This window comes from Simochromis diagramma, unplaced genomic scaffold, assembly GCF_900408965.1.
Source record: "Simochromis diagramma unplaced genomic scaffold, fSimDia1.1 OVJJ01000113.1, whole genome shotgun sequence".
NCBI classification, from domain to species: Eukaryota; Metazoa; Chordata; class Actinopteri; order Cichliformes; family Cichlidae; genus Simochromis; species Simochromis diagramma.
In genome coordinates, this window is record NW_024387142.1 from 639,365 (window position 1) to 711,453 (window position 72,089).

The 72,089-nt window shown below is 42.4% G+C and overlaps 1 protein-coding gene across 1 annotated transcript; it reads left to right on the forward strand.

Annotated features, from left to right (window-relative positions):
• The first annotated feature begins 18,491 nt into the window (after positions 1-18,491).
• Positions 18,492-53,495, forward strand: LOC120743541 (protein NLRC3-like). The gene is made up of 4 exons (XM_040047201.1): positions 18,492-18,993; positions 27,005-28,373; positions 30,549-30,722; positions 53,005-53,495. The coding sequence occupies exons 1-4, from the start codon at positions 18,492-18,494 to the stop codon at positions 53,189-53,191; spliced, it is 2,232 nt and encodes a 743-aa protein (XP_039903135.1). The 3' UTR covers positions 53,192-53,495.
• Positions 53,496-72,089: the final 18,594 nt, after the last annotated feature.

Below are 72,089 nucleotides of genomic sequence, written 5' to 3' on the forward strand. Positions count from 1 at the left end.
GTCAGATAATTATTTATTAAAAGCTCGACATTTTAAATGAGAATAAGAAAGAAAAGTATGTCTTTGTGCCCCCTTTCCCCTGTTAATGCCCTATCGGCCCCCTTGGCTAAACTTTGCTAGATCCGCCCCTGCACAGTTACCAGCCGTCAGCTGTAGAAAAAGATCCTGGTGTAGAAAGTAATATTAAATAAATTCTAACAACAGCTTATCAAGCTTAAACGTGCTGCTGTTGTTCCACTGCTGGTGTCCTCTTTCTGGTGCAAAGTGGGCCAAAAACAAACAAGAGAGACGGACTCGCGACAGAAAAGCCGATCAGCTGATCATTGATCAGTTTCATGATTGAAGTAGCAGCAAGAAGAGGCAGTCGCTTGTTAAGCTTAATGCAGGAATGCTTTACAAACATTCAGACATGGACTTACACACTTGCTTTACTTCTCTCGGGGATAACTTTGTCGGAGATGAAATGCCGGGTTGCTAGCGAAGCTCCAAATGCTATCCAGACCACCGACAGGTCCCGCATGCCACAGCTGCTCTATCACGTGATGCATACTGCTCCGACGTGCTAACGTTCTGAGGTGAGTTACGGCGTGTTGCAAGTTTTGTGAGGTGCTTTCGTGATATTTAATGGATCGGATTACATTTTTTCTCCGATATCCGATCCAGTAATTTAGGTCAGTATCGGACCGATACCGATACGTAATATCGGATCGGTCCATCTCTAGTAGCTTCACACACTCCTGACAAACTGATGTTGCAGAAACATTACACACAGCAGCTTAAGAATAAAACAAAACACGACAGACAGCAGCTGTTAATTTGATCATAATTGATTGCTTTTGTATCATTATCGTTCTTATTTACACATTTAAATACAACAGCAACGCTGACCAAAGTCCTGTACAGAAATACAAAATAGTATCAAATAACTCGTACTGTATGAAAAGCCAGTGAATACAAATGTGTTTTTAGATGAGATTTGAAAAGACTGACAGTAGGAGCCTGTCTGATGTGTAGGGGTACATTTAGGGGCTACGAACCCTCGATGGCCTCTGTGAACCAGCCTCGACCTTGGTGCGGCTAAAAGCAACAAATCATTTGATCTAAGAGATCTAGAGGGCGCATAAGGCTGCAAGAGGTCAGACAAATACCCAGGAGCGTGTCCATTCAGTGCTTTGTAAGTCGACAATAGTATTTTAAAATCAATTCTGAAGTGAACGGCGAGCATCGGGGAAATATGTTCACGTCTTTTAGTTCGTGTCAGAAGACAAGCTGCAGCATTTTCGACCAATTGGAGTCTTGCGAGGCAGGTCCGACTAACGCCAACATATAAGGAGTTGTAATAGTTCAGCTGGGATGTAATAAAAGCTTGGATTGCCCGTTCAAAGACTTTAAAAGACAAAAATGAACTCACCTTAGATATAAGCCTCAGTTTGAAAAAAAACCCGCTGTACAACTGAACTAATCTGTTTTTCAATTTTTGTCAACTATAACCCCCAAATATTTAACGTTCGACTTCATAAAAGGTTCAAGACTGTGCAGGTTAAAATGATAAGTGCTGCCACTTGGTCCAAACATTTCAGTTTTGTTCTCATTAAAGTTGAGGAAGTTAGAGGAAATCCAGATGTTAGTCTCCAAAAGTTGATTCTGTTCATCTGGACGTTTTCAGAAACGTTTCCTCATCATCCAGGTGACTTCTTCAGTCTCAGCTGTCTGCAGGTTTCCCCAAATCTTATAAACAGGACATTTGCATAATGACTGAAACCAGCCCACTGAAGGAACAATGGGCTGGGAGGTCACCTTCATCATAATTATGCAAATTCTCATGACCATTGATCAACAACCACTGATCAAAGACCCGTGATCAATGGCCATGAGTACCATTGACAGAGAGTTGGGGAAACGTTTCTCCCACTGAAAATGTCCCGATGAACAGAATCAACTTTTGGAGATTTACTTACCTGGATGATTGAGAACGCATCAAGACATCCAGGCGTTAACTTCACGGAGACATTGAAGTGAGGGTTCTAGTGGAGCAGGACAGCCTCGCTTCACTTGACAGTAGATCTGAGTGTAATCGGTGTATGAATGGAAACAAATGTTATATTTCCTAAAAATTAGACCTAGAGGCAGCATATAAATAGAGAATAAAATTGGCCCCAGCATAGATCCCTGAGGAGCACCACAAGTAAGGGGAGCTAAAGGGAAACATAAAATCTCAGAAGCTCACAGAGAAAGTCCTGTCAAGCAGGTATGACCTGAACCAATCTAATGCTCCAATCGCGAGATCAAGATGCTTTGGCCAACAGTATCAAGCCGGTCGAAGCCGGTTTATCTTATTGATAAAAAACTGCAAGAACCTTTCACAAGTTCTGAGGAACTATTAATACGAAAAGCTGGAGAAATATTCAGAGCAGAGTCAGTAACTGCTCTGTTTCTCTCTTTTTTGGTACTAAAGAAAATCCTTTTATATATTTAATCTTAAACCTGTGCAAGTACAACTTAATTCCAGCTGGGTCATCACCATGACAGCGTTAAGATGTTTTAGATTAATTTGTGTTTGTAATTGAAAAAACAAACAAACCACATTTGATTTTTTTCCATCACTACAGTCCCGATAAAAGTTTAAACCACTTGAAAAATGGCAAAAAATGGTTGGATCTCAATAAGGTTCCACGTAGAGCTTTAACATGCAACAAGAAGAAATGAGAGTGAGACAAAACATTTTGTTGAGCGTGCAATTTATTGAAAACAACGCTTAAACTGAAAACGGCTGTTTTACAGCTGATCAAAGGTTTAACACCATGTCAATGGAAAATTGTACTTAGTAGTCAGTATAGTCTTTTAATGATATAAGTTTGCATATGGTGGAATACTGCATGTAATCATTAGTGTTTAGAAGTATATAGCTGGTGGCATATTAAAAGAATGTCTCATCCTAGGAGGTCTGTAACATTCCAGGGTGTTCTGGCGTTCACCCCCACATCCTAGGAGCATGGGAAAGGTTGTACCTTGTGTTATTGTTTTACAGTAAGATTAAGGTAGCTATGTCAGTTTTAGTCTAAGTGCCTTCTTTACATATAGATGTACCCACTGAAGTATAAATAAAGACCGGGGCAGTCTCTCATTTGTGAATCTTGGAGCTTCACTCTTGGTGTGTGAGCTCTGGAGGCTGCCCTTGCTAGCAAGAAAATCTGTGTGTTTCTCCTCTCCGTTTCTCTGCTGAAGAAGTGTTTTAGAATATATCTCTTAACAGTGCTATTTCCAAGCACATTGTGCGCTGTCGGTCCTGCTTGCTACACAACAACATTCAATATTCAGTATTTACTGCTGTTTACACTTAGCTAGATTAACGTGACGGTCAGTGGCGGTCCTAGCCTGTTTGGTGCCCCAGGCGAACACTCTCTCTGCCCCCCCCCACACACACACACACATAAAACATATTAAGGATTGTGCGTTAACATAAAACTGTTGTCGAAATTCACCAGGTGCAAATTATAAGTCTTATTATAATGTCTGGTGTTTTCGTGTTTGTTAGTTTGTTTTATTTTTTATTTTATATTTTATTTTATAGAAAACCGATCGGTGCCTGTACCATTCCCAATATGAGCTGGCTGATGTCGGGGCAGCATGAGTACAAGCAATTTTTTTTTTTTTTTTTTTTGCCGATGCCCATGATGTATCAAAAACCGCTACTGGTGATGGTGTTGTGTTTAGTATGTTGCTCTCTTCTTTTTCTCTCAACGGGTGATCCAGGAGATTTTTCTCTTCTTTCTCTTTGTAAGTGCCCTTTCTCACTGTTTCTCTTCCCTTCTGTTTTTCTTTTCCTTCATCTTTCTTTCTCCCTTTCCTATCCCTCAGTCATGTCTGTCCCGTCTGTAACAACTGAAAATAAAATAAAATAAATAATAACAACAAAGGTCGATCAAATGGACCAATACGGCAAGGCCGTGATGATCCATTTGGGAAAGTAAGTCTCCTTGTTGGTCTTCAGACAACAATTCTGAGGGCTAAAGAACCAAATGGGACAGGCAAAAAAAAAGTGAAGTTGACTAAAAGATCTCAGAAAGCAACATCGTGGACATCTAAAGAAACAGCTAAGAAACACTGAACTCTATCAGTTTGGAAAGGGTGACAAAGGCATTTCAAGCGCTTTGGGAATCGAACCACGATGAGGGCCTTAATCCAGAAAATGTGGAAAACCTGAAGGCCTCACTTGTCTCATTTAATGTGCCCTGAAGCTCAAGTGCACCAGGACAATAATGCAAAACACAGCAGCAAGATCATCTCTGAATGGCTCAAAAAACAACATGGAGGTTTTGACCTGGTCAAAGTGCAGACTGCAATCAGATTGAGATGGTTTAGCATGACCTTAAAAACTCAGCCTATGCTGGAAAACCCTCCAAAGTGGCCGAATGAAAACAATTCTGCAAAGAAGAGAGGACCGAATTTCCTCCACAGCGCTGTAACACACTCATCACCAGTTATTGCAAATGGTTGATTGCAGTTCTTTCTACATGACAAAACCACTTATTAGGTTTAGAAGGAAATGACTTTTTCTACATGAGATAAAGTTGGAGAGCTGTTTCCCCAAACTAAATGAAATCGTCATTTAAAAAGCTACAATCTGTATTTACGCTGAACATCTGTGTTAACATTTGAAATTGGAAACATGTAAGTGTAACAAACATGTTAAAACATAAGAAATCAGGAAGGGACATGTATAGGAATTTCTTTTACTTATGTATTAATCACATTATTTTATTGTATGATACCTTGGTGCTACTGGATTTTAACATGTCTCACACTCATACAGTAAGACAAATGGTGGGGGTCTAGTAAGGAAATTGGGGGAAGCAGACAACTCCACAGGAAGAGTCTTTTGTCTCTTTGAGGACTCTGGGAGGCAGCAAGGGAGTGTGAACCTTAAGGTGTGAAACAGCTGTGTACTGCCTTTTGTTCCTGGAGAAGGTATTTATCTGAGAGCCATGCTAGGCTCAGGGAGACTCTGCTGACCGTCTGTCCCGTGGTCATGCAGGGACTTCATCAAGCTTGCTTGTCTGTTCTTTGTGTGTTTGATTAAAGAATGTTAGCTACCGCTCACCGCTCGTCTGCAGGCTTTATTTAAATGGAAAACTTCCACAACAGGCAAAAAAAAAAGCTTTTTGCTAAAAAAAAAAAGATTTAGAGCAGAAGTTTTTAGCACTGCATTTTAAAATGAAAACATATTGCATTTATTTACAGTTAAAGACACAGAGCAGAAAGTGTGTTACTGTTTTACATCCACAGACACACAAGAAAAGAAGCAGGCAACATGAGGTCAAGTTATGGCAATTTTATTTGTGTATTTCAGTACATGTATTTAGATTCGAGTTTTTAAAAACAAACAAACGTCCCAAGAAGAAGGATGGGGTGAAAGAAAGGTGGAGAGAGGAGGAAGAAACTATTGATCTCCTCAAACTCGATGCTGCTGGGTCAGTTCTTTCTCAGCAGTCTGCTCCAGAATCCCCTCCTGTCCTCGGCTTGCTTTTCTTTTGCCTTCAGTTCTTTTAAGGTTTTGTTGAGCTGCTCCTCGGCATCTTTAAATGTTTCTTTCAGCTGCTGTTTGGCCAGTTTCCCTTTGTGTTTGAGGAGCTCTTTAGCTTCCTTTTTGTGCTTTCGTATTTCTTTAAGTTCATCTTTGCAGTCTTTCTTGGTCACCGTCATTTCTTTCTTGAATGCCTTCACCTTAATTTTCTCTTCTGCAAGTTCTTCTTGCACTTTCATCAGTTCCTTCTTCATGTTTTGAGTGTAACTCTTTGTATCTTCCATTTCTTTCTTTGCTTCCTCTGTTTTAATTCTCTCTTCCTCCAACACTTTTTGAGCTGCCAACAATTCTTTCTTCATATTTTCAATCTCATTTTCTGCCTCGTCTTTACGTTTTTTCTCCTCTTCAAGTTGTTGCTTCACATGCAGTAATTCCTTCCTTAGTGTTTCAGCTTCAGCCATTACATTTGCAGCTTCTTGTGTTGCCAACTGCATTTTCCTTCTTTCCTCTTCAAAAGCTTCCTGCACCTCCTGTAATTCCTGCATCACATTTCCTGCCTCCTTCTTTGCAGTTTGATATTTATTTTTGGCTTCTTGTGCTGTGCTTTTCTCTTCCTCCAATGCTTTTTGAGCTTCCAACAGTTTTTTCTTCATGTTTTCATTCTTGTTTTCTGCCTGTTGTTTTCTCATCTTCTCTCCTTTAAGTTTGAGACCCACATCCAGTAATTCCTGCAATACTACTTCAGTTTCAAACTTTGAATTTTTAGCTTCTCCTCTTGATTTTTCTGCCTCTTCTTTTAATTTGACACTTTCAGCCTGTATCATTTGAAATTTAAAATGAATCAGCTGTACTGTATTGTGAGGTGAAGCACTCGCCGATCCTCTTCTCGATCTCCCTTGATTCATTTTGGCCTTTTAAACAAAGGAACCAACGTTTTGTAGAGGAGTGAAGTGAAGTTTTCGATGTTTTTTTTGTCAGCTGTCGTTTGTCCTGCACAGAGATGCTGCTGTAGATGTGTCTCTAGCTGTGTCTGGATACAATGAAACATGCTGTAACTAAGTGCTTGTGTTGCACAGTTCTACTGAACATTCCATTCCATGCATGCTCCGCCCACATGGTCAGGAATGTCAGGTGCTGCATCACCAAATGCTACTCCCGTTGCCTAGCAATGACAGCTGTTTACTTTTTGGGGTCTGGTTCATTATTTAATAAAGAAAACATGTCCAAGTATTGGGTGCTGAGGCTCAGCGCATATTCTAGCCTGCTGTGTGGGTGGGCAGCTAGAAATCACTGGTGGGCAACATGAGTGAGGAGAAAACTGGAGCAGCCAAGCAGGGAGCTGCAGGTTGCTGGTTTGAGTCTCTGTTCAGATGCTGGTGTCTCCTCTCTCTGAGATGTCTGCAAACAGTCCCAGATAAAACAATAAGGATAATAAACAAACACGTGACTAAAATAACAATTATGACTCTGATGTGTTTCATGTGTAGCAGGATGGCCTCTATACAGCAGTCGCTGCAAGCATCCACATCGCCACACTTACTATTCTTTAAGCAGGCGTGCTGGGCTCCTCCTAAGGAAAGTTTGAAACTTCATTTCCTTCATGCTGGTGAACTTTTTACCAAATATTTTCATCAAAGCTTCTCCATCACTGACAGGGAATGTTTGGATCTTCACACTCATCTCCACAACCCTAAAAAATGAGTCTCACTTTGCTCATATAATGCCAGGAGTGTCTCCATATTCCACAAAAGTCTATGCAAACATGTAACAGTATCCCATATTCATAGAAATATTATTGATATTATAACAAAAGCTGTCACCAACACAATTGTCCCAAGTGCTTTTTTTAAACAAGATTTTAAACTAGAGGATTTCCCTATAGCTTAATTTTTTAATATTTTGTACACAATAACAGAATAATTTCAGAAAAACACAAAATGACTGGTGTCAATATTATTTGCCCCACAAAAAAGGTCGAATATAAAACAATACTGCAAATATTGCACAGTTGGAAAAAAAAAAAGCACTACAGCTCAGTTGTTCCTGCCCTCCTTTGTCCTCCTGTCTCCCCTCCAACGAGGAGTTTGATGGCGTGTGAGACAAAGGAGTTTTTAAGCCTGTTGGTTCTTGTCTTTGGGAGAAGCAACCTGTCGCTGAACAGGCTCCTCTGATTATTTACGAGCACGTGCAGAGGATGCCCAGCATTGTCCATAATGTCCAGCAGTTTCTTTAATGTCCTTTTCTCTGCCACTGTCACCAAAGTGTCCAGCTTCATGCCGACCACAGAGCCAGCCTTCCTGATTCGTTTTTCCAGCCTGGATGAGTCCTTCTGTGCTGTGCTGCTCCTGAGGAAGTACAGTCTGCTTTGGCCTTTTTTATACAGGTGCTGCATGTTGCATGACCAAACAGACAGAGACAGTGGGATTACACAGGACAAAGCTGAAGACAACTGACTGCAATGGACTGCTGCAAGGGGGGGAGACGAGACTACAGTGGAAGGAGGGGGAGGAGACATGGAAGAACGCTGTTGTTTAGTGTGGGAGATCAAATTGGGCTAAGGAACCTGGGGAGGAAAACCGACTGCCTTTGAGTGGAGAATTGAAAAGTGTCTGAAACACTGCAAGGAGGAGAGGCACACAAAAATCACACACACAAACAGAAAATGCATTAATCCTACTAACACATATACACATTGTTGTGGAAATTTTAACAATAACCTGCAACACACCCAGTGAGCTTGATTTGAAGTGGGTTTAATAAACACATTGCAATGTGGAGAGAGCATCCCAGTGAAACACCAGGACCATCTCTGAATTGTGGCCACCGCCCTTACATCTTATGTACAGAGTTTGTCTGTGTCTATATGTCAGGTCGGGTCTTACACTCCACCTCTCTGGGAACTCCCAGGCCCTCCAAAGGCCTATCTCCCCTCACCACACTCCCTGCCGGTAACTGATGCCCTCAGGGGTCGGTGGGTTGGTGGTTCTTGGTGTCCGGGGCTGGGCGCTCAGGTATGTACCAGCTCACTCCCGGTGACTACTTGGCAGGGCCTGGTGCCTGTTGCCCGGTCAGGCCTCTTCCGGGGCAAAGGGGGCCCTCGGGCCTCCGGCCTCTGGGCCTGCGGCTCGGTTCACTCTGGCACAACTGGCTGCCGGCAGAGCCGGCGGGCACGCCACTGCAGCCCCCTCTGGCTTCTGCTCCGTGGCTACTGGGTGACCCCTCATCTGGGGCTCTCCTCAGCTCTTCCCAGGAGGGTGGCACGGATGCCCCTCCGGTGGTCCTCCTTGGGCTCTCGCACTCTGGGGCCTCTGGATGTCTGGAGCCTGGATCTCCTCCATGCCTGCTTCATGCCCTGGGAGACGGGGCTATGGCTCTCTACATCCTCTAGCAGATCATTACATGGGGAAACCTTTTGAATACAAGCGCGCTGATCCACACAGGTGTGCACACGGGTGTTCACTGTTCATAGACATAAACTACACCTTTATTGATGCTTGTCAATGGAAAATTGTACTTAGTAGTCAGTATAGTCTTTTAATGATATAAGTTTGCATATGCTAGAATACTGCATGTAATCATTTGTGTTTAGAAGTATAGAGTTGGTGGCATATTGAAAGAATGTCTCATCCTAGGAGGTCTGTAACATTCCAGGGTGTTCTGGCGTTCACCCCCACATCCTAGGAGCATAGGAGAGGTTGTACCTTGTCTTATTGTTGTACGGTAGGATTAACGTAGCTATGTCTGTCTTAGTCTACAGGGAGTGCAGAATTATTAGGCAAATTAGTATTTTGTCCACATCATCCTCTTCATGCATGTTGTCTTACTCCAAGCTGTATAGGCTCGAAAGCCTACTACCAACTAAGCATATTAGGTGATGTGCATCTCTGTAATGAGAAGGGGTGTGGTCTAATGACATCAACACCCTATATCAGGTGTGCATAATTATTAGGCAACTTCCTTTCCTTTGGCAAAATGGGTCAAAAGAAGGACTTGACAGGCTCAGAAAAGTCAAAAATAGTGAGATATCTTTCAGAGGGATGCAGCAGTCTCAAAATTGCAAAGCTTCTGAAGCGTGATCATCGAACAATCAAGCGTTTCATTCAAAATAGTCAACAGGGTCGCAAGAAGCGTGTGGAAAAACCAAGGCGCAAAATAACTGCCCATGAACTGAGAAAAGTCAAGCGTGCAGCTGCCAAGATGCCACTTGCCACCAGTTTGGCCATATTTCAGAGCTGCAACATCACTGGAGTGCCCAAAAGCACAAGGTGTGCAATACTCAGAGACATGGCCAAGGTAAGAAAGGCTGAAAGACGACCACCACTGAACAAGACACACAAGCTGAAACGTCAAGACTGGGCCAAGAAATATCTCAAGACTGGTTTTTCTAAGGTTTTATGGACTGATGAAATGAGAGTGAGTCTTGATGGGCCAGATGGATGGGCCCGTGGCTGGATTGGTAAAGGGCAGAGAGCTCCAGTCCGACTCAGACGCCAGCAAGGTGGAGGTGGAGTACTGGTTTGGGCTGGTATCATCAAAGATGAGCTTGTGGGGCCTTTTCGGGTTGAGGATGGAGTCAAGCTCAACTCCCAGTCCTACTGCCAGTTTCTGGAAGACACCTTCTTCAAGCAGTGGTACAGGAAGAAGTCTGCATCCTTCAAGAAAAACATGATTTTCATGCAGGACAATGCTCCATCACACGCGTCCAAGTACTCCACAGCGTGGCTGGCAAGAAAGGGTATAAAAGAAAAAAAACTAATGACATGGCCTCCTTGTTCACCTGATCTGAACCCCATTGAGAACCTGTGGTCCATCATCAAATGTGAGATTTACAAGGAGGGAAAACAGTACACCTCTCTGAACAGTGTCTGGGAGGCTGTGGTTGCTGCTGCACGCAATGTTGATGGTGAACAGATCAAAACACTGACAGAATCCAGGGATGGCAGGCTTTTGAGTGTCCTTACAAAGAAAGGTGGCTATATTGGTCGCTGATTTGTTTTTGTTTTGTTTTTGAATGTCAGAAATGTATATTTGTGAATGTGGAGATGTTATATTGGTTTCACTGGTAAAAATAAATAATTGAAATGGGTATATATTTGTTTTTTGTTAAGTTGCCTAATAATTATGCACAGTAATAGTCACCTGCACACACAGATATCCCCCTAAAATTCACACGGTGACCAAGTAAAGTAACCGTAGTAAAGGAGACAACATCCCGTTGATGGTGGGATTATTTGAAAGATTTGCTTTAGTCACGTCACCAAATGCAGTTGAACCACCCGTGGATCCATGTTTGACCATTCTACCACTCTGAGCTCTGCTTTTTAATCATTTTATTATTATCATCATTCATTTATTCATTCTTTGGAGGGGGGCTATTTCCTAATGCTGCCCTAATAAGCTGATGTTCAAGGGGAAATATAACAGAAACTCTTTCAGTGTTATTCATTAATAAATTAACAGATAAACTGTGAAGAAGAAAAAACTGAGATTTAAAGGAGAGAGTGAGAAACTTGATCATCCATCCTCATAATACATGTTTATCAGTATCTGCTGTGACCATACTGCAGTAATAACTACAAGTCTACATTTCTGTGACTGTTGATCAATCACAACAGGAATCTGAGCTCATCTCTGCACACAGAGCAGCTTCAGCTCTGGGATAAACTGCTCGCTTCACGTCCTTCTCAGCTCACAGACACTCATCCTGATATTTTCCTTTAACATTTGATGGTATAATTCATCTGAGTTTACACTTTATCTGCATGAATACAGAAAAACAGACCCAAACACCAGAAACCATCAGTTTCACCATGTAGAATATATTGTTGTTTCCTTGCTTTTAATTCAGAGAAAAACTCTGATTTTGATTTTCTCTGTTCTCTTTGCCACAGCCCATCCCAGCAGCAGCTGAAGCAGCTGACTGTCACAACACTGAATAACACTTTAGGAGGAATTTCAGAGGTCAGTAAAGCTCCAGTTTCAACATCAGTTAATTAATCATAGTTCATCATAAATGTTAACCTGGCTGGCACACATGTTAATGTTAGCCATTTAAATATTAGCAGTTAGCTGAGGCCACAAGAAGAAGAGGCCCTAGAAGAACAATGGATGATAAGATTCGATTTTCAAGACTAGGCAGAGACGTGTTTCCCTTTACTGTCTCTTACAGAGGAGGGAGCAGATACCAGACGAGGTCACGGAGGTACGGGGAGGATTCGCAGCAGACAGCAAGACTGCCACGTCCATGCGAGAGAGCGATGGCTACGATAATCTCTGTTTTTGTCTCCCTATATAATGTTGTACAGCCCATGTGAGGGTCATCCTCTCTGTGAACCAGATGCTTGATTTCACACAGAGGTCCACCAACTGAATTTGATCAGTTATGGAACGATTTACCTCGACAGGCTCCTTCACTCGCTGCTTTTAAACCTCCTTTAAAACACACTTTTACTCCCTGACCTTTGACCCAGTGTGACATGTTGACTCACTACCTCAGACAGCTTAAAATAGTCTTTTTGTTTTTTGGTGCTGCCTAAAAGAACCGTAAAATATCTGTCCTATATACAGTTATGTTCATATATTTTTGTGCTACATCAGGAAACTCAAAAATATAGTTTTTAATATTTTAATCCTAATTTTTAAAACTGTTTTTGTCATTTTTCTTCTCCCATTGCATCAAAAATCATTATTTACACTGAATAAATGAGTCAGCAGCTCTCTTACATTGTTGCTGCAGGTTCATTACTGAAGAATGGAGGGTTTCCTTTGGACCAGTCACTCCTCACAGACACACAGCTGGATGCTGCAGATCCTGCTCCATCCTCTTCCTCCATCTTCTTGATGTCAGGGGGGAGTTAGTCTGAGAGGTAAACACACACACTCAGAGGTGCTGTTGTACTGGAAGCATCACACTGACAGGTTTCTAAAGTTCTCATTGATCATTTCATGGAGTTTCTGTGGTAAACACTGTCCTGTGACGTATGTGTTATGGTGAGGGTCATGAGGGCTAACCAGCCCCACTCCTTACTCCTCATATTTCAGCCTGAAGCACAATAACAGCCTAAACCTAACCAGGAGGCTGTAACCTCAAAGGGACTTCATGGTTAGAAATAAAGGTTCAATGAAATGAAGCAGATCATAAAAACATGAGTTCCAACTTTAAAAGAAGCATCCACACGATGACGGCACAGCAGAGGAGCACTTTCTCTAACACACTGATTCAGTTCCACTGACACAAGGACACACACAGGAAGGCACACACACACAAGCCTTTATAAGAAACAACACAATCATCTGCGCTTGACTTGTCAATCCAAGTCCTTAGCCCATGAGCCCGCGGTATCAGACCACAGATATTCCCTTACTTTGAAAAAATAAAGACAGTTTTCAGAACAGACCTGATGTTTATGCTACAGCCTGTTTACCAATATAATCAATATCTGCCCACTGAATACTTTGCAATGTATTCAGTGGGCAGCACATAGTATGTAGATCATTGAAGGAAGAAAGTAATGAATTTGTGCACAAAGCAGATGGAACAGTAAGTGTGACTGTGTCTGACGTCACTGTGTGTGTGAGCCACAGAGAGGTGTGAAAGACAAAGTCAAACATCCAAACTCAGCCTGCAGTTCTGTTCTGTGATTCTACATTTGACTATCCTTTGAGTTTGGTGTGTACGTCTGCTTTGTTCAGATGCATTTAGATACATCACCTCCACTCTCCTGTATTTCCTTCTCTACCATTGCCTCCTAACTAGGGATGGGTACCCGTATCCGGTGACATAATGGCAGCGGTTCTGACATAAACGTAAGTAACCAGACTGAAAAGCAACGCACATTTCGGTGCTTTTTTCTGCGTTTTTTTCCCCCTGAGATGTCATACACTTTGGATTCTAGCCAATCATTTTGCCTTTCCAAGGATAGTAGGCGGGCCCAGGTACGTACGTACGATCGTGGCTCAAGAGTTGGGAGTTTGCCTTGTAATCGGAAGATTGCCGGTTCGAGCCCTGGCTTGGACAGTCTCCGTCGTTGTGTCCTTGGGCAAGACGCTTCACCTGTTGCCTACTGGTGGTGGTCAGAGGGCCCGGTGGCGCCAGTGTCCGGCAGCTTCGCCTCTGTCAATGTGCCCCAGGGTGGCTGTGGCTACAACGTAACTTGCCATCACCAGTGTGTGAATGTGAATGGGTGTATGACTTGATGTAGAAAGTGCTTTGGGGTCCTTAGGGACTAGTAAAGCGGTATACAAATACAGGCCATTTAAAATTTTGGAGCAGAGCTACAGATTAAAAATGCCCAAGGCGAAGCGGTCAAAAGTCTGGCTTTACTTCACAGCAAAAGATGCAAACTCAGCAGCCTGCAACAAGTGCTTTAAGCTGATACTGTGATACTGTCAAAGGAGGTAACACCTTGAATCTGATGAAACAGGGTGGCTGTAGCTCAGGAGGTAGAGCTGGTCACCTACTGATTGAAAGGTTTATGGTTCAATCCCAGGCTCCTTCAGTCTGCGTGTTAAGTGTCTTGGGCAAGATACTAACCCCAACTTGCTCTCCGATGCATCCATCGGAGTATGAATGTACTTAGAAAGCACTGAGTATAGATAAAGTGCTTGTGAGAAATGGGTGATGTTGTATAGAGCACTTTGAGTACTCCGGGAGAGTAGAAAAGCGCTATATAAGAATCAGTCCATTTACCATGAAACACCTGGCAACACATAGTGGTTTTTTAAAAGCCAAGAAATGCACCGTATTTGATAGCTTGCTGCGAGACCTCACATCGAGCACATCTACTGCGGGTGTGGTGCCTGTTATCAGATGTGAAGTTAGCAACATCCCCCAAGAACCCGAAGAGGAGAGTCCTGGCCCCTAGCGCTGCCAGTGTAGCAGAAATGATGACGGATGATGATGGCAGCAGCAGCTGTTCTTCTCTGCTTGAGTAGCTTAATGTTGTTCATGTGTAATTTATGTTGAGTAGGCTAACCACATTATTACATTAATCAGAATCAGAATCAGAAAGGGTTTTATTGCCAAATATTGAGCAGGTTTACAACACTAGGAAATTGCTGCGGTACTTAGTGCAAACATACTGTCAGAAAACGCTTAAATAAACATAAAAATTAAAATTAAAAGTGCTACGTAGATAGATATATACATGAGTGCAGGTGGTGATCAGTGCAAACATGGAATGATGCAGTGAACACAGTCTAAGGTAATGTATTAGTGGTGGGAACAGTCATATGGTTATTGTTCAGCAGAGGGGAAGAATCTGTTCTTATGGCGAGAGGGCGGAGCCTCCTGCCTGAGGGGAGCAGGTCAAAAAGACTGTGTCCAGGGTGAGAAGGGTCAGCTGTGATCCGAGCTGCACGCCCCAGTGTCCTGGAGGTGTACAGGTCCTGCAGAGATGGGAGTCTGCAGCCAATCACCTTCTCAGCAGAGCGCACAACACGCTGCAGTCTCTGTTTGTCCCTGATAGTGGCTCCAGCGTACCACACGGTGATGGAGGAGGTGAGGATGGACTGGATGATTGCAGTGTAGAATTGCATCATCGTCCGTGTTGGCAGGTTGAATTTCTTCAGCTGCCTCAGGAAGTACATCCTCTGCTGGGCTTTCTTTATGACGGAGGTGATGGTGGGCTCCCACTTCAGGTCTTGTTTGAGGTTGACTTTGTCAGGTCCAAAAATACTTAAAATACACTTAAATATACGGAGATATGTACATGTGGTGACTAAATTGTTCGTGGTCCCTTTCACATTAATATCCCTCAACACTAATAGATGTGGACTGCAGAGGCTTCAGATGTTGCCTTTGAATTCTCTGGTTTAAAGATTTCTTCAGCATTAAATGAATCCAGTGACAGTTGTCAGTATTTCCACTGCTGCACAACAAACAGTAACTGCTGATAGTTCATTCAGCAAACTTGATAATTTAAAAATTGCAAACAAACACGGTTTAAAACAGCATTTACGCTGCTGCCACAGAGTAACTCGATTTAACGCAGTTACCTGAAGTGTCCATCAAACTGACCAATCACATTAGGATCCATCTTCCTTTGGGTTCCGCCCTCCTACCAGTCAAGAATCAGGTGATTCGAGGATTCAGCTCGAGCCATTCAAAAACCCGCGCGCGAAAAGTAGAAATATTCCCGCGGTTATCTGCTTTTATAATAAATCCCATTGTCCCGCCTCCTTCCAGGAAGCACCTGTGTGTTCGTGTTTACTGTCCAGGTGTGGAGTGGAGCTTGTTGGTGTGTGTGAAGAAACTGTAAGTTTGCTTTGTTTCCTCCTTTAACAGTTCGTCTTTAGGAACTTTACTGTTTGTTCAGCTCATGTTTGATTTCTTCACACAACAAACTGTGTGTGTTTGTATTTCCGGTCTCTCCATTAAAGTCAGTGTGTAATGTTTTCCTGGCTAACATCAGCTGTCTGCAGCTTAGTTCCAGCACAAACGGCACAAATCTGCCGCTCCATAGTTCACGGTCACGGACTCACAGCTGGAATATGTAAACGGGAGTTTAGAGAACTTGCAGAAAAAAATATTTGTTGTTGTAGGCTAAGAGTTTAAAACGGGGAGCGGCTCAATATAACAATACATTGTTCCATTATTATGTATTATGTGAGCAAAAGTGCCGTATCTTTATTCAGCTCAGACAGCCGCTGTCACAGATTAACTTGTGACGGTCAAACACAAGTTAATCTGATGTATGGTCTACTTGTTTTTCAGGAGCCGCTACACACGAACCAGGAAATAAACACTGAATATTTCATCTGTGATATTTGTGAGGTTACCTTAAATACAGCCCTTCAGTTTTATTGCTGTTGAACAATAAAATATTAAAACTGTCGCGAGTTTGCCTGGTGATATTTTCATACATGAGGCGATCGCGAAAACGGCAAACGCCGATGCTGTTCACAGGACAGCAAGAGTAAACGATCCGGAGAATCTTGTCTTCGTTATCGTTCCCCTCGTACGTTTCATTACTCCGATTTCAGCGTTTTCGCCTCACAAAGCGTGCAGTTTACTTTGTCCACTCAAATGGAGTCGAGTCAACTAGCGCACCTCTGTGGCTAAGTGCCATAGCCTACAGTCAGACTAACTTGTGGCACACATCTGCACCTGGCTCTATGAACATATTTTAATTCCAGTTTCATGCACAATACATTTGTACTTAATTTCAGCCTAGATTGGTTTTAAAAAAAAAAAAAAAAAAAAGCCAAATCATATACACAAAGTTCTAAAAGTCCACTGCTATTGTTTATGATTATTTTAATATTTTTTCCATAACAAAGAAATGGCTTCAACAAAGATTACAAATTAATATTTGACTAGTGTTGTAGCGTCACATCCTGTTAGCACAGTCTGTCTTTTCTCAGGAAATGAATTAAATTTGAAAATCATCTGAAATGATTGCGTACGGAGTTTGTATATAACATTTGTGTAACTGTAGCCACCTGAGACAATCATGTACTGTTTGTCAGAAACACTTGAGGCCAAAATAGATAATTGATCAGTACAGCTAGTGAGAGTTGGTAGTTATATACAGTCTGTATAAGTTTGGTTAATTTAACAAACATTTGTGGGTGACGTGACAGGAGTCTGTGACAAACATCCCAAACAGCAGGATGTTACATCCTGCAGTGTGACTCGATTTTGAGTTCAATTCTGGATTTAACAAGGAGCCAATGAAGGGAAGCTGATATAAACTGAACTGAAGAAGCTTCTCGGATGAAACGTCTTCACAAAACTTAAAGAAGCCTCTTTTCTTTCCAAGCTCCTTAGATCACATGACCTGGATGATTGAGAACCTACAGACATATTGACCTGGTTTCTAGGTTACAGGACAGGTCAGAGGTCAGCGACTGTAACTCAGTGACTTCTGTTAATGTGAACTCACTGAGTGTTTGTGGTTTACCTCTCAGACTGACTGAAGTCCACATGAAGATGATGATGAAGGAAGAGGAGGACAGAGCAGAGTCTGCAGGATCCAGCTGTCCGTCTGTGAGGAGTGACCGGTCCAAAAATCGACCTCCACTCTTCAGTGGTGAACCTGGACCAACAAGGTCAGAGAGCGGAACTCACTGAGTTAACAGAAATAATTCTGCACTGACATTATTATTAGTGTTGATTCTAGTTGATTTTCTGACTGTGTTTGTGAGCTGAGAGGAAATGAAAATGAATACAGTTCCTCTGACTCATTCCAGATCACCAGCTCACCTGTTTCTCAGTGCAACAACTTTGAACTTGTTGCCATGAACTTGAATTTCAGTCAAGAGTACAAACTTCTGAGGCTTGTAATGTTACCACCGAAAGGACTAGCTGGCAGTCAGACTGTACATGTCGTGTCCTTCTAATCCAAAGTCAGCTTTGTAGCTGAAAACAAACACTCACACACATTTATTTCAACAGTCTTAAACTCACAGGAATTGGGTTGAATGTCACTGTACACTGTAAGACAGTATGAGAACTGCTGGACTGCACAACTACTTAGACCACAAATGGGCAGTGCAGAAGTTCGACTGCCCACCAATGTTCTCATGCTGTTAAAGAACATTTTACAATTATCTATTCTATTATGCATGATTTACTGCTTATTGAAGAAAGAAACAGAAACTTTCTCAGTGTCAGTGAAGAGCTGAGCAAAGACCTCAGAGGTTCAAAAAAACATTTTATTCTATCCTAAATAGAACAAAAGAAAAACAGTCCAAAAACAAAGAGACGGTTCTGGGGACTTTGCAGCAGAGACCAAGCAACTCAAGGAGCTTTGGCAAGGAGCCACAATTAGATGAGCAAAACTATTTATGATTCTGTTCTTTCAAATGTCATATCTAACTGACAGCTTAAAATGAAGCTCTGAAAGATGTCGTATTTTGGCACACTGTCAATTTTTCAGAAAATTAAAGGATTTTAAGTGCGAAAAATATGGTAATCAAACGCTTTGTGGGTCAGTAGTCACAGTCGTGCTGAAACACAGCTGGCATGTCTCATCCCCAGCCTGCACCACCTTCACAGCTGCTCCAGCAGCAGGCCCATATGCTGGCAGAAATGGTAGCCATGCACCGGGAGCAGGCGGTGGTTCACCAGGAGCAGCTCGACAAGCTTGCTGAGCGGAAGACCCGCAATGCTAGAGAGGCAGGTCGGGACCACCTCTCCCTCCTCCTCCGCCGGCAGTGTGGCTGGCCACTACACCTTCTTGGAAACTTTCCAGGCCGTGGCAGAGGCATACCAGTTGGCAGCCGTAGAATGGGCACTGGAGTTGCTGCCGCTGATATCAGCAGAGTCCCAGACCGCAGCTCTGAGCCTGCCTCAAGAGGCAGCTTCAAGGACATTTGCCATGTGGTGCAGGATCACCTGAGCCTCTGCCCGGAGTTTCACCGCCAGCGGTTCAGTGCCAGTCGGCTGACTGAGGAGGATCGGCCATTTGCGTTTGCCCAGCAGCTACAGCGACACCTGGGCAAAGTGTGTGATTGGATGGAGGGAGGTACAGTACCTGGGCTACCACCCACATAACAAAATTGGTATGGTCTGGAACTGGCCCACACAATGTGTTTACACATGGCCCACATACCGCAAAGAATGACAGCCCTTTGGTGACCCAGATCTGGTTTGCCAGAGGTGGCCCACACATGGGCCAGCACAAGGCCAGTTGCAGACACACTGGTGGTCCTTTGCTGGCCCATGTGTGGATTACCTCTGGCAAACCTGGTCTGTGCCACCAAAGGGCCATCATTCTTTGCGGTATATGGGCCATGTGTAAGTTGCGTGCATCCACGGGCCAGTTGCAGACACACTGCTAGCCCTGTGCTGGCCCAGAACAGTTTCAGCTCTGGCCCCAGATGTCAGCCTAATGTGTACCTTAATTAAGCCATGTAATAACAACATGTGCATAATAGTGCAAAAGTAACATGACAAAACTCTGTTTGGACAGTGAATGGACTGATTCTTATATAGCACTTTTCAACTCTCCCAGATTACTCAAAGTGCTCTATACAACATGCCACATTCACCCAATCACACACTCTCTAAACTGAGTGTTTCCTAACTACACTCATACACATTCACGCTCACGACATGCAGACTGGAGGAGCCAGCGATCAAACCACTAGCCTTCCGATCAATAGGTGACCTTCTCTACCACCTGAGCTACAGCCACCCACTGCCAAAGATGAGTAAACCATTACTTGGTTTTGGATAAAGTGTACACTCACAAACCTGTCAAACCTGCATTTGAAACGTTGGCTAACATAGCAGTATAGTATTGCAACATGGCATTTGGATCTTCTAACTAAAATAGGAAAACAGGAACATAAATAGTCTGGTTGACATACACCAGTCTTTGGCCCAGATGTTGCCCTGGCCTCAGTCGGGTGGTGGGAGTGTGTGGCAGAGGTGTGGTGTCTGGCTCTGCTGCAGTGCTCGAGGGGCAGTGCCAGGGATGCTGAGGGCCAAGTGAAAGGGGTTTCATTAATGAATGCTTCACTTTTTATGGTGACGCTGAGGACAAGAGGAGGTGTGTGTCTGCAGGGGCAGCTTGAAAACTGTCCAAAGTCCTTAAGGTGCAGTCCAACTCTCTGGCTGAGCTGCTTGGAGGAAAGCATCTACTGTTTGACACACTGTGTAAATAAAACTGCTGCAATTAATCGAACGCTGTGTGAGTCAATGGTGTGTCACAGCTGCTGAAGTTCCCTTTGTGCTTGAGGCAGAGCAGAAACACAAAAAAGAGAGAAAGACGGCTCTCAGGAGGCCAAAAGGTCCCTGAAGGCAACTGTACAATGAATTCATCAAAGTGTTTGAAACCTGATGACTTTATTGAATAAAACATGTTTGTGTCTGCAGAGGTCAGAGGTCACTGTCTCTAGTGTCAAGCTATCTGTCTATGAGGAGTGACCGGTCCAAACATCTCCCTCCATACTTCAGTAATGAAACTGGACCAAAGAGGTAAGAGAACTGTGATGAGCTCCGTTATGTTTGTGTTTTCCTGGTTAAATATGATGTGAAAAATCCTAAATAGAAAACATAAAAAAAAATGTTAGAGTTGGTCATTTGCTGTTTGAGGAGAGTGATGCTCATATCTGTGGGGAAAGTGTGAACTGAGTGGGTTCATATTTGTCTTTAAAGAACAGAGCTGCTCTGATTCTCATGTCTTTGTGTCTGATCTGTTAAACAGTCTGAGAGGTCACAAAGAGACCCAGGGTAACGTCTAAGCAGTTCAAGCCTGGATCATACTGGGTGGTGTTAAGGAGACCTCCGTCAGGATAACACTCTACAACAGGGGTGTTCATGGCAGTGTACACTCCAAAAACACTCCCTAGAGCTCAATTTGTGAAACATGGTGGTAGAGCTTCAGCCTGTTTTGCTGTTTCTGGGTCAGAAAGGCTCACCATCATTAATGGAGCAATGAATTCTCAGTTATACCAGCAATTTAGAAAAGTTGTACAGTATACTGACAAATTTCATTTAAAAAAATTACTCAAAGATGTGGAAGGAAAAAAAGCTTTGACAAGAATCGAAATAATTTCTGAAACAATATTTAGAAGTCTTTAGTTCTAATCTAAGAGTTGTCGTTTCATCAGCAGAGACCACAGCTCTGATGTGATTTTAATGAAGCATCTCCCTGAGTATGAACTTATGAAATATTATGAAATATTTAAGCTCTATGTAGACGTCATTGAGCCTTCATCTCACAGCCAGCTGCACACAGAAAAGTGTTATTTGTTTAAGTCAGAGGAAAGGTTGTTGTTCAGTGTCCCCTTTACTGGGATTAGTATTGAAATGATGTTTTACTCATGAGTTTTAGATTATGGAATTAAATTGGGTGGTGTCCCAGAAACGATGTGGGCTTCATAGATAATTGGCAAATCTTCTGGAGGAAACCTGGTCTTGTTAGGAGAGACGGCATCCATCCCACTTTGGATGGAGCAGCTCTCATTTCTAGAAATATGGACAAATTAATTTAAACCCCCCAAAATATGACTATCCAGAGTTGGGACCAGGAAGCAGAGTTGCAGTCTTACACGCCTCTCTGCAGCTTCTCTCCTCCTGCTACCCCCCAAAAACCCATCTCCATAGAGACTGTGTCAGCTCCCAAACAAACTAAAAACAAACTAAAAACCAGCAACAAACAACTTAAACATAAACAATTACAAAGAAAGAACAATACAGTATCCACATCTGAACCAAAGAGTAAAACAGTGAAATGTGGATTATTAAATATTAGGTCTCTCTCCTGTTATCATCTATCGTCCACCTGGGCCTTACACTGAGTTTCTCTCTGATTTCTCAGACTTTATATCTAATTTAGTTCTGAGCTCAGATAAAATAATCATTGTGGGTGATTTTAACATACATGTACATGCTAAAAATGACAGCCTCAACATGGCATTTAATCTGTTATTAGACTTAATTGGTTTCTCTCAAAATGTAAAAGAACCCACCCACCACTTTAATCACACTCGAGATCTTGTTTTAACATATGGCATAGAAACTGAACATTTAACAGTGTTTCCTGAAAACCCTCTCCAGTCTGATCATTTCCTGATAACATTTACATTTACAATAATTGATTACACAGCAGTGGAGAGTAGACTTTATCACAGTAGATGTCTTTCTGAAAGTGCTGTAACTAAGTTTAAGAATATAATCCACCCACTGTTTTCATCTTCAATGCCCTGTACCAACAGAGAGCAGAGCAGCTATCTGAACGCTACCCCAACAGAGGTCGATTATCTTGTTAATAATTTCACCTCCCCACTATGTACGACTCTGTATACTGTAGCTCCTGTGAAAACTAAGGTCTCTAATCAGAAGTACCTGACTCCGTGGTATAATTCTCAAACACGTACCCTAAAGCAGATGACTCGTAATCTGGAGAGGAAATGGCGTGTTACAAATTTAGAGGATCATCATTTAGCCTGGAGAAATAGTTTGCTGCTTTATAAGAAAGCCCTCCGCAAAGCCAGAACATCTTACTATTCATCACTGATTGAAGAAAATAAGAACAACCCCAGGTTTCTCTTCAGCACTGTAGCCAGGCTGACAAACAGTCAGAGCTCTGTTACGATCCAATGTTGTCAGTGTTTTGTGTTAGGCGTGACTGTTATGTGTTTCCTGTTTTACTTTGAAGTTCTGTCTTATCTCAGTGTGTTCAGTTTACGCTTCCTTGTCTCGTCAGTTCTGATTTGCCCCAGCTGTGTTTCCCTCCTGTTGTCCATTCCCTGATTGCTCCCTCTATGTATTTAAGCCCTGTGTTTCAGTTTGTCATGGGTTGTGATCATTGTGGTGTTGGTATCGTAGTTTTGTAAATAGCTGTAAATAGATTTGTAATTTGTTCACCTTGTATATATTGTTCACTGCAGCAGCCTAGTAGGCGTGAGAAGCCATTTTTGTTGATTGCGTTTTCTCCTGTTTTTGTTTAGGAAGTTAGGTAAGTGAATTGTCTTTTGTTTGGTTTTTTCATTTTGGGTAGGAAAGCGTAGGGACCATTAGGGAGTTTTATTTGTTATTTTTGGCACTGCTCACTGCTGAAGCAAATAAATGGCTGCTTAGCATTTTAAAAGATACTATTGTTTGGGTTCTTGTTTTGGGTGGAGTGTGGTGGGCCAATGTTTTGTTGCGTTCAGGACACGCCTAGACCTAGAACGTAACAGCTCTGTTGAGCCAACCATCCCTTTAACATTATCTAGTAATGACTTCATGAACTTCTTCACAAATAAAATTTTTATCATTATAGAAAAAATTACCAATAATCATCCCACAGATGTAATATTATCTACAGCTACTCTTAGTACCATTGATGTTAAGTTAGACTCTTTTTCTCCAATTGATCTTTCTGAGTTAACTTCAATAATTACTTCCTCCAAACCATCAACGTGTCTTTTAGACCCCATTCCTACAAAACTGCTCAAAGAAGTCCTGCCATTAATTAATTCTTCGATCTTAAATATGATCAACCTATCTCTAATGATCGGCTATGTACCACAGGCCTTCAAGCTGGCTGTAGTTAAACCTTTACTCATAAAGCCAGATTAATTTCCAGATTATTTTATTCTATTTAACTTAATGTATATAAGTCGCTCATTTATTGCACATTATGTCTTTTTATATATCTACTTACGTACATACTGTACTTATTTTTCTCTATTTTGCACAGACGAGGAGCGTATCAGGTCACATTTGTGACGTACATAGTTATACAAGTATAACACGCAGTGAAGCGTGTTATACTTGTATAACTATGTACGTCACAAATAAAAGAATCTTGAATCTCTTCACACACTGAGGTCAATTATGGAGTTCCACAGGGTTCAGTGCTAGGACCAATTCTGTTTACATTATACGTGCTTCCCTTAGGCAGCATCATTAGAAGACACAGCATACATTTACACTGCTATGCAGATGACACCCAGCTCTATCTGTCCATGAAGCCAGATAACACACACCAATGAGTTAAACTGCAGGAATGTCTTAACGACATAAAGACCTGGATGGCTGCTAACTTTCTGCTTCTTAATTCAGATCAAACTGAGGTTATTGTACTCTGCCCTGAAAATCTTAGAAATATGGTGTCTAACCAGACTCTTACTCTGGATGGCATTACCTTGGCCTCCAGTAATGCTGTGAGGAACCTTGGAGTCATTTTTGACCAGGATATATCCTTCAACGCACATATTAAACAAATATGTAAGACTGGTTTCTTCCATTTGCACAACATCTCTAAAATTAGAAATATCCTGTCTCTTAGTGACGCTGAAAAACTAGTTCATGCATTTATTACTTCCAGGCTGGACTACTGTAATTCATTATTATCAGGATGTCCAAAAAACTCGCTGAAAAGCCTTCAACTAATCCAAAATGCTGCAGCAAGAGTCCTGACAGGGACTAGAAAGAGAGAGCAGATTTCTCCTGTTTTGGCTTCCCTTCATTTGCTTCCTCTTACATCCAGAATTGAATTCAAAATCCTGCTCCTCACATACAAGGTCTTAAATAATCAGGCCCCATCTTATCTTAATGACCTTGTAGTACCATATCACCCTATTAGAGCACTTCGCTCTCGCTCTGCAGGCCTACTTGTTGTTCCTAGAGTATTTAAAAGTAGAATGGGAGGCAGAGCCTTCAGTTTTCAGGCCCCTCTTCTGTGGAACCAGCTTCCAGTTTGGATTCAGGAGACAGACACTATCTCTACTTTCAAGATTAGGCTTCAAACTTTCCTTTTTGCTAAAGCATATAGTTAGGGCTGGACCAGGTGACCCTGAGTCCTGCCTTAGTTATGCTGCAATAGACGTAGGCTGCCGGGGATTCCCATGATGCACTGTGTTTTTCCTTTCCAGTCACCTTTCTCACTAACTATGTGTTAATAGACCTCTCTGCATTGAATCATATCTGTTATTAATCTCTGTCTCTCTTCCACAGCATGTCTTTATCTGGTTTTCCTTTTCTCACCCCAACCAATCACAGCAGATGGCTCCGCCCCTCCCTGAGCCTGGTTCTGCCGGAGGTTTCTTCCTGTTAAAAGGGAGTTTTTCCTTCCCACTGTCGCCAAAGTGCTTGCTCATAGGGGGTCATATGATTGTTGGGTTTTTGAGGCGACTGTTGTGATATATTGACTCTTGTGGGGCGACCGTGGCACAGGGGTTGGGAAGCGTATCTGTAACCGGAAGGTCGCCGGTTCGATCCCCGGGCTCTCTGTCCTAGTTGTTGTGTCCTTGGGCAAGGCACTTTACCCTACCGCCTACTGGTGTTGCCCAGAGGGGCCGATGGCGCGATATGGCAGCCTCGCTTCTGTCAGTCTGCCCCAGGGCAGCTGTGGCTACAACCGTAGCTTGCCTCCACCAGTGTGTGAATGTGAGGGTGAATGAATAGTAGCATTGTAAAGCGCTTTGGGTGCCTTGTAAAGTGCTTTGGGTGCCTTGAAAAGCGCTATATAAATCCAATCCATTATTATTATTATTATTATTATTATTATTATTATTATAAATAAAACTGAATTAAACTGAAATGACCTTGTAGTACCTTCCATGTTTATGTAGGCAGTACAGATAGGATAAAGATAATGAGAATAGAAGAACACACACACAGAAATGAATAAATATCTAAATGGGTACTACTGGAGTCAGTGTGGATATAGAGGCTAGTCACCAGGAGAACCAGGGACGGGAGAGAAGGTGATTTGTTAGCGTTCATTTTGATTGTCTCCTACCTCTCCTCCTCCTTTCTAATTGTTGTTAGATTTGACGTTAGAACCAGTGTGCAGTGCAGGTTGTGCAAAGTGTGTATTCATCTTTTAAATTTGGATATTTTTAGCAACAGTCAGTAGAATAGAATAGAATTCAACTTGTCATTGCACATGTCACAAGTACAAGGCAACAAGGCTTTAGCCATAATATAGATATATTACAAAATATATATATTAGCAACAATATAGATTACAGAAATAGGTCTGCTAGGTAGGAGGGTATAAAATATGGGTCTATTATGGGTATGTTACACAGTATGAAGGTATGTCATGAATATGCTATAACTAAGTATGTATAGGCTGTAGTGGGTGTACAAGCTATGAACAGGATAAAAATATGAAAACTATACAGAAATATGAAATAGGAACTATGTAAGTTATAAAAAGTTGTAAACAGTTCTGGAATTATAATTATCGTATTGTACAGAATGATTGTCTACACAGCATTCGGTAAATAATGTTAGTGATAAAGAAATGTGTTCGCAGAAAGAGGAAGAGGAGTGGTGTTTGTGAGGAGGAGCAGCTGTCCTGCTGTGCTTTGTGTCAGGGCGTCCTGAAGGATCCAGTCTCTACCAGCTGTGGACACTGGTTCTGGAGACAGTGCATCTCCTCATACTGGGACCAGTCTGCTTCATCAGGAGACTCGTCCTGTCCCCAGTGTGGAGAAAGATCCAGAAGCAGAGCTGGACTGCAGACAGCCAGTCAGAGCAGCTGTGTACAAAGTAAGACTGAACTTCTGTCTGCTGATGGACTCATTTCTGAAAACTGGACTTCTTGTGTTGTTCAGACATTGAAGAGTTTTCTTTCGCTTTAGTCTCATTGTTTTTCTTTCTTTCAGCAGATGTTGGTCTGCAGGAGGTTTTAGATGAACATAAGATCAGTCTGAGGAGGAGATGTGAACGTGTGACTGAAGGAAGTGATGAAACAGGAAGTAGAACCCTCCTCAACACCATCTACACTGAGCTCTACATCACAGAGGGACAGAGTGAAGAGGTTCATACCCAACATGAGGTGAGGCAGCTGGAGACAGCTTCCAAGATGGACGCCCTCCATGACGCTCCAATCAGGTGCCAGGACATCTTTAAAGCCTTACCTGACCAACAGAGACCCATCAGAGTGGTTCTGACCAACGGCGTGGCTGGTGTTGGAAAAACCTTCTCAGTGCAGAAGTTCACTCTGGACTGGGCAGAGGGCTTGGAGAACCAACATGTCAGTGTGGTGGTTCTGCTTTCATTCAGGGAGCTGAACCTGATCAGAGATGAGCAGTACAGTCTTCTGGAGCTGCTCCATGTTTTCCATCCAACATTACAGAAGGTCACAGCAGAGAAGCTGGCTGTCTCTCAGCTTTTGTTCATCTTTGACGGCCTGGATGAGAGCAGACTTTCATTGGATTTCACCAACAGGAAGCTGGTGTCTGATGTCACACAGAAGTCATCAGTCAGCCAGCTGCTGACAAACCTCATCCAGGGGAATCTGCTTCCCTCGGCTCTCGTCTGGATAACTTCCCGACCCGCAGCAGCCAATCAGATCCCTCCTACATGTGTTGACAGGCTAACAGAAGTACGAGGCTTCACTGACGCCCAGAAGGACGAGTACTTCAGGAGGAGATTCAGTGATGAAGAGCTGTCCAGCAGAATCATCTCCCACATGAAGACATCCAGGAGCCTCCACATCATGTGTAGTATCCCAGTCTTCTGCTGGATCACTGCTACAGTTCTGGAGCACATGTTGACTACAGAGCAGAGAGGAGAGCTGCCCAAGACCCTGACTGACATGTACTCACACTTCCTGCTGGTTCAGACAAAGAGGAAGAAGAACAAGTACCACGAGGGACATGAGACGAGTCCACAGGAGCTGACTGAGGCTGACAGGGAAGTTCTTCTGAAGCTGGGGAGGCTGGCGTTTGAACATCTGGAGAAAGGAAACATCATGTTCTACCAAGAAGACCTGGAGCAGTGTGGTCTGGATGTGACAGAGGCCTCGGTGTACTCAGGAGTTTGTACAGAGATCTTCAAAAGAGAGTGTGTGATCTTCCAGAAACCAGTCTACTGCTTTGTTCATCTGAGCATTCAGGAGTTTCTGGCTGCAGTCTACATGTTCCGCTGCTTCACCAACAGGAAGACTCATGTGGTGAAGGACTTCCTGGGGAACGATTATAATGAGTCATCTCTGAATGTTTTCCTGAGCAGAGTCATGCAGAAATCCCTCCAGAGTAAAAATGGCCACCTGGACCTGTTTGTTCGCTTCCTTCATGGCCTCTGTCTGGAGTCCAATCAGAGACTCTTAGTAGGTCTGCTGGGTCAGACAGAGGTCAGTCCAGGAACCATCGAGAGAGTCATCAACAACCTGAAGAAGATGAACAGTGATAAAATCTCTCCTGACAGAAGCATCAACATCTTCCACTGTCTGATGGAGATGAACGACCTCTCAGTACATCAGGAGATCCAAGAGTTCCTGAAGTCAGAGAACAGATCAGAGAAGAAACTCTCTGAGATCCAGTGCTCAGCTCTGGCCTTCATGCTGCAGATGTCAGAGGAGGTTCTGGATGAGTTGGACCTGAAGAAGTACAACACATCATGGCAGGGACGACTGAGACTGATTCCAGCTGTGAGGAACTGCAGAAAGGCTCGGTGAGTCCAGATGTGATTATTAACCCTTTAAAGCCGGTCGGAGCGGGCACACTCCGTTTTGCGTAACTATTTTTAAATCCTGGTAGCACTGCAACCAATGTAAGCTAGCGCAATAATTCTTTTTGCATATGAAACCGGAGGAGTTGTACTTACATCTTATGCCATCAGCTTGTCCTAGGTCACGGTTTCCTTCCACATATGGCTTTGCAAAAATTGCATAAAAAGCACTTGCAGCAACAAAAACATAATATTCCAGAAACATACTTTGCCGATCCGATCAGCTGTTTGTAACACTTCCTACGTCCATCAGTGCGAACTATCACATGTCTGCCATGACCTGTCCGAAACCGGAAGTGACGTCATTTTGCGGAAATGTAGTTTTTTTTTTTTGTTTTTTTTTTATCATCAGGGCCTTATGAGCCTATACTGGTGTTTTTAAAAGTTATGTTTGACTTTATGACTTTGTGTCGTTTCTGGGATGCTTAGGACTCATATTGCACTGCTGGAAATAGTTTATTTTGATGCATATGCTGTTTTTTTGCAAATTTACATTATAATATTTTCATTTTTCCTGCAGTATATGAAAATTGGTGTATTTCAAAAATAAAACTATGAAGACACTCAAAATAAATTTCCTGTGGTGCGAAACTATTGTTTTTGTATTTACAGTTTTGAGGGATAAGCCTCTTAAATTTCCCTAACTAGAAATATATGTTAAAAAAACAAACTATTTTTAATTTTTTTGTAGATTTTTGCACTTTTTTGCAATTTATGTAATTACTATGCACTTAATGCATACATATTATTAAAACTTGGGCTATAATGGTTGTATTGATGTATATCAACTTGAAATGCTCCCAAAAATGGCACTACAACATATAAAAATATAATATAAGCTCTGGCGGACTTGGTTCTATGGTATGTCTTAAAGGGTTAACATCATTAATTAGTGTTCTTCAGATATACACAGTACTAAATGACTCTCATTAGTTTGAGTTTCTCAGATAAAATTATATTTTGTGTTGATCAGGAAATGTGTTGATCAGGAAATGTATGTGTGCACTGAGCATGATCCTGCATTGGTACGCTGTGTTGTAGACTCAAATCTACATGTAGTACCTCTGTTGTTTCATTAGGGGGCAGTGTTTTAAATCTTATGCTGCTGTTGTTGGTCATTCAGGTGCTACTGTAGAAGACAGAAATACGAATCTATGAAAAGCTTCTTTGTAGTGAAGTGAACTCTAATGTTAAAAACTGTGACAAATATCCAGAGCAGTCACAGTCTGAGCTTCTCCTCTGACTACAGACACAGAGTTTAGTGGCATAAACATGATGAGTGAGCATGAAGGTGCTGAGGAAGACTTTGGATTTGGAATCATAAAGATCATAAAAATCATAAGACAAACTGATCCATGTCAGGTTATAACAATATTCAAAGTGAATACAGGCTGCTGGACACAGACGGGTAACATCATTTTGACTTGCTGTCACCTGGATCTGGACTCATAAACACTGAAGCCCTGAACAGGAATACAAATCTTTTTCTGCCAACTAGCGACACACCAGCAGATAATGGCTCAGAAAGTGAAAACGAGTGAATCATTTCTGTGTTTAGTTCCCCTGAAATCAGATGTGATATCAGCAGCTCTGAGTTCATTCATCATTATTGTCCAGTGATGAGATTTCTGCTCCGTTTGGTAACAGTCAGCAGGTTTTTCCTGCGTGTGGACGTGAACAGTCATACCTGACAGCAGCAGGTAGCAAACAGAGATCATCTTTCCAGCTGGAACTCTTCACTGAGCTGGACTTATTCAAAATGTTCTGGAGTCAGATTCAAAACAGGAAACGGTCCAAATGTGTGTCTTCACTCTGACTCTGGATCAGATCTCAGTGACAGATTGTGGACATTATGGAAGCCTAAATGTGACACCATCTTCCTCCTTCATCTGGAGATTAAAGCAAAACTAATATTGGCATTAAAAGTCTGCAGGTCTGAGAGAGACTGAATCATTATGTCATGTCAAACACAGTAAGAGGAGCTGAAGCACAGATGTGAAGAGCAGATTCATCAGATTATGACCTCACTCTGTTTTGTCTTCATATACATTCAGTCTGTGTTTATAATGCAGATTTCTGCTTTTATAATAACACTTTTTATATTTTCTATAATCACAGACTGACTCAGTGTGGACTCTCAGAGACTCACTGTGAAGTTGTGGCCTCAGCTCTGAAGTCCAACCCCTCCCATCTGACAACACTGGACATGAGTGGAAACAAGCTGCAGGATTCAGCAGTGAAGCTTCTGTGTGCTGGACTGGAGAGTCCAAACTGTCGACTGGAGACTCTGAGGTGAGTTTACTGATTGCGGCTGTTGTTGTTTTTCTATATTTCAGGTCTTTGATTGATGTTTGAAACTTTCTTTAGTTCCTAAATGTTCAGGATGTGTCTGAAGACAAATGTGAAGACGTTTGAGTGCTTTCAGAAATGTTGTGTTTTTTTCCAAACGACTGAACAACAGTTTTTCCCTTTGGCTCCAAATAGAAGTGACAGAATTGAGCAGGGTTCATTTAAAGGCTGACAGAAGTGGAGTGGTGACGGGGAGATGTTTGACGGGACAGTGTTTTCAGCCTCCACAGCTTCATGTTGTGCTCCATCAGTCAGTGAAGAGGAAGTATTGATGAGTGTGTGAGGGATGTGAATAAGGCTGTTGAAGATCTGATGATGGCAGATAAAAACAGGCTGCAGAGACTTTGAGCTTATGTGGAAACAGAGAGAGAGAGAAAGGAAAGACATGAATGTAAAAGCTAATAAAGGTGAAGTTAAGCGCTGTGATGATGTTAATGTATCAGAAGCTTATATGGCTGCTATAGAGACAACCCACACAGCTGCTGTGGTGAGGTGTGTGTTAAAGCAGAGGAACAGAGAGCAGCCTAACACAGGCCTCCATATTAGCCCACAGCTCATCCTGCTCAACATTTTCTCACCAACTTTAATGGAAGTGTGATGTTTTCAGCAGGAGTGATGGTCAGGGTGGCCTCCCTCTCCTCTTCTTCTCCTCTTCCTCTTTCATTTGTAAAGCCACTTCTGCTGCTTTCATTCATTTGGAAGTCCTGTAGCTGAGTTTGGGAGAGACTAACAGCCTCGGCAGCAGAGGGGAGAAAGGCTGTAACACCACCACTTTACTCTCTTCTACCTGTCACATCATTTTATCAGGAAACAAATATGCTCATGTTTTTACTATGTTTGTCTTGAAGATGTAAGAAGATCACATGGTGCTTTTTATTATTGTGTTGGTTTGTTTCCTGTCTCTTGGATGGAGCCCAGCTGTGCGTGGCCCCTGGGCCTGTGGTCAGAGTGTGTGCTGGATAATCCGGCCCAGGATGAGGCCAAACTGACATGGGATGAAATGTCTGTCACATAATTGAGCTTAGTGTAGTTTCATTTCTGCACAATTTAAAAACAACCAAAAGTTTGTTCTGTCTTTTCTATGTTATACTGTAGACTTTCTTTGATACTGTGTCCAAAAGGAGCAGCTTTTACTTTGAAGGGGAGGCGTCTCTGTTTCCTCTTCAGGTTGGATGATGGAAGCAAATGAGTGTGTGATGTTCTTTCAGTGTTGCACTTTGTAGACGCTCCCTGAGCACTGGTCTCACAGCCAGCTGCACATAGAGACCAGTGTTGTTAGTCCAGGTCAGAAGATGACTTGTTGGAATGAAAATGAGCTTGTAGTTTGTCTGCTTTAATAATGTGACTGGAAAAAGGTGTAGGACTTTAAATATGTCCATTTCTTTCACACTTCACCTTTAAAAGTGAAGCCTTCAAGGTGGTCCCTTGAAGGAAAGACATGACTTTTTCACTTTAATGTGAAACATTCAGAGTTTTTTCTCTTGTTTGTTTGAAGCTGCTTCCTTTTGGCTTCAGCTGTTTGGAGTTTCCATTTTCTAAACTTCTACATTCTGAACCTTCTTCAGCTCTGAACAGATGATGAAACACTGAATGATTTCAAGCTCACACTTTGTCTAATAAACTTACATCTTTCATTCTTTATACAGCTTGAAGGACTGTGGTTTGTCAAAGATCAGCTGTGCTTATCTGGCAGCAGCACTGAAGTCCAACCCATCGTATCCCAGAGTACTGGACCTGAGTGGAGACTACAACAACCTGCATGATTCCGGAGTGAAGCAGCTGTGTGGTTTTCTGGAGAATCCACGATGTCGATTCGAAACTCTGAGGTCAGTCATCATGTTTTAGTTGTGCTGACACTGTGGATCGGTAGGCACACAGACCCCCTATACAGGAAGTCTTGTTCTACTCTTTGTAGAACATCTGATCCCTGATCAGGGATCAGTAGATAATGCAGAGTTCTGAGCTGACGTGTGTGAGGGGACTCGGGCAGCCTGACAGACTTAATGTCCATGTCTTCCCTGCTTATCCTGATACCAATTAACATGAGTGTCCTTGCAGGTCAGATCTTATCAGTCACACTTGTTAGTGCAGCTCTCCTCTAGATTGTAAGCTTAAACTTAAACTTGTTAAGCTAAGATGGTTTTAGAAGCCTGCAGTGCAGACTTCAATTGAAGATATGACTTGGAAAGGCCAAAGTAACCTATTAGAGGTGTTTGCACTAACAAAGATTAATACTCAGATTTAAACCTTTGTTTCACAAAGGGTTAAAAAGTGAATGTACACAGTGAGGTTGGTGGTGAGATGGGCACTTCCAGCACTGTAGATATGCAGTTTTGCAAGTGTTTTTGAGTTTGCACGTGTTTTGGAGTTTGCACGTGCTTTGTCTCTAGGGGCCACCGTACCTAAGGACCCCAAAGCGCTTTACACATCCAGTCATCTACCCATTCACACACATTCACACACTGGTGATGGCAAGCTACATTGTAGCCACAGCCGCCCTGGGGCACACTGACAGAGGCGAGGCTGCTGGACACTGGCGCTACCAGGCCCTCTGACCACCACCAGTAGGCAACGGGTGAAGTGCCTTGCCCAAGGACACAAGGACCGAGACTGTCCTAGCCGGGGCTCCAACTGGCAACTTTCCGATTACAAGGCGACCTCCCAACTCTTGAGCCATGATTGCCCCACAGGCTATTAGCTGTTCTAAGTTAGGCCTGTCTCTAACATCATTATTTTCTTACTTTATTCTGATTCATCATTTTAGCCAAACTCAAACATCTTTAAATGTACTGGTTCTGTCATCATTAATTAAAAGTCAGTACATTCACCTATGAATCATAATTCTGTGTTTAACATATTATCACAGATGGACTCCACAGGAGATCTCCTTTATGAAGAAACTGTTTGTCCAACAGTGGGGAAACATTTCACAGAATATCTCAGAGAATATCTGTGAAGCAGAAGCTAAACATAATAATAGAAGAAAAGCAAAATAATGATCCAAATCCTGCTGAGCCATCGTTTAAACATCACTATCAGACAGTAATGTCTAATAAACTTACATCTTTCATTCTTTATACAGATTGGAGAGCTGTGGTTTGTCAGAGATCAGCTGTGATTATCTGGCAGCAGCACTGAAGTCTAACCCCTCCCATCTGAGACAGCTGGACCTGAGCTACAACTACAAGCTGCAGGATTCAGGAGTGAAGCATCTGTGTGGTTTCCTGGAGAGTCCAGGATGTGGGCTTGAAACTCTGAGGTCAGTCTTCATGTTTTAGTTGTGTTGAGATGAATATGATGTGAAAGTTGTGCTGACACTAAACTGCAGACATAAGGCTGATATTATACTGATCCACACTGAGGATCTTCATGGTGAAGTCTGTTTTCTTCTCTGGTTTAGTCCATTGACTGTAGCAGAACAAAGGTCGTGTCCAAATTCATGGGCTGCATCCTCCTGAGGACCCGGCCTTCGCGGTCTACGTGGGCCAGGTCCTCAGAAGGTCGGGTAGGCCAGAAGTAAACTGCTGTGAAATGGGACGGTCTAGCCTGCTGATTAGTGTCACCGCTGTCCCGGTGGAGTTTAATAAACTCGACCGTCTGCTCCTTGCTATCTAAAATATAACAGGACACTGGCGTAAATTCTCAACCGTCTCACACTTCTGTTTAATCAGTTTTCTGTTTTGACGTTTATTCAGCTGTGTAAAAACCACCCGATGGATTAATAAAGTTTTATTCAATCTAATCTAATCTAATAACTTTAATCTCAGCCAAACCAATTTACTTACAAATAAAACACAGAAAAAAGCCAAACAATAAAATGTTTAGGTTATCTAAGTGACTTACATATTACGTTTAACCTGAGTAGCGAAAGTCCGCAATGATCTGAAAACAATGTGCCGTTCTTGGCAGTTCTAGTGACCCTCGAGCTCCCGGCTTGCTATCGAGCGGGTGGGTAACAGATGTCTCCGATAACGTCGAAGCACTATTGCAAATATGCGATATCTTGATAAACCGAGCAGATATTTGAAGTTTACACACCCACATTCTTGTCTGACAATATGTTTAAAGTTTATTTTGTGACCCAGAAAGAGTAATACGAGTAATTTTAAAATATAGTAGCGGCCGCCATTATTGGAAACTGGAATTGGCTGAGCCGCGCTATGAATTCTGGGATATGGTGGGCCACGAATGACACGCCCGACCCATCCTTCAAATTCGGGGAAATGAAGGACGCATTTGTCGGCTGCATTCGGATTTCTATCAGTTTTCTGTGGAATGAAGCTAACAGCAGGATAATCAGATGCTGACCGATAGGCAAGGCAAGTTTATTTATATAGCACAATTCAACAACAAGGTGATTCATAGTACTTTATAGAGACATTCAAAAACAAAAACAAATAAAAAGCATGATTTAAAATTGATTAAAAAAACAGTAGATAAAATCAGTAGTTAAATGTAAGTTTTGAAATTTAAGCTTAAAAGTGTGGATTTGGGGTTTTATTCAAATGCAGCTGAGAACAGGTGAGTCTTCAACCTGGATTTAAATAAACCGAGTGTTTCAGTTGATCTGAGGCTTTCTGGGAGTTTGTTCCACATATATGGAGTATAAAAGCTGAATGCAGCTTCTCCGTGTCTGGTTCTGACTCTGGGAACTGATAAAAAACCGGATCCAGATGATCTGAGGGATCTGGAAGGTTCATAGTGGGTCAGGAGGTCTGTTAAATCCTCCCAAATCTTTCGATCTTTTGGCTGAAGGAAGGACAGTACTCGGTGTATAAATGCTCAATCAACAATCCTTTATTCCATACAATTCAACACTTAGAGAGCAAATACCATCCGGATGGGGAGACATGCATAAAGAGGGTCACAGCAAATCTCAAACTGGTGGAGGGTTACTCAAGCTCTTATAGCCTCTAGTGGCCCCCACCTTGTCATAAAAGCCTAAACATTCACATTCTTTCTCTCACACGGCGCCCAAGTTATGACCTCTGCTCCCTGTTTATCTGCTTCCAACAAGGGGGTGAAGCTCCTATGGAATGTGCTTTGTGCTCTCTTTTTAACTCAGCAGTATGAAATGTCATGAGACAGTGTTACGGCCCTAGCAGGGCCGCCTCCTGAAGTTGTCTGTGTGGGCGTGTCCGACCATCTCTCCTGCCTTAGTTGCCACCTTTCTTTTGTGCAGCTGACTCTCGTCAGTAATTAAAAGTATTTAAGCCCAGGGAAAGGTGAGCTCTGGGCCAGAGTGCCATTAGTGTGGTTGCAGCTAGTGAGCTGTGTGGTTGCAGCTAGTGACCAATGCTTGAGTTGTTTGTTTTCCTTAAATAGTGATAGCGGCTTGTCCGTCTCTTTTAGTTGAGCTACTTTAATAAAACTATTTAATTTAACCCTTTTGCCTCCTTGACTCTTTTTCCTGACCCGGACACTTTTTGTTACTTCCCCCTCACCGCCTAGACCCCTCAGGGGAACGTAACAAGTGGGGGCTCGTTCGGGATTGCTGAAGAGGGAGTTTCGAGTTTAAATTGGTTTTTGATTATCTTGCTTTTTTTCACCTTTAGAGATTCAACTTCCCAGTTAAGTTAGGTGAGTGTCCAGCTGAGCTTATTAAGTTCTTCCTTCGGGCACTCTTTTGTTATTTTGCCTTTTTTATTTTCGGAGTAATCCTGGGCGGGGATTAGTTCCCTGTTGGGGGTAGGCAATTCAGGGATCCGGTCGCTGAAGTTCTGCCTTTCAAGTTGCCTCGAGCCCGGCACGCTCCAGAAGATGGGTAGGTAAATTTTGTTGTGCTTAGGAACTGGGTAAGTTGTGTATGTTTAATGTGTATACTGCAAGAGGTAAGTCAGTCAGTAAAAGTTGTGTATTTTTCCATTAATCGGTTAATTATTGGGTAGTCTCTGAGTGAGTTGGCAGAGAGGTGTGGTTGTGTCTTAATTAGGGTGTGTTTTCTAACCCTTCTCTGGCCCCCAAAATGGATGATGCAGCTATCAGTGCACAGGTGTCTAGAAGCTCGTTTGTGGGCAATAACATCCACCTGGTTCCCGTTTTCTGTGAATCCAGTGTCGAGAGCTTCTTCAGTGTGTTTGAAAGCATAGCAACTGCATTACAGTGGCCTGAAGACGTGTGGGGGGGGTGATGTTGCTGTGTAAATTCACGGGTATGGCTCAGGAAGTTTGTTCTGGTCTGTCTAGGGATGACTGCCTAGCTTATGAAAAGATTAAAAGTGCTATCCTCCATGCCTATGAACTTGTACCTGAGGCCTATAGGCAGAATTTTCAAGGTTTAGAGTTGGCACAGGGTCAGTCCTACCTTGACTTTGCTAGGGAGAAGGCAAAGCTCTTTGATAGGTGGTTTTCTGCAAGCCAGGTTAACGATGTGGGGTCCATACGTGAGCTTATGCTGGTGGAGGACTTTAAAAACTCTGTTCCTGAGTCTATTGCTTGTTATTTAAGTGAGCAAAGGGTTTCCACATTACAGCAGGCTGCCACACTGGCTGGTGAGTTTACCCTAAGTCATAAAATAAATGCTGTAGAATGTGATACCCCTCTGTGCCATAGTACATCTTGGAGAAGTAAGAGTGGGCCAGCTGACAAGGCTGAAAAAGTTGTGGTTTCAAGACCCAAAACGAAGCTTTGTTTCTTCTGCCACAAACCTGGACACCTCGTTGCTAACTGTTTGAAGTTGAAACTCAAAAAGAGAGCCCACTCAAAGCAAAAAGGGTCTGCTTTGAGAAAAGTCAGTCGTGGTTCTCAAACCGACAAGGTTGCCAGGCCTACTAAAAGGCTAAACTTGGATCACAATTGCTCAGTAGCGCCCTGTAATCAGTGTAAGAGGTCAACTAGCCCAGAGCTGCTGCTGCTGGTTGACAATGTCCCGGTTTCTCAAAATGACCTGCAGGTGGACAGATCATGTATAACACCACCACTCAGACCTGCACCCCTGACTAACCAACATGCCTGTACCCGTGACCTGAGCAATCGTCTGAAAACTGTTGCAGTAAGGTCTTCTGACTGCCTGCTGTGTTCTCCACATGTGATGGCTCAAAAAAGCCCTGGCTATCACATGGGACATTGTTTTGAGGGTCAGCGGCCACCCTCGGTCAGTATTTTGAACCCTTTGAGATGGGGTTGGCAACTTCCGCAGACAATGCCTAACCGTGGCTATGGGGTTTGGTAGGTGGAAAGCCTGCAATTTGGTGATGCAACGGTTACGGACTTGATTAGTTGCTTTGGTTATCATAATCATGTGACAAACCACGGGTTTGTATTTATGGGAGGGGGTGTTACGGCCCTAGCAGGGCCGCCTCCTGAAGTTGTCTGTGTGGGCGTGTCCGACCATCTCTCCTGCCTTAGTTGCCACCTTTCTTTTGTGCAGCTGACTCTTGTCAGTAATTAAAAGTATTTAAGCCCAGGGAAAGGTGAGCTCTGGGCCAGAGTGCCATTAGTGTGGTTGCAGCTAGTGAGCTGTGTGGTGATAGCGGCTTGTGAGCTGTGTGGTGATAGCGGCTTTAATAAAACTATTTAATTTAACCCTTTTGCCTCCTTGACTCTTTTTCCTGACCCGGACACTTTTTGTTACTTCCCCCTCACCGCCTAGACCCCTCAGGGGAACGTAACAGACAGTGTAACTCATTCACAGTAAATCAACAGTATAGGATAATACAAACCTATCTAATGATTTTCACATTCTTTTTAATTCAGCAGTATAATGCAAACTAGAACTACGGCTACATACTAATTATACTCTCTATAATAAGAAGTATGATGCGGCTTACAGCAGTATAATGATTCACTCATTTCGATTACAGGCATAGGATAACATATGATAGAATAATAATCTCACAGGTCACTGATGTATTTTGTTCCTAAACCATTCAGAGCTTTATAGACCAGCATCAGAACTTTAAAGTATATCCTCTGACGGACAGACAGCCAATGTAAAGACCTCAGAGCTGGTCCACTTTTTTGGTCTTAGTGAGGACTCGAGCAGCAGGGTTCTGAATGAGCTGTAGTTGTCTGACTGTTTTTTGTTTTTTAGGTCGACCTGTAAAGATGCTGTTACAGTAATCAAGCCTACTAAAGATGAATGCATGGACTAGTTTTTCCAGGTCCTGTTAAGACATCAGATCTTCCATCCATCCATTCGCTCCCGCATTGTGATATATATACTTGTGTGTCATCTGCATAGCTATGATAGTTTATTTTGTTGTTCGTTATAATCTGTGCAAATGGGAGCATGTAAATGTTAAACAGAAGGGGTCCCAAGATGGAACCTTGGGGAACTCCACATGTGATACTTGGCTGCTCAGATGTGAAGTTACCTAATTGATACAAAGTATTTCCTGTTTTCTAAGTATGTTTTGAACCAGTTTAGTACAGTTCCTGAAAGACCTGCCCAGTTCTCCAGTCGTTTGAGTAATATGTTGTGGTCAACTGTATCAAATGCTGCACTGAGATCCAGTAAAACTAAGACTGACATTTTCCACTCTCTGTATTCAGACATATGTCGTTAAACACTTTGGTCAGAGCGGTTTCAGTGCTGTGGTTCTGTCTGAAACCTGACTGGAAGGCATCAGAGCAGTTATTCTGTTTTAAGAAGTAATTGAGCTGTTGAGAAACTGCTTTTTTTTTTCAATGATCTTACTTAAAAATGGGAGATTTGAGATCGGCCTGTAGTTGTTAATTTGTCTTGTCAAGATTGTCCTTTTTCAGTACAGGTTTAATTACAGCAGTTTTTAGTGGTTCTGGAAACACACCTGACATTAAAGAAAAGTTGACGATCTGTAACAGGTCTGACTCCAAAGTCTTTGAGACCTTTTTGAAAAAACTTGTTGGCAGGACATCTAAACAGCAAGAGGAGTTCAGTTGACCTAAGATGTCCTCCAGGTCTTTGCTGTTAATAGGGTGAAACTGTTTCATGGTGTTTAAACAGTTTTTCAGTGGACACAGTACATATCCTGAATCTGCTGTTGATGTACCAATTGCTTGTCTAATCTTTTGGGTTTTTCTGTGAAGAATCTGGCAAAGTCATTGCAGGCCATGGTCGAATGAAGTTCAGCTGCCACTGACACAGGAGGGTTTGTTAGCCTGTCAACTGTAGAAAATAAGACCCGAGCATTATGGCTGTTTTTAGTGATGATGTCTGAGAAGTAGGACCTCCTTGCACTCCTCAGTTGTAAATTATAATTGTGAAGTTTCTCTCCATAGATGTCATAATGAACCTGGAGGTTTGTTTTTCTCCATCTGCGCTCAGCTTTCCTACACTCTCTTTTTTCATTTTTCACCAGTGTGGAGTTTCTCCATGGAGACTTCTTCCTTCCAGAGATAACCTTCACCTTAATGGGAGCAATAGTGTCCATTACATTTAACATTTTAGCATTGAAGCTATTGACGAGCTCATTGACTGAACCTCTGGACAGGTCAGGTGTTAATGGGAAGACCTGGTTAAAGATCTCCCTACTGCAGTGGTTCCCAAACTTTTTTTTTTTTTTTTTTTTTTTTTTTTTTTTTGCTGAGCCCCCCTTGTTTTACAAGAAAAATGCTCGTGCCCCCCCTCGCGCACACACACGCACAAACACATCCTCCAACCACACACACCCATATTTTGCTCCATTGCGGTTTATTTCACACCGCAAACATTTAGTAAACAATTAAGCAAATACAAGTAATCTGCAATAAATTACAGGTAGTAAGAAAATAAACTACTAACTCTTTTACGCTACGTCCACACCTACACGGGTATTTTTGAAAACGCAGCTGTTTCGGCCACACGTAAACGGCGTTTCAAATCACCGAAAACGTATATGTATACTACATATAAACACGTAGTTACTGTCCCTCTATTTACAAAGGCAGAGGCGTCACGGTGTAATTATTTTACGTGTAGTTGTTTTTTTCCTGTGTAATAATATTCAACATTGCTATCAATACATTTTTCAATCCCTCTGCAAAATGGGTTCAAAAACATAAACAACTGTTGGATGCTGTTTGTCTGTGATTTGAACAGGGGGAACAAATCATGGCAGGATCAGCCTGATGTTATTTTTATCCCACTGTAACTTTACTGTATAAAGAGCTAGCATCTCCAAAATGTCAGGAGTAGTTTGTCATTACAACAAGTGTTTGTGAACTAAAAATCAAGAATGTGGGATACTGTTTGTCCGTGATTTAACCCTTTAAGACCTACCATAGAACCAAGTCCGCCAGAGCTTATATTATATTTTTATATGTTGTAGAGCCATTTTTGGGAGCATTTCAAGTTGCTATACATCAATGCATACATATTATTAAAATTTAGGCTATAATGGTTGTATTAAGTGCATAGTACTTACATAAATTGCAAAAAAGTGCAATAAACTACAAATTGAAAATGTTTTTGTTTTTTTTAACATATATTTCTAGTTAGAGAAATTTAAGAGGCTTATCCCTCAAAACTGTAAATACAAAAAAGTTGCACAAACTAGTTTCCCACCACAGGAAATTTATTTTGAGTGTCTTCATAGTTTTATTTTTGAAATACACCAATTTTCATATACTGCAGGAAAATGAAAATATTATAATGCAAATTTGCAAAATAACAGCATATGCATCAAAATAAACTATTTCCAGCAGTGCAATATGAGTCCTAAGCATCCCAGAAACGACACAAAGTCATAAAGTCAAACATAACTTTTAAAAACACCAGTATAGGCTCACAAGGCCCCGATGGTAAAAACTACATTTCCGCAAAATGACGTCACTTCCGGTTTCGGGCAGGTCATGGCAGACATGCGATAGTTCATGCTGATGGACGTAGGAAGTGTTATGAACAGCTGATCGGATCGGTAAAGCGTGTTTCTGGAATATTATGTTTTTGTTGCTGCAAGCGCTTTTTATGCAGTTTTTGCAAAGCTATATGTGGAAGGAAACCGTGACCTAGGACAAGCTGATGGCATAAGATGTAAGTACAACTCCTCCGGTTTCATATGCAAAAAAAACTATTGCGCTAGCTTACGTGGTTGCAGTGCTACCGGGATTTAAAAATAGTTACGCGAAATGGAGCATGTCCGCTCCAACCGGCTTTAAAGGGTTAAGCATCCCAGCACTGCTCCCGACAAAAGGAAAACCAATTCTGCAGGGGAGGCCTACCTCGGCACTTGTGCAGGTGAAACCAAAGGGCAGATATGCTTCATCATATTTTCTAGTCTTTGGCTTAGAATGAAGTTGGTTTGGAAACATATTCAGCTATGCTTCATCTCCTGCTTTGCGTTTGTGTAGGCGCCCCGTGCTAGCAGTGTCCAAGCGTTGTTGTGGTGTTGGTTTTTTTTTTTTTTTTTTTTTCCCCCTTTTCATGCCGTGCCCCCCCCCTGAAATAGCTCTGCGCCCCCCCTAGGGGGCGGGCCCCACACTTTGGGAAGGTCTGCCCTACTGTATTCAGTTATACACCGTTTTATGATCACTGCTGTTGATATATTTATGTGGGCTGAGATTTTACTTTCAAAGAAAACACAGTAATGATCAGACAGGCCCACATCAGACACGGTGACCTTTGAAATGCTCAGGCCCTTGGAGATCAGTAGGTCAAGAGTGTGTCCTCTATTATGTGTGGCCTCTGTTACATGCTGAGTCAGCCTAAAGACCTGAGTGTTACTCAGGTCTTTAGTCCCTTTGCCTGAGGGTTGTCCATATGGATGTTAAAATCCCCAACAATAATTACACAGTCGAAATCAACACAGATCACAGACATCAGTTCAGTGAGATCATTAAAAAAAAAAAGTCTGTGCAGTATTTGGGAGGCCTGTAAACATTAAGAAACACAACTTTGGATGGGGCTTTCAGCTGTAAAACCACATATTCAAAAGACTGAAAACTTCCAGGAGATAGCTGCTTACATTGAAATGATTAATTAAATAAGACAGCAAGCCCTGTCTTATTTAGAAAACAGGATGATTCAGAATGGAAAGGAGATAGCAGAGTGGTACAGTCTATGTTTTTAGGGGAAATCACTGAAAAAGAAATCATAGCTATTGTAGCAGAATCTAAAAACAAGACATCCACTGACTGTGATGGGTTAGACATGGTCATCGTAAAAAAGACCGTGGATTGTATAATCAAACCTCTGTTATATTTTTAATCTCTCATTTTATATGGCTGTATTTCCTGACCGAATGAAAGTGGCAAAAGTTATCCCTCTTTATAAATCAGGAGACATAGTTTTAATAATTATAGACCAGTATCATTGCTATCACAGTTTTCTAAAGTGCTTGAAAAACTCTTTGCACAAAGATTTGATACTTTCATTGAAAAACATCAACTGTTAAACGAAAGTCAGTACGGATTTCGACGGAACAGATCAACAGCAATAGCATTAATGAATACTATTGAAGACATTTCATCAGCAACACATCATAATAAATATACTATAGGGGTATTCATTGATTTAAAAAAAAGCTTTTGACACTCTGAAACACTCAATCTTGATTTCTAAGTTAAGAACTTATGGTGTGAGAAGAATAGTATTGAACTGGTTAAGCAACTATTTAGATAATAGGTTTCAGTATGTGCAGTGTTTAGGCAATTCATCTGATAGAATGAAAATAGAATGTGGGGTCCCTCAAGGTTCTGTTTTAGAACCAAAACTTTTTAATTTATATATAAATGACATTTGTGATGTGTCAAAAATGTTAAATTTTGTTTTGTTTGCAGACGATACAAATTTTTATTGTTCCGGAGAAAACTTGAAAGAATTGGCTAAAATTATGGTTATTGAAATGAAAAAAATTAAATAATGGTTTGATGTAAATGAGTTATCACTGAATTTGGAAAAAACAAAGCTTATGATATTTGGAAACCGTGTAAAGGAGGAAGAGATAATACTATCTATAGAGGGAGTATTAATTGAAAGAGTGACAGAATTCCGTTTTCTGGGGGTAATAGTGGATGACAAGTTAACATGGAAATCACATATTGAACATGTTAAAAAAAGAGTTGGCTGAAAGTATTTATATCCTGGGTAATGTTAGATATATATATTAGATTACAAGACAATGAGAATATTATATTTTTCATTGTTTCTACCCTATCTGAGTTATTGTGTTGAAGTATGGGGGAATACATATGTGACTAATATGAAACCATTATATTTATTACAGAAGAGAGCGCTTCGAATTATGCATAATGTTAAATATAGAGAACACACTAATAATTTGTTTATAAAATCGAAATTATTAAAACTAGAAGACATAGTGAAATTACAGACTTTAACTATTATGTTTAGGGCAAAAAATAAAACGCTACCTCTTAAGTTACAAAGTTTATTTGTATTGTGTTCAGAAAATGGGGAGGGCAGAAGGAAGTTTTATTTTAAGCACCGGTTTGCTCGAACCACACAAAGGCAAATGTGTCCAACAGTCATAGGCATAAGAAACAGGAATTCTCTCAGTGATCATCTTAAGGGTTGTATAAATGTTTCTCAATTTAAAATCTGCTATAAGAATAAAATGATAAACCAATATGAAGAAGTTGAAAAGAATAGAATTTAATTGTAGAAAAATGATCCTTTTAGTTTGATATTTAGTGGTATTGCTCATTGTTGAGTATATTGTTCTGTTTGCTTTGTTTTGTTTTGTTATGTGCAGAAAATTGTCAGTGTAATTTTGGTTGCCTACTTGTATTATCACAGATAGGGGGCAGTTATCAATAAGAATTTATTCTTCTTCCTACTCCTTTTCATGCATGGAAACAGTGTTACTTTAATTGAAAGGAAGGTTGTGTATGGGAAATGAATTACTGCTGTACCATGTGTGAAACAAAACAAACAAACAAAAAAAATAAGGGATTAGAGAAATATTTTGCTGCTATTGTTAATAATCATCATCATTACCATTGCATTAATAGTTAATATTGATATTGCATTCAGATGTTTAAACATATTGGTACCCAATTAGCCTTTATTACAGGTGCAGTTATAACCACTTTAAACTGTTGAGTTAAATCAATAATCTTAAATGCTTTTGAATGCTTGTTATAATCTTAAATGTGTATGTGCTGATTCTGTTGGGTTATAAAAGAAGGGCCTAACTCTGAGTACACTCTGTGCAAAGTAGACAGGAAACTGCAGGCTTTTGAGCGTGTTTGTGAAAGTGAAACTAAAGCAGAGTCTAAGTGTAAGTTACTTTGAGGAGCTGTTGGGAGGATGCTATTTGAATAACCAGGTTATTCGTTATTGTCTTTTATTCATTTATGTCTTTTGATTAAGCTTTTAGTAGAGGATCTTGATTAAAACATTTATTCAACATATTACATATATAGTTTCAGTTAGGTTATTATGCACATGAGAATTGGCCTCTCTTCTCATAAGACAAAGTTCGTGTGAGGTCGAGCCCCACACACACACACACACACACACACACACACACACACACACACACACACACACACACACACACACACACACACACACACACACACACACACTTACACAGCAGTTAAACTCAGTGGTAGGTGAAGGTTCAAATAATATTTTGTAAAAGCTTGCAACTGCAAAATTGTGCCTGCAAAAGAACAGTTTGTTGCAGAATGTGTGCCTGATGTTCCAGATGATAAGCGAGCGTCCAGCAGCGACAGGAAGACACCTGGCATGGAGACGAGGCGATGTTGCTTTTTAAAACTGTGTTAAAAGTCATTGTGGTTTTGATTTGACGTATGCATATATTGTATCTGCTTAACGCATGAGGGGGTGTTATAAATTTCCCTGATGGTATAAAAACAACTGATTGTGTATTGTTCGAGCGAGATCGATGCTGTCTGCGTAAAGTGTTCATCTCCCACGCGTGTTCATTAAAATCATCCTTTGACTCCACCCGGCCGGATCAGTGTTGTTATTTTGGAATTCCTCCTGTATCCCTCCTCAATATTTGAACCCTTAACATTTGGGGGCTCGTCCGGTGGTTGAGGAGGGAGAGAGTTGGAGGTGTAGACGGAGAAATTTGGTGCTCCGTGGTGGTCAGACGGCCAGGCGTGACCCGGCAATTGAACTGAGTGGACAGGCGCCTTTATAAAAGAGGTAGGCACAGGCCTGTTGATTTTATCCGAAGTGTGCTGACTTGGATGATAAAATTAAATGTCTATTCAGTAAAAATTGCCGGTAAATGTCTGTTTTGATTTTGGTAAAAATCTCATGAGGTTTGAAAGTTGAAGTAATAATAATGGAAGTTTGTAAGTTACAGTACTGGGTTGGAGTCCCAAGGAAAAGGAAAACAGTGAAATTGGGTTGGAGTCCCAAGTAGGAAAGTTAGGGAATTGGTTATTTTGTGGGTTGAAGTCCCCATTGGTCATCAGGTCAGACCTGTGTTGGTCATACACTTGTTTTGGGTGTTGATTGTTGTTCTAAAGTATTATAAATTTTTCAAGAACGGCAGTGCGGCTGCTAGGAAGCGCATAGCCCGGGGTTTACGCCCCCTCCTGGTCGCGGACGCGCGATCTTGACCTATCGGCGAATAGGGTTAGTTCGGTTGGCTTGACCGTGGGGTACAGGGTATCCTGGAATAAGCTAAGAGTTTGAGTCTCTTTATCTGCACTTTTTTTGGGTAGCAGAGGTGCGTCCTCGGGTCTTGGAGACTTTTAAATTAACTTAGGGATGTTAGAGATTAGACCAGAAACAGTTAGTCTGATACTGGTGAATTGATCGCAAAAAACCTGGGGTTTGTCCGTTTAAACGGTTATAGTAAATTTGTCGAAATTGTGTAAGTGTTAAAATGTCAGGCCTGATACTGCAGTTGTAATTAAAAGACGTCTGTGTAATATAAAAAGAGACTGTGTGTGTGAATGTGAAAAATGCAAATTGGTAAGCAGTGAACTGTTTAAACCACAGTTGGTTTTACAAATACTGCTGCAAACACTGTTGAATGCGTGTGTCCAAGATGCCATTTGTGTTTATTAGAGGACTATAAATAAAGTTTTGAGTTGCTGTAGTGGATGTATAGCATCATAACATATTACTTTCAGTAGTAACCTCTCTTCAGCAATAAATGCTGGTGTTTTATTTTTTTCCATTTTATGTGTGTGCTGTGAGAATTAATAGAGGTTTCAATTGTTTTTCTTTGACTTGCTCTTTCTGATTATGAAAAGCATGTCTAAAATACTCTTAGGAAAGCGTATTTTGAGTATATTCCTCAACTCCTGGCACAGTTTAGGTGTGTGAATGCTGTGAGTAGTAGGTTTTGAGAGATTGGGTGTGATTTGTACAAAAATAATAAATAAGTAATAATAACACTACGAAAGTTGATAGTAGAGTGAGTGGAAAAAGTGGAAGTTTGAGAGAAAAGGCGGTGTGTGTGTGTGTGTGTGAGACGATTTTTGATGTCTGAAAGAGCTCTGTTGAGCACGCTGAAGACTGTGATGTGAATGCTGACAAATGCAAAGAATTTAGTATATTTAAAAGTGTGTGTGCGTGAAATAAGGGTGCATTGTCTTTAGATCAAGACTTAGTAGAACTAAAGAGTTTGATTAGGCTGTAAAAATAGGAAAGGCAAACAGAAAATATGGCTCTGAGGAGCTGTGTGTGTGACAGGAAGGTGTGTGTGACAGGAACTGCATGCCCATAAAAGGGAAACTCACTGTGACAAGTGTGTACCCAGAGAAGAGAGACAGACGAGTTAAACTCTAGGCATATGAAGCAAATGGAGGTTTTAAGAAAAGAAATGAAAAGGATATTAATTGTATGCTTTAGTGTGTCAATACAGGTGGACTTCTCTCAACCTGGAACCTTGAGTACAGCGGCAAAAGGATAGATTAACAGAATTGGGAAAAACAGGCAAGGTTTTGGCTAAAATTTTACCGCTTGACCTCTCACTTTGTCCCCATCCTGAGAAGAAGCCCAAAGGACAGTTAATCTCCTGATGAAGACCAACAGAACATCGTGGACTTGAAGACTTAACAGCAGACAAAAGACAGTGCAACTGAACTATTAACACTGACGACAACTGATGACACAGCAGCATGTAAGGAACCACGTGATGAAAACATGCACTGTGAATTACAGGCTGGGCAGTTGAACAGTGGGATAAAGAACTGTGGAAAAGCACTGGACACTGAGTTTCATATTTGCCATGCTTGGAGTAATCTTGAAAGAGAAGACTGAGAAGAAGAAACAGACTGTGTTGTTGGATATTTTAACGCCACACAGGTCACTGTGAAAAGAGGGACAGGGACCAGTCAGAGGTGAAGCCAGGACGAGTTCGACTGCGAGACTATAGGATATAATTGGGTTGAAATTGAAGCCTGAACTCATGATGGTTTAGGGATGTCCACGTCACAAACAAAGAGGTAAACAAAAAGAAGGTAAAATAAAGAGAGAAAATAACTGACAATTACATTAATGAATAGAAAACACACATACACAAATTGTTACATGTGAAATTATTTTTGGAAGGAACCAGAAGTGAGATAGTTTGAATTCAGAACTCAGTGAATAGATGCATGAATTAAACCTGATTATAACATACCAATGCAATGAAGAAAGCAGCTTACACTTACTAAACATTAACATGAATACATAAAAATGCAAGGAAGAACACGCTTACATACATGACATAAGTTGGTATTTCTGACCAGAGAGAGAGAAACTGGTCGTTTAAGCACTCATGATAATAATGAAAATGTCTCAAGTGTGTTTCTTCAGGGGCAAAGCAGACCTGGATCAATTCTCCACATGCAGCGGTCGGAAGAAAGTTATAGGTTAACATCACTGGACATGTTAAGGCAAGTTTCTGGTTGAATTGTTCACAGCGCCATGTGTCCATGAACCTGACAAGCAAGCTCTAACTTCTGGCTGAGGACCAGGAACGCTGTTATTTCAGGTGGGAAATCAAAATTTGGGTTAGCAAATCGGGGAACGAGAAAACTGACTGTTTAAGTGGAGAATTGTGAAGGAGTCTGAAACACTGCAAAAAGCAACATATGCAAAATCACATACACAAGCAGAAAATGCATTAACCTTACAAGGACAAGCTCATGAAGATTAATGCATAGACATTAAACAAAAGAAAGATTTGAGTTTATTAAACAAAACATTGTATATGTTATATTGTGCTTTGCTATTACCATACATGAGTTATTGTGTAGAGGTTAGGTTAAATACATATAAAAGTAATATTCAGACTATAATCATAATGCAGAAAAGGGCCATTAGACTAATAAATCAGGAGGGGTATAGGGCTCACACAAACGCACTCTTTATTAGGACGCAAGCTATAAAATTCTAGGATCTGGTGAAGTTTAAAACAGTGCAAATAATATATAAGGCAAGGAAAGGGATGCTCCCAATCAAAATAAGTAAATGGTTCTTAGAAAGAGAAGGGAGGTACAATTTTAGAGGGAAGTGGAATTTAAAATTACAAAGAGTAGTAAGAACAACATTGAAAAGGATGTCTATTTCAATAGCGGGAGTTAAATTCTGGAATGAGTTAGAAGAAGAAATAAAGGTCAGTAGCGATATAAACCAGTTTAAAATAAAACTCAAAAAAGAAATTTTAAATAAGTATAAGAATGAAGAAAATGCAATTAACCCAAGACAGCAGTCAAACTAATGTTTATTTTCTTCTGCAAATTAGCAAATCTAAATATAGTTTAGTTGAACATGAGAAAATTTTTTTTTTTGTGATGTTATGTTCTAAGTTGAAGGCGTTGTATACGTTTTTGTTGTTCAAATTTAGATGATGAGGATGTAAACCTGAGGGGGTAGGGCTAAATAAGTATATGCTTCTGCCTACTCCTTTTCAAACAACTGCATGGAATGATTTTATGAAACGCTGGTGAATGTATATGTTTGAAATAAAAAAGAACTGAACTGAACATTGATTAAACCTGGCTAAGAACACAAACATACGCAATGAAAATCAGCTTGCTACTTGTATGAGTGTTAAAATGGTGTGAATGTTTAATAAAATACACTTAAAGCTTGAAGTTGAGGAATAACTCAAAGAAGCTATATGACAAAGGGAGTGAGTTATGGAAAAAAGAAAAGCGATTAAAGTAGTTTTATAAGAGTGACTTATGAGTGCTCTTGTACTGAGTGATTAGTATAGAAAGAAAATGAAAACAATTCAATAATGTGGTAAGGTTTAAACATGTATTTCTCTTGTCACGGTAACTTGTTGAGATATGACTCAGTATGCAAATTAGCTGGAGTGAGTGGTGACGAAGAAGCTTCCTGTGTGTCTGTGTGACTGAGGCTTTCAGTTGAGGAAGCAGAGCAGTGACTGAGGAGGATTACTTGATGAAATATAATGGTAAAGTAACAGGTTAAATAAATTTAGTGGTCAGGTCTGTTCAGAAGTGCAGATTTGGATAGGAAATTTATAGTTTAGTGATGATACGTTGTTGTAATGGGTTTATATCTTATGCTGAATCTAAGTATGTTAAAGTGCTTAAAGGGGGCGATTGTTGTGTGCAACTTGTGTGGTTTTAACAAGATTTTCGGTGTACTGAGGAGGTGAAATTATGTCAGTTGACCTGGGAGTGTCAGGACTCTGGTGGCAAAACTTTTGTGTGTTTAAGATCAAATTCAAATTCAGCTTTTATTCGTCACGTACACAGTCATACACAGTACGATATGTAGTGAAATGCTTGGACAACTGCTCGTGACCTAAAGAAAACAAAAAAGGAAAAGGCTATGAATAAGATAGGAAATAAATATGAAAAATTAAAAAGGGTAAATTTAACTAGGAAGGAATAAAATATAAATTAAGGTTAAAAATGAAATAACTGTACAACACAAATTAGAATGAAGGGTAAATTTAACTGGGAGAATAAGATAAAATATATAAATTAAAGTTGAAAATAAAATAACCGTACAACAAAATACACAATATAGAACTATATAAGAATGTATGAAGAAATATAAATAAATATATACACAATAACAGCAGCGTGATTTAAGTGATGAAGTGAAAACAATGTCCAGAATGTCCAGTGTGTGTGTAGGAACTGTATGTGTGGGTCAGTACTGTGTGGTGGTGTGATTGAGAGACCGTATCGCCTGCGGGAAGAAGCTCCTCCTCAGTCTCTCTGTGTTGGTCTTCAGGGAGCGGAATCGCTTTCCTGACCTCAGCAGAGAGAACAGTCTGTTGTTGGGATGGCTGAGGTCCTTCACGATCTTCCTGGCCTTGGTCCAGCACCGCCTGCTGTAGATTGAGTGCAGGTCAGGGAGCTCGGAGCGGATGGTGCGCTCAGCTGACCGCACAACCCTCTGTAGAGCTCGTCTGTCCTGCATGGTGCTGTTCCCGAACCAGGTTAAGATGTTTCCCGTCAGGATGCTCTCTATGGTGCAGGAGTAAAAGTTCCTGAGCACCTTGGAGGGCAGTTGGAAGTCTCTCAAGCGTCTGAGGTGGTAGAGACGCTGACGGGCCTTTTTCACCACGGTGTTGATGTGACAGGACCATGACAGGTCCTGCGTGTTTGAGGTTGTTGTTGTAGTGATGGGTTGATTCTGTCAGTTAGGTTTTTGTTTTGTTTTTTGCTTTTTTTAATAGAGGGAGTTTTATTAAACATGGACATGTCTAGAATTGGGCCCATTATTTTTGTAACAGTGCACTTAGAGAAAACCTGTCAGGTGATTTTGTTTTGTGCTGTGATGAGCTAATAATCAGCTCTTTTTTTTTCTTCTCATTTTTGTTCTAAGCAGGCCTGAAGGGGGGTGAATTAACAGCGCTGAAAATTTTCGGGAAAACGAGTATAAGGTGGGCTTTCCAGATTACAATTGGCTGAGGAGAAGGCTAAGTCTCTGTCTAAAAGGTTGGACCGCGAGCCAATCCAGTCTAAAAGCATAAAGAACCATTTTCCTAAAAACAAAATAAAACAAATGAATGAGCTCATTTTGCTGAGAGTGGAGAATCTGATTATTTGCGCGGGAGTCTCCACTATTAGCAATACCTGGTGTGAATGCATGTGAGTGAATTTGTGTGACTGGACCAAAGTTGGGATGAATAAATGTGGACAAACAATTTGCCATGCCAGCAATAGAAAGGGTATAATTTGCTTTGCTTTGTTTTTTGCCATAAGCAGGAGGAGTGGAAGACTTAATTTTGGGGATGCTGATTTTGGGTTGCTGATGTTTGCTTTGAGAAAATTTCTATTTTATTGACTGGGGTTAGATTATGGTATTACATTATATGGGTGGGAGAATGCCAAATGCTAAACGGGAAACATTTTTGATATAACCCATGTTACCATTAACTGAAGAAACACATGACTGATAACTGTTCTGTTTTAAGTTTATTTTTTATAACACAGATTGGATCATAAGTGGGGAAAACTGACTATTAAATGTGAAGTTCAGGTTTTGTTTTTAGGAAGTTCCAAGGATGCAGGCTGTGGATGGAGCCAGGATTTCGAAAAGATGTGACATGATGATTAAATTGATTTCATTCCTTAAACACAGGTTTGCAGGGCCGGAGCAGATATACCTGAGAGGAGGATGGCTGAGCTGTTTGGAGAGATGATATGACTAACCTTTTTCTTTTAATTTCCTAAGCTTGGGTGAAGCATTTTGAGTTTGACACATGAGATGTGTCAAAGAGAGGGATTTAAGGTTTAATTTGAAATGGGTTTTAGGATTATGTTATAACTTTTGGGGTTTTTGATAAAAACCCTCCTCCTCTCCTGCTCACCCTGGCCTCACTGATAAAACTGTAGTTAGGAGGGGTCGTCTCGTTGAGAACAGCTCCACTGTTACTTTGGTCCAACCAAGTTTCAGTTAAAAACATAAAATCAAGGCTGTGCTCAGTGATTAAATCATTAATTAAAAATGTTTTCCTAGCTAAAGATCTAACGTTTAATAAAGCCAACTTAAGTGTTTTAGACATATTATTTGCCCCCTCGTGTTTGGGAGCAGTCTGTGGCACATAAAGTATGTTTAGGTTTCTATTAAAGGTTGTAGTCAAAGGAGCTTGCAAAGAAAAGCGTCTTTAAGCAACTTAAAGAAGTCCAGACGCTTTTCTTTGCAAGCTCCTTTGACTACGATGACCTGGATGACTGAGAACCTTCACAGACATTAAAGGTTGTAATTTGTATATTAAAAAGTGCCTGTGCTTTGGCTCAGCAGGGATCAGCTTACAGATAGAATACAGCTGCTGGATGGGATTAGCCTGTCATAGCTATCTACCAAACTTCAGCTCTGAACAGATTATGAAACACTGAATAATTTCAAGCACACACTTTGTTTAATAAACTCACATCTTTCATTCTTTATACAGATTGAAGAACTGTTGTTTGTCAGAGATCAGCTGTGATTATCTGGCAGCAGCACTGAAGTCCAACCCCTCCCATCTAAGAGAGCTGGACCTGTGGGGAAACAAGCTGCAGGATCCAGATGTGAAGCAGCTGAGGGATCTTAAGAAGCGTCCAGACTATAGACTGGAGATTCTGAGGTCAGTAGAGTGATGGAGTGAGTGGGTGGTGCTGTCAGCAGTATTGTACTAAACACAGTCAGTATGAAACAAAGATCCAGTGTTTCCTGTAAAGCTGCAGCTTCTCAGTGAAGCTGTGAGAGGAGAATGGTGACAGGCTTCAGGATTGGACACAAACACTTCCTGTTTCTGACCTTTATGGTCAACATAGTAACGGCTGACATGCTCTGATCAAACACTGTCAACAGCCAATCAGCTCTCTGAACAAAGCAGCACGAAGACCAATGACTGCATTCATGTCCAAGTTTAAAGCAGTGAAGAACACAGTCTGTAGGTGAGGAAGAATTTAGTGCGAGCAGATGTTTGGATGGAATTCCTCCAGTTAACAGCTGGAACCATCACATCTGGATTGTTGGGGTTCCTAAAGAGCTCAGAGTGGACAGACCTGTACAATAATGTATATAGGTGTATATATGTGTGCATATATGTGTGTATATAGCTGGGTGTAAATAACACCCAGCTCACCCCTGCGGGCGGTTTATCCTTCAAGCTCGGGTCCTCTACCAGAGGCCTGGGAGCTTGAGGGTCCTGCGCAGTATCTCAGCTGTTCTTAAGAGTGCGCTCTTCTGGACAGAGATCTCCGATGTAGTTCCCGGGATCGGCTGGAGCCATTCGCCTAGGTTGGGAGTCACTGCACCTAGTGCTCCGATTACCACTGGGACCTTCACCCTCCACATCTTCTCAAGCTCTTCTCTGAACCGTTACATCGATCACTACGGCCGTCTTCTTCTGTTTATCTACCACCACTATGTCCGGTTGGTTAGCCACCACCATTTTGTCCGTCTGTATCTGGAAGTCCCACAGGATCTTAGCTCGGTCATTCTCCATCACCCTTGGGGGCATCTCCCATTTTGACCTCGGGACTTCCAGGTTATACTCGGCACAGATGTTCCTGTACACTACGCCGGCCACTTGGTTATGGCGTTCTATGTATGCCTTGCCTGCTAGCATCTTGCACCCTGCTGTTATGTGCTGGATTGTCTCTGGGGTATCTTTACACAGCCTGCACCTGGGGTCTTGCCTGGTGTGATAGACCCCAGCCTCTATGGATCTTGTGCTCAGTGCTTATTCCTGTGCTGCCATGATTAGTGCCTCTGTGCTGTCTTTCAGTCCAGCTTTGTCCAGCCACTGGTAGGATTTCTGGATATCAGCCACCTCCGCTATCTGCCATTGGTACATACCGGACAGGGGCCTGTCCTTCCATGATGGTTCCTCGCCTTCCTCCTCTTTCTTGGGTTTCTGCTGCCTGAGGTATTCACTGAGCATGCTGTCAGTTGGGGCCATCTTTGTGGAGGTTTCTTGTCTCATCCTGGACTGTGGTGCTGACTGCATGGCCACTAACAACTCCAACATCATTGTGAAGTTTGCGGATGACACTACAGTGGTGGGTCTTATCACCAAAGGTGATGAGACTGCTTACAGGGAGGAGGTCAGCGCCCTGACCCACTGGTGTCAAGACAACCATCTCACCCTAAACGTCGCGAAGACAAAGGAGTTGATATTGGACTTCCGGAGGTGCAGAGAACTACACACCCCCATCACCATCAACGGCACTGCTGTGGAGAGAGTGAGCAGCTTCCGCTTCCTTGGTGTACATCTGGCTGAGGATCTTACGTGGTCAGTACACATAAACAAAACAGTGAAGAAGGCGCAGCAGCGCCTCTTCTTTCTGAGGAGACTGAAAAGATTTGGCATGAGCCCCCGCATCCTCAGGACCTTCTATCGCTGTGCCATTGAGAGGATCCTCACTGGATGCATCACCGCCTGTTATGGCAACAGCACCGCTTACAACTGCAAAGCTCTCCAGAGAGTAATGCGGTGCTCTGAATGGATAACTGGAGGTGAGCTTCCCTCCCTCCAAGACATCCACAGGAAGCGGTGCCTGAGGAAAGCGGGGAGGATCATCAAAGACTCCAGTCACCCCAGCCATAAACTCTTCAGACTACTTCCATCGGGAAGGAGGTTCTGAAGTATCCGGTCCCGTACCAGCAGACTAAGAGACAGCTTTTTCCATCAGGCCATCAGACTGCTCAGGATGCTGGACTTGGGGTGAAACCCTCCATGCATGGTAAGGAGCTTTCTTGACTTTGTCAGTGGCTTCTATCTCCTCCTTAGGCCAGCCCAGCAGGGTACCTGATCACGGGCAGGGCGTAGGTGTTGATGGCCCGGATCTTGTTATTACCGTTCAGCTGACTCCTCAGGACTTGCCTGACCCTTTGCAGGTACTTGGTGGTTGCAGCTTTCCTAGCGGCCTCTTCATGGTTCCCATTCACATGCGGGATCCCCAGGTACTTGTAACTGTCCTGTATGTCTGCAATGTTGCTTTCTGGTAGTTCGATCCCCTCAGTTCTGACTACCTTCCCTCTCTTTGTTACCATCCGACTACACTTCTCCAGCCCGAACGACAGTCCAATGTCATTGCTGTATAGCCTGGTAGTGTGGATCAGTGAATCGATGTCTCGTTCACTCTTGGCATACAGCTTGATGTCATCCATGTATAGGAGGTGGCTGACAACTTTTCCGTTCCGTAGTCGGTATCTGTAGCCAGTCTTGTTAATGATCTCACTGAGGGGGTTCAGGCCTATGCAGAACAGCAGTGGGGACAGAGCATCTCCTTGGTAGATCCCGCACTTGATGGTGACTTGTGCTATGGGCTTGGAGTTGGCCTCTAGTGTTGTATGCCACATCCCCATTGAGTTCCTGATGAAGGCTCTTAGGGTCCTGTTGATCTTGTATAATTCTAGGCATTCCAGTATCCAGCTGTGGGGCATTGAGTCATAGGCCTTCTTGTAATCAATCCAGGCAGTGCAAATGTTGGTCAGTCTGGTCTTGCAGTCTCGGCTGACTGTCCTTTCTACCAGTAGCTGGTGTTTTGTGCCTCTGGTATTCTTGCCAATCCCTTTCTGTGCCCCGCTCATGTATTGACCCATGTGCCTGTTCATCTTAGCCGATATGATGCCTGACAGGAGCTTCCATGTAGTACTGAGGCGGGTTATTGGTCGGTAGTTGGATGGGACCGGTCCCTTCTTGGGGTCCTTGGGGATCAGGACCGTCCGACCTTCAGTTAGCCATTCCGGGTGTCTCTCGTTAACTAGCACCTGGTTCATTTGTGCTGCCAGACGCTCGTGGATTGCAGTCAGCTTCATGTCGGGGCCTGGTGTTGTCCAACTCTTCATACTGGAGACCCTTTCTTGGATATCTGCCACTGTGAGGGTTACTGGACCCTGTTCAGGGAGGTCGCTATGGTCTGCCCTCAGATCCACTAGCCACTGAGCATTGCCGTTATCTTATAAACAGTATATTTGCATAATGACTGAAACCAGGCTAGTGAAGGAACAATAGGCTGGGAGGTCAGTTCCTTAATCTTAATTATGCAAATTCTCATGACCATTGATCAACAACCACTGATCAAAGCCCACTGACCAATGGCCATGAGTCCCATTCACAAAGAGTTGGGGAATGGCTGCAATCACACCATTGTAAGATGGTGACAGATGTACCCTTAGGCCCCCTCCTCGATTCAGAGATGGTCTTTTCCTTTTCACGTAAATGACCTCCTTGACTCCGCCCTCAAACCAGCATTCCTCCCTGTCCAGGATGTGTACATCCTCATCATTGAAAAAGTGTCCACTGGCCTGTAGGTGTAAATAGACTGCAGAGTCCTGGCCTGACGAGGTGGCTCTGCTGTGTTGTGCCATCCGCTTCACCAGAGGTTGTTTGGCTTCCCCGATGTATCAATCCTGGCAATCCTCCTAGCACTTAACAGCATACACTATGTTACTCTGTTTGTGTCGGGGGACCCGATCCTTGGGGTGGACCAGTATTTGGCGCAGCGTGTTTTGGGGTTTAAAAGCCACAGAGACCCGGTGTTTAGAAAAAATGGTTTTTGCTTGGGCAGCGGTTGTCCTTCTCTCCTGGATCGGCTGGAGCTTTCTTTTTGCGGCTTCCTAGCTTTGACAAACGTCCAGTTGGGATAACCACATTTACTCAGGGCCTTCTTGATGTGCTGTTCTTCTGCCTCCCTGGCCGCTGTGTCTGTGGGGATGGTATTCGCTCTGTGTTGTAGCGTCCTGATGACACCCAGTTTGTGCTCTAGTGGATGATGAGAGTCAAACCTTAGATACTGATCCGTATGTGTAGGTTTACGGTACACGTCAGCTTTTAGATGTCCCCCATTGCTGGTGGAAATCTCACAGTCTAAGAAGGCTAACCAGCCACTTGTCATATCCTCCCTGGTGAATTTGATGTGTCGGTCCACCGAGTTAATTTGATCTGTGAATTGAGGTACGTCCTGAGATTTGATTTTCAACCAGGTGTCATCCACATACCTGAACCAATGGCTTGGTGGTGTTCCAGAGTAGGATAGCAAAGCCCTCTCTTCCACTTCTTCCATGTACAAATTGGCCACAATGGGTGAAACTGGGGAGCCCATGGCACATCCATGTTTCTGCCTGTAGAAATGACCGTTGTATGTGAAGTAGGTGGAATGAAGACACAGTTCCAAAAGCAAACACACTTGGTCAGTGCTGAGAGTGGTCCTGTTGCTGAGGTTGGTGTCATCCTGTAATCTCTTACGGACTACCTCCAACGCTTCCGTCACTGGGAAGTGAAGAGAGATGTAGCGTCGTGCGAGACCATGGTTTCATCTGCCTCCATAATGACATCTCTCTCCTTCTCAACAAAATCCAGGCTGTTCTGGATGTGGTGTTCAGAGCTGCCCACCAGCGGGTTGAGGAAACTTGGGGATGTTATAGGTGACAGAGTTGATCATACAGACAATTGGTCTTAAAGGTGCACCCTGTTTATGTATATTCGTTAAACCATACAGACTTGGTGTAGACTCCCCTGGGTACAGCCTGTGCCATGAGGTCCGGTCAATAGCTTTGTCTTGTTCTAACTGCTTCAGACAGTCTATCACCCTCTTCCTGTAGCCACTTCCAGGGTCGCGTTTCAGGGGCTCATAAGTATTTTCATCACTGAGTAGTAGGGCTGCCACATTTAATCGACTAGTCGACTATCAAAATCATCGACGAATAATTTAATAGTCGGCGCATCGTTTGAAGTATAAGTAGTAGGATTTAAGAGTGTAATAACGGACTGAAACAGAAGATGGCAGCACTGCATGTACAAGGATGCCAGCTGCCGTTAAACCCCGAAGAAGATGCTATGTCCCAGAATTCATAGCGCGGCCCTGCTCAGTTTCCAACAATGGCGGCAGCTAGTTAGTTTTAATATTACTCTTATTATTCTTTCTGGGTCACAAAGTAAAAGTTTAACATTTTCAGGCGAGATTGTAGCTGTGTAAACCTCAAATATCTGCTCAGTTTATCAAGACACCACATATTTTCAAAAGTGCTCCGACGTTTTCGGAGACGTCTGTTACCCACTAGCTCGATAGCTCAGCGGGGTTCAAGGCTCACCAGATTTGCCCGGACTCCGGGCAAATCGTTTACAAAACCCACCACCGTCTTTCGCTACTCAGGTTAAACATGATATATAAATCACTTAGATAACTTAAAAATGTTCGGTTTTGGCTGAGATTAAAGTTATAATTTTTACACAGCTGAATAAATGTCAAGCAGACAACTGATTATCAGAAGTGTGAGATGCTCGAGAATTTACTCCGGTGTTGTGTTATATTTTAGATAGCAAGGAGCAGACGGCTGAGTTTATTAAACTTCGCCAAAACAATCTGCAAATTTCATTAAAATTTAATAAAATACCATCTTGTCTTTATTTTTAGTTAGCACCTTAAACACTTCAAGCTGTAAGCTAAGATAGTTATATAAGAGCAGATCCATGCTGGTGCAATAAGGTGTACGTTTTACGTCCAATGGATGCATGATCTGATTAGTCGACTAATCACATAAATAATCAGTGACTAGCCAACTATCAAAATAATCATTTGTGGCAGCCCTACTGAGCAGTGACAAAATCTTCTCATGATAGTCTTTCTGGTTTAGCAATACTGTGCACCTGCCCTTGTCTGCCGGAAGGATGATAATGTTGTTGTCATCACTAAGCGATTTGAATGCCTTCCTCTCCTCCATGGTGATGTTGGATGCTGGGGGCTTTGCATTACTGAGACAGGCCGAAACATTCGTCTGTAGTTGCTCTGCTTCCACTTCTGCAATATTGTTGTTTTGAATTGCTGTTTCTGTGGCTGTGATCAGCTCCACTAGTGGGATTTGTCTCGGTGTGACAGCAAAATTCAACCCTTTAGCAAGGATGTTTTTCCTATGTTTGGGTAAGCAGTCTGTCATTCTTCACCCACTTGTCCACATCCTCAGTGTCGCATCCTTCTCTCTTCTGGCCACTGAGGACACTCTTCGTATTTTGCGGTGGTTTCCGACGTACAACAAGTAAGTCAAACTTCCTTTGATGCCTGGTCTTAGACTTGTGCTGTGCTAGACGAGCCTTCTCAGTAAAGTCAAACACCTTTGTAAGAGTGCTTTCATCTAGAAGCATCGTAAGTCTCTATCGGATCCAGCTCTCCTGAGATTTTAGCATGTCGATGTTGAAATTTGTTTCCCTCACTCGTTCATTAAGTAGCTGGTGGTGTGCCTTCTGGAGGATTTTTGTTACCTGGAAGCAGGCAACAAAAGCCAGTGGGCTGGCTTTAGTCATTTTGCAAATGTACTGTTTATGAGATTGAAACCTGCAGTCAGCTGAGACTGAATAAGTCACTTGGATGAGTGACGAAACATTTCTCCCACTGAAAACGCTACGTCCAGATGAACAGATTAAACTTTTGGAGATTTACTTACCTGGATGATTGAGAATGCATCAAGACAGACCAAGGTTATTCTAATGAATGAAAGTCCAAACTAAAACTAGGAGTGAAAAACATCAATAAAAATCCAAAGATTAGAAAAAGTGAAGCAACAATGAGTCCTAGTACAGTCCCAGCACTGAAGTCCCTGCTGCTCTTTATACTGGATGTGCTGCATCACTGACTGACAGCTGATGAAGAGTCTCTGGAAACACTCGTTTATCTCCTCTGCTCTTCCTTCTTCTCTCTGCAGGTGGAGCTGATGATGGTAAACAGGACGGTGTGTGTGCTGAGAGAGGAGGAGCTGTGTCCTGATGATCCAGAGAGGTTGAAGCAGCAGCAGCTTGTGTGTAGAGACGCTCTGACTGGGCCATGTTACTGGGAGGTGGAGAGGAGAGCTTCATCCAGCAGTGACTGACAGAGGAATGAGAAGAAGTGCAGATGACTGTCAGTGCTGCAGAGTGAACTGCTCTGAGAACAGCTCCACTGTCAGACACAATGTAGAGTCCAGCATCATCCCTGTGTGTCCCTCTGGATCTGACAGAGGATCATCAGTGTATCTGGACTGCTCTGCTGCTGCTCTGTCCTTCTACAGTCTCTGCACAGTCTCTGTCTGACTCTGGCTTCAGACCCTCCTGGATCAAACTCACCTGGAAAGGCTTTCAAACACCTTTGAATAATAAAGATCATGTTTTTATGAGATAAATATCAAGTTTTTATATACAGTGGCTTGCAAAAGTATTCGGCCTCTTGATCTTTTTGACATTTTTTTCACATTACAGCCACAAACATGAATGAATTTTATTGGAATTCCACGTGAAAGACCAACACAAAGTGGTGAACACGTAAGAACTGGAAAGAAAATCACACATGATTCCAAACATGTTTTACAAATGAATAACTGCAAAGTGGGGTGTGCGAGATTAGGAACTTAAACACAAAGTGTTTGGAGCCAAAATGTTACCAAGCTGCTCTTTTTGAAATGGCAGAGGTACAGTGGTGTCTAACAGCACACTGTGGAAGGCAAACATGTTATTGTTGGATGAAACTTCATGAATCCTTTGTAGATTTGAGCTGTTGGAGCCTTTCTTTTCTCTTCAGGTGTACAGATGCTGAGGAGGCAGGTGAAGCAGGTGGAGCTGTTGTGATGCTGGCAGAGGGTGTGTCTTAGTAACTCTGTGAGGCAGAACTGGATCCAACATTGTGGATGTGTTGATGTTGGAGCCATTAAGAGTCTCTGGCCACACTGTAGGATTTCCCTTTGATTCACTGTGGGGGCATTTTGGAGTCTGTCAGTGAAACTCTTCATGTTTGTGTTTGACTCCAGTTTATAGAAACAGAGAAATGTGTCATGCTTTTGTTCGACCTCCACAAATATACACATTTGTTCATTGGTTGGACTTTTTGTAAGGAGACGCATTGAAAACCATGTTAATAAGATGTTGTTGTTACCTGTGGATCCGACACAGAGAGTGGACTTCAGACAGAAACCGTGGAAGAGATTTTAGAGGCCGTGTGTGGCAACAGGAAGTTTCTGTATGTTTGCTGATCTTACATGTGGAAAACAACACGTGATGTTTGTGAAGTTCTACAATGATCATTGTTCTGACAGCGTTTTGAGTGGGAACAGTTCAAAGTTATTTACTGATTGAAACAAGCTGAATGTTTCTGTGCACGATGAAGATCAGCAGCAGCAGCTCAGCTGATCAATGAATTGACATCTATCAGTCGTTTCATGAGATGAAGTCATCAGCAGACATTTGTTCTAACTGTGTGATAAATGTCAGAACGTCAGGGCTCTGCTTTAGTCACTACTTGATGATCGTTGGCTCACTGTTGAATCCAGTGGCCCAGTCTGACCTCTGACCCTTTGCTGCATGTCTTCTGTGTTATCTCCACTTTCATGTCTGATCTTCTGCTGTATCGTCCAAAATAAACATCTGAATCATTTCCAACACTTCAGCAGATCTTTAGTTTGGGCAGTACAGCACAAAATAACACATATTGTACTATACTGCCCACTTCCTGATCTTATGGGATCTGTGTGTGAGGTTGGTGAAGGAAACATGTTTACTGAGTGAATCGCTGCCATTAGGAGCTAGTTTTTCATATCACAGCCTAGAAATCACAGAACCATTTCTGCAAGTGAAAAGTCGTAATTGGAGGAAAATAATTGTATAGTTTGTGCGACTGTTGTTTGTAAATGAAGAATTGTCCCAACTACATGTGCTGCTGACCTTTGACCTTTTCTTTAGGTGCACAGAGGCCAGAGGAGTCTGTGGAAACATCCAGAACTGAGGCAGTGCTACAGATGTCTTCAAATAAAGTGGTGTATTATCCATGTTTTCTATGGATCACATCCAATATCCTGATCTAACGAGCCCCCTTTTTTGTGGATTTTAGAGCCTCTTACTTTTGCTGCGTCTGCAGCACTTGTTCTAAGTAGTTCTACATGATGAAACATTCACACTAAGTTTAAGAAGGACATACAAACACCATCTGTCCTCTCATCATGTGTACAAACGTGTTCAGATGTCAAATGTACTGTGAATGGATGCAGATGTGGATCGTTCCAATAAAATGAGACAGTTTTGTAAGTGGATCACAGTTTGAAGTTCATTGAAACCTATAAGAGCATGTTGTTCCAAACCAACTTTATCCAACAGGAAGAAGCATCAGGGGAACAGGAAACATTCAAACATGTTTACTGTAAGAACTGCACAAAGGAAGGAAACACAATCCTACACACGACCACTTTAAAATGGACATTTAGCTTTTCAAACATCAGGGAGTGCTGCAATAACAACACTGTGCCCATTCTGATCAGATTGAAAGATTTATAGAGATTTATTCATGTGCTGGAAAAGGATTTGATATCAACATATATGCAGATTAGTAGGAGCATTTTATTCATATTGATTTAGAGTTCAGTACTACTAGTCAAGGCCTCACCTTAACCCACTGCATGCTGATCACACAGACCCACTAATAGAACTGTTGGGGGTTTTATGCAGCGTCACCATTAATGTCACATTTAATCAGACCACATTTATATTACAAGCCCACTACAACCATTATCAACATTTTAAATTACATTATATGTCTTCACCGATTTAAATCTCCAATCAAACTAGATATTTGACCCTCAAAAAAATGTACCAAGAAATAATTTTGCAATAAAATGTTTATTTTCCAACATTTACAAGGGTAATCAAACAAGTGTATTTAACAGTGAAACCAGAGTGGAAGCTGCTCATATAGGCTGTGTCCCAATTCAGGGTCTGCACGCTTGAAGTACGCATTTCAAGTGCGGTTACGTCACCGCCACGCGGCGACAGCTGTCCCAATTCGAAGTGTACTTCAAATGCATACTCCAAATGCGCCGTCGATTTCCCCAAATATCAAGCGTGGTCCGGTGCATGCTTCGTGGTCCCATATATCCCACAATTCATAGCGTGGCGGTGGGTGTGGATAATTTTGCCGCAAAATACGACAGAAGGGAGTGGCCGAAGAGGGTTTTTTTTTTTTTCCAAACTTTATTGAACTTATAAAGCGAACAGTCAGTCATTCCAGTTCAGTTTGTACAGTAGACATACAAGGCAAATAAGAGTAACAATATACAGTACAATGAAATAAGAAGGATAAATAAATAAAGGGGGAAAAAAGGGGGGGGGGGGGGGGGAATGTGACAGACTTCATAACAACTTTGTACTTGAAAGTTGTGACAGCTCATTCGTTAAACATTTCTGAATGAATTTCAATCAATGATAAACCTTTTTTATTGGAAGTTAACTTAAGAGACTTTAAGTAATATTCAATTTCAATCAAAAACAAATTAAATGATGGGGTTGAGCTTTGAAATTTACATTTATGTATGTGGAATTTCCCTAATAAGATGGAGCGGCCGAAGAGTGAACTGTCAAAAGTACTGAATATGACGTCACTTATTTATGTGCGAATGTTTAATAATTAAAGTCAGTCATATATCCACAAACACAACAAGCTGAAAGTCAGTGATATATGTATATGTGTGTATATATATATGTGTATATATATATTAGGGGTGCAACGATATTCGTATCGATATTGAACCATTCGATACAGCGCTTTCGGTTCGGTACGCATATGTATCGTACAATACAAAATTTGTAATTTATTTGATCAACTTTCCTTCTGACGATGCTGTCTGTGTTGAGCGCTCAGTGAATCTGTGTTCGACTACTCCACCTAGGCTGCACTGTCGAGCGCAGATCCACTGAGCGCTCAACACAGACAGCATCGTCAGAAGGAAGAGCACAGGGCAAGCTAGCGAGACAGAAGTTAAGCTCTCCTTGCAACATGTCATTGGCATCGGTGAGCCACTGTCAATATGTGACATATTGAAATCGCGTTTGAATTTGCGCTTGTTTTTTGCTTTCACTTTGCAATCGCGTGAACTGTGTATAGAGAGCGACAGCACTGATTGGTGAGTGATGATAATTTGCGCACCAGTTCCTCTGACATCGTCTTATCAATCGTTAGCTTACTATGCAAACATGACAAGTGAAATCTCCCGCAGCAAGCTTAAACATGTGAGAGGTTGATCACGCAGAGAATCGCTGAGCGTTATGTGAGTGCGTGTGTAAAAGCAGCAGGATATATATTTTAGTTCTGCTGAGCCAAATAAGATAGGTCAGGGTGAAGAAGTGACAGCCAAAGAAAAGCTTACCACAAAACGACAATAATAATAAATGACAAATTAAAAAGGCATGAACATTTTTTTTTGTATCAAAAAAATATCGAACCGTGACACCAAAGTATCGAACCGAAAGGAACCGTGAATTTTGTGTGTCGTTGCACCCCTAATATATATATATATATATATATACATATATATACACACACACACATATATATATATATATATATATATATATATATATATATATATATATATATATATATATATATATATATATCATAATAATCTGACAATACTATAATATTGGCCATATTATATTTACATTACCACAGTGAGATGATTTTAGTCTCATGAACAACATTAACTAATTGTTATTTACTAACTAATCTTAAATGACTGTTCAGCACAGAAATGAAGCCCAACAATCATGTTTTACAGTCCTGTGGTCTCAGCCTCAGATACTCAACTAATCAAAGTGATGTCATGACAAAAATGAATGACCAACAAAACATTTTTCTCCTTCATTTCTGTCAAACAATGCTGTATGTGACGTTTCTCGCGGTTAGTATCATGGTTGCTAGGCAACCTGAACAGCGCGACGAAGCGTATACCGTTCACAAGCCTCTCACTTCCACACTTCTCGTACTTATAGTACGCACCGTACGTAGTATGCGTAGTGCGCGTACTTCAAGCGTGCAGACCCTGAATTGGGACACAGCCATAGAGTCCAACCCAAGCTAAAAGTTGAGTAGACCACGGTGCAAGATCTCCATCTGCAGGACAAAATTAGTTTTTCTCACCCTCCTCGTCAACGTCAAGATGATGTCATCGTACAGCAAAACATGCAGATCAGGTGACATGACTGTCTGAGAGGCGGAGTTAAAATGTGGCAGGTAATCATGCGGGGGAGGAGCAGCAAGCACTAATTACAAAATCCTAATTACATGTCCTCAATCAACCATAATAACTTTAACACAACATAAATTATCTTTAAAATAAAATAAATAAATAAATAAATACAATGAATAAAAACAAAAACACTATTCAAAGAGAATTCTTACTTTTCTACTTATCAGGTCCGACCAATCTGAAATATCTTTTGGAGAAATGAACAATATATCCTAAACTTGACCTCAGGCCCATCAGGTTAATGCAGTCATTACATGGAGATGTTTCATTTTAAAATGAGATCAGAATTGTTTGGCATTAAGTAATAAATCTGTAAACCTGAGTAAAGACGGGTTCACACATACTGACAGCTCTGCAGTGACACATTCAACACTAATAACATGATCCAAAGCTGACCTTTGACCTCAGACCCAGAAACAAACATCCCTGATGTGTCAGTTATGGGGCTGATGACATCACTGCCCTGTGTCTGTACACTGTGATCATAAATGTGTGTTCATCACATTAATATCAGTTTAAACCAAGGAGCTGGTGGCAGACTTCCACAGGCACAAACATATTACTATATATATATTAGGGGTGCAACGATACACAAAATTCACGGTTCGGTTCGGTTCGATACTTTGGTGTCACGGTTCGATATTTTTTTGATACAAAAAAAATGTTCATGCATTTTTAATTTGTCATTTATTAAAATTATAAATATATATTTTAACTCAAAAGTACAGTTTTTAAATTTAACCCTAACCCTTGTGCGTGTTTTTTATTTTGACAGCGAATGCGCACCTGCGGACCACTTATGTGCAGCCCCGGTTATTTAGCTCGTCATATTGCAGCCACAGAAATTCTTTTGTCCATGAAACCATAAAGCTGCACTTTCTTTTTGCCTTATAGTCTGATTTGTCATAACTTCTCCGTTTTGTGGTAAGCTTTTCTTTGGCTGTCACTTCTTCACCCTGACCTGTCTTATTTGGCTCAGCAGAACTAAAATATATATGCTGCTGGTTTTACACACACACATAACGGTCAGCGATTCTCTGCGCGATCAACCTCTCACATGTTTAAGCTTGCTGCGGGAGATTTCACTTGTCATGTTTGCATAGTAAGCTAACGATTAATAAGACGATGTCAGAGGAATTGGTGCGCAAATTATCATCACTCACAGATCAGTGCTGTCGCTCTCTATACACAGTTCGCACGATTGCAAAGTGAAAGCAAAAAAACAAGCGCAAATTCAAACGTGATTTCAATATGTCACATATTGACAGTGGCTCACCAATGCCAATGACATAATTACCCAGCTACATTTCTGAAAGAATGCAAAAGCATTGACATATATTTTTCCTTCCTACAATAGCCCGACGGGCAGGGAAGAGATAGATTTTGGTAGCCCCAGGACGTCGGGCTAGCGATATTGCAAGCCCTGTATCTGATTGAGGAATCACTCATCTTTGGAAAAGAGAGTTTATTACAGAGAAATGTCTCTTTCCAAAATAAAAGCTATACTATCCGCTTCTTCTGGGCTATATTCTCAGCAGCATAAGGAGAATCATGTGCTAACAGCTGTCTAAATGACTCGGCTAAAGTTAGTAGCATGCTTGTTGTTTTTGTCTTTGCACTAGGATGATGTCGGCGTAAATGTGCAGTCATATTCGTTGTGTTCCCACTAGTGCTTTCAGGTTAATCTCGTTGAAATGACCTTAACGCCACAACACGGCAAATCTCCGTTAACGAGCTACCGCCGATCGCCCCGTGCATGGGGCTAGACGGCCAACACGTTAACGAGCTAACTGCGCTAACACACTAGTTCCCACCCATGTAATTGAGCATTGCATGGCACATCCGACATACTGTTTTACTTTTTTCCATGACGCGCTTACCTTCAGGGTCATATGTCACATGAAGACCAAAATAGTTCCAAAGGCCAGATCTGAATGAGGGTGCCATTTTGCAACAAGCTTAGCTTCTGTCTTGCTAGTAGCTTGCGCTGCGCTCAGTGGATCTGCACTCGACAGTGCAGCCTAGGCGGATTAGTCGAACGCAGATCCACTGAGCGCAGGGCAAGCTAGCGAGACAGAAATTAAGCTCTCCTTGCAACATGGCAAATTGAACCTCCCCCACCCTCATTCAGATCTGGTGTTTGGAACTATTTTGGCCCTGACCCCTGCGGTTGGAGTTTTCCTAAGGCAGCACCTCTCACATTGCTCGCACCAAGCCTTGATTTCCTGAAACATCCGTGGCCAATAAAATCTCTCCCTTATCATGTGCAATGTCCTCTCAAAACCAAGGTGGCCTGAGTCATCGTGGAGAGCAGTCTTCGCTGATATACGCAAATCCTCTGGTAGCACCAATTGCTCAATTACTCCCCTTTGGCTGTCTTGGACGCAGCAGTACAGGATGCCATCCCTTACCACTAACCTTCTCCACTCCTTTAAGAGAAGGCGCACGTGCCCTTCAGCACTGATTCGCTCACTGCGGCTTGGCTTCTGGTTCATACTCTTATAGTGCAAGACAGGGCCAATAACAAGGTATTTTTTCTGCCCTGCACGGATCTCCTGTTTGGACATGGTGGGCAGGGATTCCATCCCCACATCCCTGTAAGGCTCAGTGGATGTAGGGGGCCCGAGTTCCAGTTCCTCCCCTGCAGGCGTGCCGTGGCCAGTGAGGCTTTGAGTATCCTGGGTAGCCTGTGTCACACCATGCCCCTGTTCGTCGACACCCACCCACTGAGGGCATGTCTGTAGGATGTGCATGACCTCCTGGTTAGACATGCGAGAGAGGGCGTCAGCGTTTGTGTTGCTCCGTCCCCTCCGATACTGGACATCGAAATCGAAAGCAGCCAGCCTAGACACCCACCGCTGGCCTGTGGCATCCAGCTTAGCTGAGGACATAACATACTTGAGAGGGTTATTGTCTGTCTGGACAGAGAATCTACGCCCATAGAGGTGGTCGTAGAATTTGTCTGTGACCGCCCATTTTAGAGCAAGGAACTCAACTTTGTGTGCAGGATACCTTGTCTCTGCTGGGCTTAAACCTCTGCTGGCGAAGGCTATGACCCTCTCAGCTCCCCCTTGGACCTGAGCTAGAACGGCGCCCAGACCCTCCCCTGAGGCGTCCGTCTGCAGAACGAAAGGCAAGCTATAGTCAGGATATCCCAGCACTGGAGCGCTTGTCAGCCTTTCTTTTAGGGTCTTAAATGCCTTCTCGCATTCATCTGTCCACAAAAAGGGTGGATCGGTGGCCAGACTTTTCTTTCCCCCTCTCTTTTTCTTTCTGGGGTCACCAGCAGATAGGCGGTACAGGGGAGCAGCTAGGGTAGAGTACCCACTTACATACCGCCTATAGTATCCAGCAAATCCCAGGAATTGCAACACTTCTTTGCGATTTGTGGGCCTCACCCAGTTTTTCACCTTACTGATCTTCTCCGGGTCTGTCCGGATCCCCTCAGCAGACACTAAGTGACCCAAATACTGAACCTCCTTTCTCACTAGCTGGCATTTAGAAGGCTTTAACTTCAAGCCATGCTCCCGAAGCCGATCGAACACCAGCTGCAGTCTTTCCAGATGCTCATCAAAGGTTTTGGAGAATATGATGAGATCATCAAGATAGATTAGGAGGTGGGTGAAGTTCAGGTCACCAAAGCAGCAGGTCATGAATCTCTGAAAGGTGGAGGGAGCATTCTGCAGTCCAAAGGGCATACGATTTGCTTCAAACAGCCCCATAGGGGTGCTGAATGCCGTCTTGTGTTTGTCATGCTCCGCCACCTCTACCTGCCAATAACCAGAAGTGAGGTCAAGGGTGGAAAAGTATCTTGCCTGCCCTAGAGCCTCCAGGGCTTCCTCTATTCTGGGGAGAGGAAAAGCATCTCTCGTGCTACAGGAGTTCAGTTTCCTGTAGTCAATACACAGCCTTAGTGATCCATCTTTGTTGGTTACGATCACGACAGGTGAAGCATATGGACTTTTGCTGGGCCTGATAACTCCTGCTGCCTCCATTTCTGTCAGCAACCTTCTCACATCCTGCCACTGTGATGGGGGGATCTTACGGTAAGGCAGTCGAAATGGCTTAGAGTCGACCAGAGGGATTTTATGTTGCACAGTCTTTGTATGGCCATATTCCATGGGATGCTGTGAGAACACACCTACGTTCCTTTCCACAAGCTCTTTAAGAAGGGAACGCTGGTGCTCGTTTTCGACATCTGCTCCACTTAAATCCACTTCCTGGCTTGCCACAACGTGGTCCATGCCCAAGCATGCTTCTCTGCCTCCGCTAATGTGATGACTGCCCCGCACCCTGTCTGAAAAGTCCACAATACTTTCCACCAGAGATGTCTTGGCCAGATGCGTGTGAGGCTTGATAGTGATAGCATGCTGGGAGAGGTTCATCACTCTTACCGGGGCACATCCTTTCTTTACATCAGCAAGAACTCTGGTGACCAGGATGTCTTGGCTAAGCCGCAGGGAGGGGTGGCCTTCAATTAGGGCTGTATAAGTCTTTCTTTGTGATCCAGCTTTTATTTTGCACATTAAATCCATCTCTTTCCCTGCTTGAATGTGTACCTTACGACCAGTGTAAACAACAGGGCCCACTGTGTCATCCATATCACTGTTCAGTGCTCCCAATCTCTAGCAGGGAGGTGTACCACTCTGGATGAGTCTCCTTGACCTGGAGAAGGAACTGCTGGCCGTAGGTTGCCTGGAGGTGACTTCTGGAGGCACGGAGGACATTAATTCCCACAAGCAGAGGAACAGAGGAGCGGTACTCTGTGTTAGTGACAACAAAAGCAGGCACACCCTTAAACTCTCTCCCCAACAATTTTAGGTTGATGCGTAGCACACCATGGTAGGTGACACTCTGGCCCCCTGCACCTTCTATGGGTATCTTAGAAGGCTGTAGCTTTTGTTTATGGAGGGTGGGGTGGCTGCGCCAGTACTGATGCGTAATACTGGTTATCTGGGAGCCAGAGTCGATGAGTGCCCTGCACTTCATTCCGTTGATTTCCACCTCCCCCTCATTCCTGGGACCAACTAGGGGAGTGCTCTCTCCTCCATCACCTTTGTTCACCTGCAGTGTGGGGACTTGCTGCTCGCCCATGGTTGCCCCGGCGATGGGTCATATTCACGATAGGGGGCATGACAGTGTTGGAGCTTATAGCAGATGAGTGGAGGGGAGCTCGAGAGTCATGGACAGCAGCTAGTGGCATGTGGGGCAAACGGGGGGTCAGCCCATGCTTTCAACTTTCAAGGGTCTGCTCGGCTGCAGAGGGATTATTCATTATGCCCACTCCCTGCACTATTAGGGGGCTTGGCATGGCGGCTTGGGGGGCAGGTGTGGAATACAGATGGCTGGTGTATGCTTGGGAGCTGAATGGAACGCTCATCATTGGGTAAGGAGTGTTAAGTGATTGGTTCAGGGTGGGCTGCTGGGTACTTTGCACCACTGGGTAGTTGGGATATGAGGCAACATGGGGTGCCGGTGTAGCAGTGGGCCCATGGACACTGGCCTGAGGGGAAAAAGCAGGGGGCATAGTTATCTGTACATCTGGCTGAAACACTGGAGGGGCTGTAGTTAGAGGGCTGTGGTTGGACTGGCTTGTCTGATTGGCTGGCACTGAACTTGGGCGAATTTCAGATAGGTGTGAGGGCACCTGCATTTGGCCTCCATAGGCTGGCAGTGGTGGGGCATGAGCTGGAGCCACGCCACAATCAGTCTGGGGTGAAAGTATGGTTGGTGGTGGGGTCTGTTGTGTGCCCAGCCCAGAGTCGGTGAGGTCCCTGATTGGGGTGTGATACTGTAACCACTGGCCAGTGAAGCTGGGGAACTGGGTGACCAGCTTCGACTTCACTGATGACTGTTGGTCCACTGTACTGGCGCTAGCTGTTGCCCCTTCATTCAAAAGGTGAGGCTGTGCCCTCTTTGGAGTGTCTGCATAGTCTCTCATCATTTTCACTGTCCTGTATCTCTAATTTAGCTGCACCAGAAAATGTGTGTGGGTTACTTGTAGTATGCTTAACTGTGAGTAAGTACAATCTATTTCTAGTAAAATAGAACACAACAACAAGCAAAAAAGAATTCACAAAAAAACAGCATTAAACTCAGAGTGCAGTTAAATAACTATCTTCAGAACAGCGGTTGTGAATGACACAAATCAGCAGCAATTTCTTAACCGTATTTGATGATTATCATTATAGACAGGGAACATCATTTAACATTCTCGCTACCATTCAAGTCTCTGAGTATTTTTTTTTTTCAACGACAGAAAACCTTCAAATGAAACCACCCCAAGATTTCACTTTCAAAGGATATGCCTGGGGAGGTGAAAGTCCCAGTAATACAGCTGGACAGGCAGTTATATACTTAGTTCAGTACCCCATCAGATGGCAACACCTCTTACTGTGGCAGCGTAGCTGGGGGGTGTCGGCATTGCTTTCTCTTCGGTCTCGAAGTGCCACAAATCCGGGTCACGGCACCAAAGATGTAACCCAACCAGTGCAGGGGCCTCCCTACACT

Coding starts and splice junctions, on each gene's coding strand:
- LOC120743541 (XM_040047201.1), top strand. CDS start 18,492: ATGTCTCATCCCCAGCCTGCACCACCTTCACAGCTGCTCCAGCAGCAG. Junction 18,994..27,004: donor GTGTGATTGGATGGAGGGAG/GTACAGTACCTG, acceptor TGATCAGAGATG/AGCAGTACAGTCTTCTGGAG. Junction 30,723..53,004: donor TGTCGACTGGAGACTCTGAG/GTGAGTTTACTG, acceptor TTCTTTATACAG/ATTGAAGAACTGTTGTTTGT.